The sequence below is a fragment of the Sinohyriopsis cumingii genome, unplaced genomic scaffold (genome assembly GCF_028554795.1).
Source record: "Sinohyriopsis cumingii isolate HCF-2022 unplaced genomic scaffold, ASM2855479v2 utg002464l, whole genome shotgun sequence".
Taxonomy (NCBI): domain Eukaryota; kingdom Metazoa; phylum Mollusca; class Bivalvia; order Unionida; family Unionidae; genus Sinohyriopsis; species Sinohyriopsis cumingii.
Window position 1 is genome coordinate 1 of NW_028316218.1, and position 55,502 is coordinate 55,502.

The window sequence follows — 55,502 nt, forward strand, 5'->3', positions numbered from 1 at the left end:
TGTCAAGAATAAACAACAAAAAATGAAAATAGTTCATGGCACAGGGGCAATTATGTCTATTTTAAGCAAGCATAGTAGACAAAAGGTCAAATCCATCAGAAATCAACCCAGTAAATAGAAAATTACTAACAGTAACTGGTGAGACTGTACCATTTTATGGTAAAGAAAATTTGGACATAACCCTAGGGAATAAAGCATTTAAACATGTTTTTGCAGTTCCTCAGCATCAAGAGACCCTGTGAATGGACTTCATGTTGGCAAACATGTGCGACCTAATAATACGCAAGGGGTGTTTCACTGTAAGTGGAGAAAAGTTACCTATTTCTTTAACAGTATAAATGGTACTGTCTGTTGCTGGGTAGTGATTACTGCAAATTCCTCCACATTCTGAAAATATAGTAAAAAAGGAAACCATTAGGACATGTGGGAGAAGGCTCCTGTGGATCAACTGAACCTGCAAATAAATCTGTTTTTAAACATTATTTTTGGTAGTCAAAGTTAAATCTGACCCTAGTAGAAACATATTTTTTGGAAAGTGAACCAAGTCAAATATTTAAAGATACAATAGTAGCCCTATATCACCCTGTATCAATAAATAATTGTACTACCTCTGAAGTAAACAAGGTCTCAGAAAACATATGATAAAATGAATGAGATAATGCCACAACAAGCTGGCATGTTTTGAAAGGGCCTCAACGTATTTACCTGAAGAACAAATAAATGAACTTAAGAAAACTTTGATTAAAAATCAGGATGTTTTCTCCAGAAATTATATATACATATATCAAACAAGACTAACACAACATACAATTAACACAAATGATGCCAAGCCAATTACACTTTCTTTGTACAGTACTCCCCAAGCAAAATGGAACTAGTAAGATAAAATGTCATACTTTATGTTTTGTAAGATAAAAGTGAATACATCTGCCTCTTGCCTACAATATATCACAAGCAGCGCCTTTTCTTTTGATAAATTCGAATTTTGTACACAAGTGCATTTAGTAGTAAACAGTTAGACAACGTATTCCCAAAACCTAAGAACTATATTACATTGCCAGAAAATGGATTCAGGAAGCTGCCTACAAAAGGCAGACAGCACTATCTAGTAAGCCAAATTTTAAAAACAAATTGAAGCAATAACTCTGTGTATAAACTTATCTGAAACAACCTTATTTATGAACACTTTGTAACCTGGTTGTAAGAGGGAACATTTTTTTGCCAAATGTCATCTTCTATTTAACCAAGTTCTCTGTGTAACATGCCTCTAGGAATTTCCCCATGACCAACTTCTTTGTGTCACTTGATTCTAGGAATTTCCCCATGACCAAATTCTCTGTCACTTGACTCTAGGAATTTCCCCATGACCAAATTCTCTGTGTCACTTGACTCTAGGAATTTCCCCATGACCAACTTCTCTGTGTAACATGCCTCTAGGAATTTCCCCATGACCAACTTCTCTGTGTCACTTGACTCTAGGAATTTCCCCATGACCAAATTCTCTGTGTCACTTGACTCTAGGAATTTCCCCATGACCAAATTCTCTGTGCCACTTGATTCTTGAGTTAGAAATTTCCCACGACCCAAGTCTCTCTGCCAATTACCTCTTGAGGGAGGAATATTCCCCCATTTTGTATCAGTTTCTTGTAAATATTTTGCAACCAGTTCATGTCTGCTAGTGTAAAGTAGTCTATAGCTTATGCAAGGATCATTACATTTTTCTAATTCTAACGTTTGTCTTATATTCAGTTATTGCTCTTAGCAACAACATTAAGACTTGGTATATTAGACTATTTGTTTCAACTCAAAAAAGATGTATCTAAAACTGTTTCATACTAAACCACAGCCCACAAGCATCCACTTTATTTAATCATTTAGTCTACTGATTCCACATTGAAACCAATTCTTATTAAAACAAATTTACCACCTACTCTAATATAGTAAGTGTTCCATATGGGACTATCTAAACAATCAACAGGTATATCAACTGAAAAAGCATTTCAAAATTGATCCATGTGCAAAAGAAACCCCACATCACTCTGAGAAAGAATTAAGTAATCTCATTTTTCTTCTTGTGGTAGTCTACCTGAAACAAATTCAGTGATATATTTGTAAGATTGCTCTAAAACAGATCATCACTTCCAGCTTTACATCTGGACCAGATAACATTTGTTTTATCAATATTGGTGCTAAGTCCAGAACATTTTAAACAGTAAAATAAAAGATCAAGACCAGAAAGTCTGACAATGAAATGACATGAATCTTTCCAAAACAATTAAAAAACTTAGTGGTACATGTATAACCATCTGAACCTGGACTAGTTTGGCTGATTCAAGCACCTTAATTGTTACTCATTAGATATAGGCCCTAAAACTTATAGTTTTTCCAAGTTATCCAGTGATGGAATATCTAAATTCATATTACTAAAGTGTTCATTTAAATTACATTTTCGTATTTTCCATAGCATTTAAAAGAAAAATAATTTGCCCAGTTTTAAAGGGTTTGTTTTTCTCCAAGCATACCTGTGGGTATCCATGTTTATGTATATGAGCATACCTGTGAGTATCCATGTTTATGTATCCAAGCAAACCTGTAGGTATCCATGTTTATGTATCCAAGCATCCCTGCGAGCATCCATGTTTATTTCCCTAAAAATATCAATCAGAACCAATTCATTACATTAATCAAGGACTTTTTTTCCTTGGGATTATTGATATTCAAATAATTGGTATAAGTGTATATTTTGATGCATTTTAAGTACAGAAGCATTCATACCTTTAACCTTTAACAGTTTCACATTTATTTATATGGTTGTTTGTTGATAGTGAGAACTTGCCATGATAGTCTGAAATGGCTTTGGAATGTTAAATTAGTTGAAGGGCAACTGGCCACATGGTCGACATTTATGTCATTTTTTGACTTTCATAATGTTAGTATTGTCATTTCTGCTACCTTGCACCTTTCATATTGAGCACTGACATTTCTATCATCTTGCATCTTTAATAGTGAGCAGTGACATTTCTGTCATCTTACATCTTCCATAGTGAGCACTGACATTTCTGTCATCTTACATCTTCCATAGTGAGCATTGACATTTCTGCCATCTTGCATCTTCCATAGTGAGCATTGACATTTCTGCCATCTTACATCTTCCATAGTGAACATTGAGATTTCTGTCGTCTTACATCTTCCATAGTGAGCTTTGACATTTCTGTCATCTTAAATCTTCCATAGTGAACATTGAGATTTCTGTCATTTTATCAATGAGTTCCATATTGAGCATTGACATTTCTGTCGTTTTATCAATGACTTTCATATTGAGTATTGACATGGAAAGATTCATAAGAATGATAATGCATTATCAAGACCATGTCATGATATCCAAATGCGAGTATTAATTACACTTTGATATTGATGTGACTAGCCAAGTATGATAAATAAAACATGTTCAAAGTAAGTACACTTTGATATCAATGTGATTGGGTACATTATGATAAATAAAACATATACAAAGTAATTACACCTTGGTACTGATGTGACTGTAAATTATGATAGATTAAACATGGACAACGTAATTACACTTTACTATTGATGTGACTAGGTACAGACGGATAAAATATGTACAAATTAATTACACTTTGATAATGATGTGACTTGGTAAAGATGGATAAAATGTGTGCAAATCAATTACACTTTGATACTGATGTGACTGGGTAAAGATGAAAAAAATGTGTACAAAATAATTACACTTGGCTACTAATGTTTCTGGGTAAAGCTGGATAAAATGTTTACAAAATAATTACACATTGATATTGATGTGACTTGGTAAAGATGGATAAAATGTGTACAAGTCAATTAAATTTTTTGATACTGATGTGACTGGGTAAAGATGGATAAAATGTGTACAAAATAATTACACTTGACTACTAATGTGACTGGGTAAAGATGGATAAAATGTGTACAAAATAATTACACTTTGGTATTGATGTGACTTGGTAAAGATGGATAAAATGTGTACAAGTCAATTATATTTTGACACTGATCTGACTGGATAAAGATGGATACAATGTGTACAAAATAATTACACTCTGATATTGATGTAACTGGATAAAGATGGATACATTGTGTACAAAATAATTACACCTGATATTGATGTGACTGGATAAAGATGCATACAATGTGTACAAAATAAATACACTTGATATTGATGTAACTGGATAAAGATGGATACATTGTGTACAAAATAATTACACTTGATATTGATGTGACTGGATAAAGATGCATACAATGTGTACAAAATAATTACACTTTGATACTGATGTGACTTGGTAAAGATGGATAAAATGAGTACAAAGGACTTACTCAATAGCATCATCCTATGTAGGTTCTTGCACCTCCAAGTCAACTCATATATGTTAATGGACTCCTCCAAGTCAACTCAGATATCATGATAGACTCCTCCAGGTCAACTCATATATGATGGTGGACTCCTCTAGGTCAACTCATATATGATGATGTACTCCTCTACTCTAGATCAACTCAGATATGATGATGGACTCCTCCAGGGTAACTCAGATATGAGGATGGACTCATCCAGGTCAACTCATATATGATGATGGACTCCTCTACTATAATGAATATTTTGGACATTTATTCATGTCCAATGAAAAAATTGACTAACTCATAAAAAAATTCATGTCTTGAGCTTTCATTTTTAGTAAACACTTGCTTACTTCTTACAATCATGACAAAAGTCATGTAGGCACAACCCTCTACCATGACAAACATCAGGTAAACATCAGGTACACAATATAAATTAAATATACATAATACAGATAAAAAAAGTTCTGGAATCCAGACAATTCAGATTCTGGTTAATAACTCTGATAGTGCTGTGTTGCATTTGCATGATTTTGTTACCATTGGTGATTTGCATCTGGCTGCCCCATCTGTGTATGCAGAATTGTTTCAGAACAACACACCTTTTGAGGCAATCCACATAACAGCTTCCAAATTAGTATTTATATTCAGAGTGGGGTGAAATGGTAAAAAGTGATGCATATATGCATGCAGATTGTAAACACTAAAAATATCAGTTAAATTAATTTTTATTATTGGCTACCATAGCAACCAAATGAGAAAAAGGGTTGAAAAATATTGTCTAACAAAACACCTTATACTTTTCCATCAAATATACTTTTTCAGAATGTGTACATGTATTGCTACTTGTTTTCTCCATAACACTTATATCCTCATTCATTACTTTTAGGTCTATATTAGATAATTTAAACATTACTTTCAAAACAAGTCCCTACATAGGTACAATATTTCTGTAGTGTTATTACTCACAAATGGTCTCCATAAAAATACAATTCTATTTACTTATTTATAGTTCATTTATAAGGAACCAATACTAATCATCCTGAAAATGGCAACTAATTATAGATTCACTTTGGTTGCCATAGCAACCAAAAGTAATGTTAGAGTTTGAAAGGTTCAAAATAATTTTTTTAATAATGAAGCTGGCAGAATATTTTATCCGACTACATACATCATTCACTTTTCAAAGAACTCGTTGCTGTTGTTGTTATAGGGTTTAACGCCATTTTTCAGCACAAGATAGGCTATATATGGCAGCCAGTATAAAGGGTGGAGGAAGATCCCAGGAAAACACCAGAAAGAATCAACTACCCAAGAGAAGCTACCGGCAAGCTTTTTCACATATCCATATTGGCCAAACCCAAGACTTGAACCCACACAGACAGGTGAGATGGCAGTGATCTCTAATGGTGAGCACTTTAGATTACTCGGCCACTCTGGACACCTAAGTTGTGAACCTGTTTTAATTATGAAGATATAAATTATTATACATGTAGAACAATTTTGATATTTGTAATGTTTTAGTGTAAAGAAAATACCCTTGATGCAATGGACTCCAAATAATGGAAAACTAATTTTCTAATTTGATGGGATGTCCATGTCATAGCACTTGCATATCAACACATGATAATATCACAGCACATGCTTATCAACACCTGTTATATTTGTGCAGAAAATTAATTTTCAAATTTGGAAAATTCATCATATTGCTATTTATATATCTACACATCCACACAAAGCATTAATAAACTTTATTTGAATCAGGACTACTGCATACATATAAATGGCAATCAGCGGCAACCGTCTATGAAACAGCTGCGAGACTGCAACTATTGTACATCACCATAATGTTTACATCAATGTCCACTGCTGCCAACTGACCTTCCCAGTCAATTGAGTCTGTTGTAGTGTTGTTTTACACTGATGCACTGTTACAATGATGCAGAGCCATTATGTGCTGTACTATTACAGATGCTGTCTCACTGATATTATCAGGATACAATTAATGATTGGCCAAGATTGGTCATTCATGTACGTCGTTGTCCTGTGCCACAAAAATACAGTAACTGCATACAGAGCAAGGTAAAATCTGACAATAAACATGGTTTTCGCTCTACCAGAGTTAAGAAAACCTGAATAACTATTACACATTCCCAATAAAATACCATGGGTGAAAGAACCAAGTGCACAATATTGAATGTGCTTTCAGATTTTGTGTCTGATCATAAAATAGTCTGATATGAAGATGTACCTTTTGTAATGATGGCCTACAGGTCTTCAATTCATGGGACTAGTTGAGCAATTTCAGCTGTAGTGATGTTTGAAAGGGAGATAACTTTGTGCATCTTTGGAAGGGAGACAACATTTTGCATATTTGATCACTTATTAACAGCAACCTGAAAGTTATCAATAGACAACTAAGCTTTATGCAAATGAACTTTGCAGAGAACAACTATAACTTTTTTGTGCAAATAATTAAAAAGAATTATGATCTGAAAGTCAATTTCTGTAACAACAATATTGGTGAAGAGGTATGGTATTTTGATCCCAAAAGAATAGGTCAGATTGAATTCAGCAATACAAAGATTCTGGAGAGGAACATTCAAAATTTTAAAACTTATGTGCTATTAATAATACAAGAAAGTACCAAGGCACAAGTCAATGATTGCACATCATGACAAAATCAAATAATTTGTTGGAGAAGTTATTTCCCCTACTATCAATATTAATAATTACTGTGAAACCTGAAGTGCTTTCAAGCCTAGAATTTCTCTGAGTTAACAAGGGTGGTTTAGACTGCTTCTGTTAGTACAATAAATTATTTGTTAAAAAAATTGCTCAATGAAATTTATTTAAGAAAAACTGTTTTAGAATTGAATGAATGGCAAATGAGTGTTTTTAAAACAAGAATTGAAAAATTGGTTGAAATTAGTGAAATGGTTGGATTAGGTCCGAGAAACTTTAAAGAGTAAATTTCACTGACAATGTGACTTAAATAAGTCTACAGAATACCATACAAATAAATCCATACAAAGAACTCATTAGCAAATATAAAAATAAATCTATGATCGGGAAAATATTTATAAATGAATTTTGTTGTAAATTTCATCTAGGAATGCTTACCTATTTAATGCACATGAATATTATAACTTCTTGATATCCTGAGGCAACCTTGCTATTCCATGCTTTTTTTCTGCATCTGTCCAAGTAGTTTTGATGTTACATAATCCTGCTAAAATAAAATGTGGTTAGGAAATATGTATTATATACATATATTCAACAAATACATATTTTAAAAAAGGTGTATAAAATAAGTATAGATTTTTGGCTGTGAATAAAGGCAAAATTTTAAAGGATAAAATGTATTGCCCATATATATGCAATATGAAAACAGGTGATGGTGTGATATATCATAGAGAAATAGATGGGTTAAAATCCCACTGGACTCACCCCGCTCAGTCACAGTAGTACCACAGCTGGACAGGAAAGGTACAAGTTATAACAGAAAATGGTTTCATCCAATTGTTTCTTTTTTAAGTATAAATTTTCAGATGATGTATGTTAGATATACCCAGTAGGAAGACTACTTGTAAAAACAAATATTTCCAGAATCCACTGTTTTCAGGCCATAATTTATGTGCAAACACCCCCAATTCTACCTTCTCTTGTATCAAAACTTCAGATTGGATAGAAAAATATTGATACCAATAATGAAACTAGTGACATGACACCAATATACCTTTGGTCCATTCTTGATTTCACATGTTCAATTAAGATACTGAAGTGTTGTTACTTCGTCTTGTTTATATATCCGTGTATCATAGCTTCCAATATTTCTATGCTACCTCGATAGTCAGTGCAAGAAATTTACCAAGAAACTAAAAATTATAAACCTGTTTCTCAGTCATAGGATATCTGAATAACACTAAACTTAAAAATCTTTTCTGAAGAACAATATTCAGTATAATTAAAACATTTCTGCATGATAGTTAAATGAAATGAAATTATACATTAAAGTCAGTAATTAATGTTTAATGTGTGTGTGCAATGAGGAAATAAGACATAATAAAGTATACTGTGATTTATTTGTTCACTTAAATTACTTAAATACATAAAAAATACTGGTTGAAAAAGAATACAAATCCACATGTAGCAGACTTAAGGGAGAGGAATTTACTGACTTAAAATTTTGGACCAATGTATTTTAAATGGGTTTTAAAAATGTCATAAATGAAAAGCATTTAAAACTTTGCAAAATCAAACAGAAAGTCATGCTACCCAAAGTACTTCAATTCTGGCACTCTAACTAGTAACAGTTAGTTTGGTACTTTTTTCAGTAGTCAATTTTAAAAACACCCCTCCCCCCACGACAAAATCCATATATATATATATATATATATATATATATATATATATATATATATATATATATATATATATATTAAATTACTGGACTATTAACAATGCAGCCTTTCCGTCTAACTTTATATGTCATTTGCGAACACCCGAACACCTGTTTTTTCATTGATGAATGACCACATTATGCTAATAAAACTGAGTGCAGTGGAACTGGAAAATTATTATCTTTCATGTACATATATTATACATATATTACACTATCCTATTGTCCAATTGAGGATCAACTCCTAATGGTTGGGTAATGCCATGCCAGTCTCACCATCATATGAACGTTGTATAGATTTGTTATGAGTGTTTACAATACGTGTACGTGTATAACTTGGGACGATTCATTACCATAATGATTACAGTGTCTTGAGACGGTCCCTCATCAAAAGCACATGGTTTTGAACATTATCGATCGGCCTTCATTTTGATAAATTGTGCTGAATTTTGTACACCGTCACTTCGTTGCGATTAATTGTTAGGCAGACATTTCTTACGCAATGACGATGTTATATAATGTCCTGGCTGTTTAATATGTATTGGTCGTATTTACTACCTCTCCCTAACGACATGGAACGATAAAGTCGTACACTTCCGTTTCTAAAGCAATAATCAGATTACCTTGGTTATCTCCTTTAAGGGTGCCAGTATTTTAAAAAAAATAGGGCCCAGTTAGTTTATATTTTAGACTGAAGACACTTATGTAATCAGTTCCTCTTAAATTATAAATTTAGGCCTGAAATCAAAATTCGGAAATTTAGACCTGAATAAAAATTTGGAATTGTAACAAGATTTAGATTTTTACCTATTTGAAAGTGACACAACTATGGCTGGGGTTTTCCCACTTTTTGGTAAAAAAATAAATAAATAAAAAAAATCATTATTTGAGTACTGATATTGTATGGAAATATATAATGACAGGAAATAAAATCATTTACTTATCCTGCATCTGTAAATAATGGAGTTGTTTATTATTATTATTATTATTATTATTATTAATATGTTTTGATATATACTACATTACAACATGTATAAATTTGGTAATATTAAATATAACAAAATGTAATTGCTCGAAATTAAATAATCCACTTTATTAGATTAATGGAGGTCATATTTAGCGTATTTGCTATGCAAAATTGTTTAAAAGTTATTCACAGTTTATATACATATAATGTGCAATGAATAAAAATTCTCTTAGAAATTAGGCCTGTAAATATGTGGAAGCTTGTGCTTTCATAAGTTTGCAAATTGTACAAGCTTGCAAGAAGCATAAGCTTGCAGATGATGGTATTTGAAAAATGACCAAAAATGGTGCCCGATGCTTAATGGGCAAGCTAACAAATATTTATTTGCAAGCTTATTTTGATGATAATACTTAATTCCTTTACTATATGTATGTATGTATGTATGTATGCATGCATGCATGTATGTATGTGTGTATGTGCATGCATTAGTGTGTGCATGAGTGCATGTATGCATGTACAGATGGATCTTAGTATGTAGGTATGTATGTGTTTGTGTGCTTTTAATGCAATTTGTCAGTGAAAGATAGGCTATAACATGACAGCCAGTATAACTGCTGAAGGTACAACCCAGGATAGCACCAGTAAGAATTATGGACTCAAGGGACGTTACTGGCAAAATTTTCATCATACAAAATATTGCTCAGTGACCTATGTTACCTAAGTTTCCAATGTATGTCTATCTGTATGTTTGTCTGTCTGTCTGTATGTATGTATGAGTGTGTGTTTGTGTATGTGTATGAGTGCATGTGATTGATGGATGGATGAATGGATTGATGGATGGATGGATGGACATATGTATGCATGTTCTTATGTACATATGCATGTATGTATGCATTAATGAATGGATCTTTGTATGTACCCGTACAGAAAAATCTCACCAGTTCACATGAGCTGCTCATAAGCTGCACATGAGAACCTTGTTAGAAATGTATGCAAATTGGGTAGATTTTGCAGGCTCATGTGTGCAGTTTGTTAGATCTTGTGAGCCAAGGAAAAACTAACCTGATTCTCACGTGAGCAGATTTTGCTCACGTGAGAATCTAAATTTTCACATGAGAAAGTAGAACTTAGAAAATTTTCTTTCTCCATTACATACAACCATGTTTGAAAATAAGGCAGAGTTCTAATTTCTCACGTGAGTTATCACGTGAGAAACTTGGACTTTGATTCTGATTAAACACTTATTTCAAATTTATTCAAAGTTGGATTTTCTCATGTGAGTTATCACATGAGCAATTTGGACTTAAATATTTTGTGTAAATGTTGAATGTCAAGCATCTCCATTATTGTCAAATAGACATCATTTCTATTTTGCACTTGTTCATGTTGCTTTGTTGTATTTTTTAAATTTTAAAACATTTTCAACTTATTTTCTCACAGTGAGTTTTAATCTTATTTTGACCCAACAGGCTCCTTGTATTTGAACATATTAAGGTTCATTTCACTGTTCATAAAACGAAACAATTCAGAATTAAGGTCTCGTAAAACCAGACTACCCATTAAACTTTAACAGCTGTCAAAGAATAGAGTTAATAACTTGCATACTGATCGTGGTTAATGTTTAATAAAGTAATCCGTAAAAAGGTGAAATGTTTCTCTCCCCAAAATACACAGTTTACAAATATAAAAAGGAAATAAAACTTTTGCCCTAAAATGAATCCTATGTTCCATAAACATATGATGCAACTCCTTTATTCACAAACTTCTAAAACCCCCACTATAAAATTTAATAAATCCGTAAGGAACTGCCTAATCCAGTCGTGTTTGTTTGTGTAGCTGTTTCGCACTGTTTTACATGTGTATATTCTTGGCAATGGAAAATTTTGCTTATTTGCAGCCTTTTAAATGTTCTGATCGTGTCATTTCAAATTTTATAAAAGAAATTTCCTATTGAAATAATCACAAAACAAATCACTGACGTTTCCGTTAACTTTTCTGTGACCCAGGTTATAAGAGTACACGGTGGAAGAATCGGCTTGTTAGAACCATTAGAGTGTCCTATGGGGCATGGCTCGGCACAAGCTACTGTAAAAACATCAAAATTAACTTGGTCTATATTAATTAACTTATTAATGATATGAATTCACGTATAGCTCAGTTTTTATGAAACATCAGATAATAAAATAGCATTTATTTGATATATAAAATATAACATTAAGAAATACCCGCGTACATGTGTACAAAGGAGTGTAAAACCAGAAGGGCTCGCATCGTTGCTTACAATTTAAATGTCAGTCATACAGTAGTATAAAATAATAAAAGTATTATTTTTATACTAAATGTATGACTGACTTTTATATTGTAATCAATGATACAAGCCCCTATGCGTACAACGTGTTTACTAATAATGTACCCTTTATAGCGCCTCAGATAAACTCAACAGATGCTGGATGTTGACCTACAGTGTACATGTAGAATAGCACTTTTAAACCGAACAGACAGAAATTTATGCGCGGGCCATGTTCTCTTAGAAAGGGCCACGCTGTTTATGAAGAAAGTTATTTAATATTCTCCTGCAACATGTTTGCTCTTAAAACATTCTGACAGCAAGAGTGTGGACATTATTAAAATATAGAAACCAACACCAACACCTAAAGATGTCCACGTCGGTACTGATGTTAATGTCCAGTACGAAACAGAAGACGTCGACGTGCTGTTGGGGAAAATTCAAGGATTATGAAAGACTGGTTCTTTGCCGAGAAAGAGGTAAGTTACTTTTTCTCATTTCTTTTTACAATTTTCGCATATAGAATGATCAAAGTGGATAGCCTGAATCATCGACATTATAAGCATAAGCATAAATTCGCATGGTCGTTTAAAATTGAGCCAAGGGTTTGTTTCAGATTTTACTTAAAGATAATAATTCAACCTCCTGTTTCTAAAAATGATATCTACACCACACTATCATCGAATATTTAAGCCTTCCACAATTCAACTGTGCAACCATGTCTGGCTCTTACCCCCACCCCCAATAATAATGCGGGCGCCTCAGTGATGAGCACTTGCGTTACCGATTGAAACAATATGTACAAACATAAATGTTCTTCTTATTATTTTATTGCTGATTGGGTGGATCAAGATAAGCATACACGATTGAGAACCAAATGCAGTAGCTTAATTCATGATTTTATTCCTAAATGACATTTGCCCTATCTGTCAAATATTTTGATTGTTAAATTTAAAAGAGATTTAATTGGATAAGGATTATAGCTTTTCTTAATGCTTATATACACTTATAGACTAGGATTCTTTTGCCAACCAAATCGTTTTCTCATTTCAATGCATTCTTTCTGTTCTGCATAGATTAAAAAAAAGATCAATTATACTAATTTTTATCTTTTTACAGATTAAATTTCATGAAGGTCACAAAATTTAATGAACACAACAAAGTTAGCAATCATTTGAAAGAAGTGCAAAACATTGACAGCAACAGGAAGAAGTCAGACAAAACTGCATTGCCATGCTAGAGGAAATTCCAGCTCCAGTAAAGGGTATGTATAATACGCTTCAAATCTTTTGACATGATAACATATGCATTTCAGACTCTACAATTGGACCCCCAATACATTTTTTTTTTAAATATAAAAATTGGAAACCAGATTTTGAATTTCTTTATATATTGCAAATGTACATATTTTGGAAAAATGTATCCTAAAAGTTTTGGAGAAATCTTCTATTGGACTGTTCAAGAAGTAGAGATGTCAGTTTTTTGGAAATTTCTAATGTGTACCCATCATTCCTAACGATTGGTTACCAGAGTATACAATCAAAAGGAAATTGTATTGAATGTGAAGCTGAACTGCTTTGTTGTAGGTTCACATGTTCCAACCCCAAAAAGAGCTGTAAGCATAATTATTACTAATATAAGTGGCAAAAATCATAATCTGAGCACAATGAGTATAAATTACATGCCATTATTACAGAAAACTGTATGAAAAATGTATATGCAGTTATAATTTTTGTCACAAATCAGCTGAACTCATGTGGATTAGTAGTATGGATGAGAATAGTCACAAAAGAAATTGATAAATTATTTGTGCATAACAGTCATTTCGACTAGTGTACATGTCTACAGTAACTTTTGCAAATTGTCATAAAGTCCATAAATGTTGATTGTTGTATTATCCTGTATTATTAAGCTGGACTACTATGTGTGTAGTATCATAACAGAATGAATCTAGGGCAAATGGTTTCACATTCAAGAACCTGTCTGTTTTCTTGGAACTGTTTGATGTAAAATTCATGCAGAAGTTACAAATGCATTAATTTTTATTTGATTTTTTCAAAACTGTTATTAAGTAGCAAACTTTTTTTATCTTTATATTTCAGTCTGTATAGTTGTCCATTTCATTCATTTTTTGTCCTAACATGGTGGTATAAGAAGTGCATGTTACAGTAGCCAAGTTAAACCAGACATTCATATTGTGCTTAATTTTATTTGACCCAGATAATGTCACCAGGATCTGAAAACAAGAGTGTTTTAAGTCATGAGAAAATTGGCACATGAACCATGGACAGGCATGAAGTTAGGATGGTCAGGCTTGAAATATCAGCGTTGATTCTTAAATAGGTCACTTGAGAAAGGATTGTATTATTATACAGACCACGTATGACAAGTAAATTGTAAGCAACCATATGAGCCCCTGTGAACACTTTTTTTTTAACGGGTACCCAATTGTTCGTTTTATTACCCAGATTATTATCTATGGGAGAATACCCGGGTACACATTGGCATCTTTATCCAGAAGTAGTCAAATTTGGAATATGCAACATGGCTTGCAGATATCTCATCAACAGTGCAGTTTATATGTTTGCTACTTAACTATGGTAATTCTATTGGTAGAGCTATTTGACTCATAGTCCAAAGGATGAATTTTCAGACTGGGTTGGCTGCGTAAGTGTGTCCTTGGGAAAACAGTTGGCTTCTATTTTTACAGTGTGATAAAGTGCCATCTAATCCAAACTACAATTATGTATTTTGCCTTTACCTTGTAAAACGAATCTTTAAAAATCAACCTTACATAATGTCTCAAATGCTGTGATCAGAAGAAAAAAAACTTCTACCAACATTTTCATTTCCATTTCAGGTTTCATTTTTCAACAGTTCAAAACTGAGCCTGCTAACTTAAATTCAGTGGTCAGCAGGAAGTGCATTGATTCAAAAAGAATAATCTCCAAGTGAAAATATTGTTGCAGACTGGCAAATAATGAAATTCAGAAGCAGGAATGTCAATTACACGTTTTGTTTGCTTCGAATTTTCTGAACAGTGAAGAATGGTCTTCATGTGAAGCAAATTTCCAGCAGTATCTTTCATTATGACCTTAAAGTGTTTAGAATAAATGTGATGTATTAATATAACAGGTACATTCATTCATACATACATACATACATACATACATACATACATACTCTAGTTGTCTTACCTTATTAAAAGATCACTAATTGAACTCGAATTATATGTTATGATTACTAGATTTGAATATTGATCTTACTCTGTTTAATTCTTGTATTCAATAAAAACTAAATACTATAGTTGTTTTTTGTTGTTTTTGCTCATGTGAGCAAGATGCTGCTCACGTGAGCAAAATCTTGCTCACATGAGCGAGGTGTGGCTAACGTGAGCAGATCTTGCTCACGTGAGCGAGGTGTGCCTCACGTGAGCAAGATATTGCTCTTGTTAACAATTCCTGCACATGTGATTTTCTTATTAGAATCTATTTGCTCACGTGAGTTCTACCTAATTTGCATGTTAAATTGCACATGAGACTAACCTGAGTTAGATCTCACGTGAGAATCTCATGTGCAGAAGGGTAGGCAGTTTTGGTGTGGGTAGATATGTATGTGTTTAGGAGCTTTTAACACAATTTGTCGGATAGGCTATACATGACAGCTAATATAACTGCTGAAGTAACAACCCACTGGATAACACCCATTAAGAATTATTGACTCAAGGGAAATTACTGGCAAAATTTGTATCATACAAAACTTTGCTCAAAGAGTTATGATACCTGAGTCTCCAGTGTATATATGAATGTCTGTCTGGCCATCTGTCTGTCTGTCTGTATGTGTGTATAATAGGTAGGTAGGTAGGCATTTAGATAGTTAGTTATGCATGTATATATGTATGTATGCAGGTATGTATGTATGTAGGCAGGTTATTAGGTAGGTATGCATGCATGCATGTACATATGTATGTATGCATGTATGTATGTATGTATGTATGTATGTCTGTATGTGTGTGATGTGATTTGGATTTTTAACATAGCTTTAACAATTTTTCAGTCATATCTCTACGATGTCTGCATTGTGGCAGTTTATAGTGATGTCTAGGACTGGGGCATCATGCCGCAGACATGTAGCATGATGTCCCACCCAGACATATTATCCTGACACCGGGCCGACCATTCATGACACTAAACTCTTAATGCTGAGCGCCTAGCAAGGCAGCTATTAGTACCATTTTTGTAAGTCTTTGGTATGACTCAGCTAGGGATCGAACCCACGACCTCTCGCTTCCAAGGTGGACACTCTAACCACTAGGCCACCGGAGTGGTTGGTAGTTAGGTATGTAATGTTTGCATATATGTATGCATGCATGTATGTGTGTATATATATATATATGTATGTATGTATATATGTATATTGTTTTTGTTTTTAACGGCAATCATCTGCTCAAGAGTTACCACACATATAACAGGTGTAACCACAACCCGCAAAAACCCTGATATGAGCCACTGACACTCTGTAAGCAATTGGTGACATTTCTCAATTATCCACACTGACAGAGCCTGAGGTAATAATTTGTAGTGATCTGGAAAGATGAACCATTACACCCATTGTATGCATGATGATATTTTAATATCCCAATGCACGTCTACTTGTTGGACTAAGCCCCAAAAAAGGAAGTGAGAGAGGGCCGGGCACCCAGTCACATTATCCTGACACCAGGCCGACCAGTCCTAACACTAACCTCTTAATGCTGAATGCCAAGCAAGGCAGCTGTTCGTACCATTTTTGTAAGTCTCTGGTAATGACTCGGTCGGGGATCGAACCCACGACCTCCCGCATCAGAGGTGGATGCTGTAACCACTAGGCCACCGGAGCGGTGATGCCAATGAAATATATGGATATTATCCAATTACTGCCAATGTAATTTCAGACATTCCCCCATTAAAACAAACCAAGGTCACCACTATGAACCAAACCAGGTCTTTTACTTCATAAATTAAAAAAAAAAAAATTATTTGTCCCTTTCAAATGCCGTCCTTGTTAATAAAGCCATTATTGCTGGAAGCAGGTATAGTTAGGTCTCTAATGTTGTTTTAATATTTGTGCAATGTAATTATTGGCTGATGGTCATCAGTTCAGCAGGGAGAAAGTTAGACAGTGGTTTATTTTGATTTGAATATTTTAATGTTGGTACTAAATTTGTTTCATCAAAAGCTTTGATAAGGTATAATCAATGGGTGGATATAGGTGCTTCACTGTGTTTTTCAAAGGCTAGGGAGTGTTAACAAAATTTGTGATGTTTCATCATCACAATTGTTAGTTGAAACTCATACTCAGTTTACTACAATTACAACAGCGAGTACTAGATTACTTTATAATGTTACTTAAAGCTGTATTTGTAATTGTATTCATTCTTCCATAGCAGTGAGTACTAGATTACTGTATAGTATTACTAAGTTGTATTTGTAATTGTATTCATTCTTCCATATCAGTGAGTACTAGATTACTTTATAGTATTACTAAGTTGTGTTTGTAATTGTATTCATTCTTCCATAGCAGTGAGTACTAGATTACCTTATATATTACTAAGTTGTATTTGTAATTGTATTCATTCTTCAATAGCAGTGAGTACTATATTACATTATAGTATTACTAAGTTGTATTTGTAATTGTATTCCTACTTCTAATGTTTTGTATGGATGTACTAGTTCAACGTTTATTTTTTATATTTGGAATTTCATTACATTCGGATCACAACACAAAGACTTTCTCATTCAGATATCCTTTACCTTAAACAATAAATATCAGCAACACCAACATTAAATTCACACAATCAGTACGAAACCTAGGTGTTAATCTTGACAGTACTCTCACATTGCACCAACATGTCATGAACATATGCAACTTGCTGCATATCTTGAGCTGAGACACATCTGCTCCATTCGCAGATATCTTTCAGTTGATGCCACTAAAACACTTGTGTGTTCATTAGTACTTTCAAGACTGGACTATTGTAACTCAATTCTGTCTGGTTCATCTCAATGTCTACTCCAAAAGCTTCAAAAAGTTCAAAACACAGCTGCTTGGATCATACTTATAGTACCATGATCAGAACACACACACACGCTGCTCTGTACCCTACACTGGCTATCCATTTGATCCACTGAGTCAAACAAAAAATTTGTTCTCTGTGCTATGTATCACTGATGGACTCTAGTCCAACATACCTATCAGACCTCACTGATGTGTAAACACAAGCAAGATATTTACGCTCCTGTTCTGACAATTGTATACTCATTATTCCCACTATGAAAACAAAGTCATATAGACAGAGTTCTTTTGCATAACAGGGCCCAGCAACGTGGAATGAATTGCCCACTGAACTTAGACACAAAGACACAGTGATCACATTCCAGAGTGCTCTCAAAACTCACTTATTTCGACTGCAAGAACAAACTTAAAGACCTAATAATATTTCCTACCTAAAAATTTTCTCAGCATGTTTTTTCTATCTTTTCTAATTTCAGGGTGTTTGTGTTTGCAATTATATCATTATATGTTTTGTATCTTATAGGTGTTGTCTAATGTTGTAAAGCACTTAGAGCTTCTAAAGATTAGGCACTATACAAAGTCCTCATTATTATTATTATTATTATATAGAGTTAGGAATATAAATAATAACTTATAATTTAACATTTATATTGAAGTAGAAAGTTCAATGTAATATTTATTTAAATGGCTTTTTTCAATAATTGTGTTTATTTAAATGGCTTTAATCAATAATTGTAAGTGTTTATTTTAATTGCTTTTATCAAAAAAAATTGTAAGTGTGTATTTAAATGGCTTTTTCAAATAATTGTAAGTTTTTATTTCATTTATATTATGTCTATGACTGATCTGATCTAGAAATTTAACTTTCGGCTTAGATCTTTATTCAATATAAGATGCTAATCAGTGTGGTTTATTTGTAGCTGGCAGTATGGCAAAAATTAGCAAGCAAAAGGGCAATGTGAGTGCAGCATGGGCATTGAAGAGGAAAAAGGGCAATGTATCTGGAAGCATGGGCATTGAATATAAAAAGAGCAACATATCTGGCAGTATGGGCTTTGAATATGAAACAAGGCACTGTATCTAGCAGCATGGGCACTGAATAGGAGAAAAGGCAATATCAGTGGCAGCAAGGGCATTGAATAGGAAAAAGGACACTGTATCTGGCAGCATGGGCATTGAATATGAAAAATGGCAATGCATCTTGCAACATGGGCATGGAATAGGAAAAAGGGCAATGTACCTGGCAACATGGGCATTGGATAGGAAAAAGGGCAATGTACCTGGCAGCATGGGCATTGAATATGAAAAAGGGCATTGTGAGTAGCAGTATAGCCTCATAGTTGGCAACAGGGCAACCTTGTTGGAAACAAATATAGTTTGCAGTAGGGCAATGTGGTTGACAACAATGCAACACAGCAACACATTCAGTAGCAAGGACATGTAGTTGGCAACATAGCAACAAAGTGGCATTACCAGAAAGAGAACGGAAGAGCCGAAATATAGTTTGTTCAAAAGATGTGAATTCTGAACTGTGTATGTGGAATCTTGAACTGTGAAATTACAAAGTTGACAATGCATATGGTTACATGAACAACACATATCTTTTATTAAATACTTGCTTATGTTATGGTGAATAAAAAACTCATTATTTGTATATGACAACATCAGTGTCATACTTTGGTAAACTTTTACATATATTCGTGGAAGGATGTAACATTATTAATGTGTTAATGTCATGGTGTGTAAAGCAATGCAATTCAAGTTTTAAGTTTTAATTCCTAATAGAGTATTTGAGCTTGTTTGTTGTTTATTTGTATTTCCTATTATATTTCTTTTTCCATTTCATTGTTGCATCAAAAGTTATGGTTTTGTAGAGACTCTTATACTTTCTTATCATAAACATTTCATTTGCATACATTGTATTCCTAGTTTTCATTGTTCCATACCCATTCAGCTTCAGTGTTGTTACAGTCCATTTTGTTTCAAAAAACAGGTGACATGCTATTTGTATTTCCATTCATCAGTCTCTCCATTTATTCATTCAGTGTTCATCCATCTATTTGTCGATCTCCCTAACACACTTGTCCCCCACTATGTACTTGTTGGTCTGTCTAACACACTTGTCCCCCACTATGTACTTGTCAGTCTGTCTAACACACTTGTCCCCCACTATGTACTTGTCAGTCTGTCTAACACACTTGTCCCCCACTATGTACTCGTCAGTCTGTCTAACACACTTGTCCCCCATTACGTACTTGTCGGTCTGTCTAACACACTTGTCCCCACTATGTAATTGTCGATCTCCCTAACAACTTGTCCCCTACTATGTATGTGTTAGTCTGTCTAACACACTTGTCCCCCACTATGTACTAAGGTCCATCTAACACAAATTGTCCCTACTTTGTACTTATCCATATGTCTAGCAATACTGTTCCCCAATCTGTACTTGTCAAATTACCTATTACACACTTGTTCCCCAATCTGTACTTGTCCATCTAACACACTTTTTCCCTCCTCTGTACTTGTCCATCTTTCTAACACACTTGTTCCCTATACTGTATTTTTACATCTGTCAACCACACGTTTCCCCACTCTGTACACTTGTCCATAAAAATATGTTCCCCACTTAGGACTCATCCATCTGTCTGACACATTTTTTCCCACTTGGTACTTGTCCATCTAACACTCTTACCCCACTCAGTACTTTTCTTTCTGACACATTTTTCCCCACTCTGTATTTGCAGACATAACTTATTTTGTAGAATGTTAGTCTTGTAATCCAAAGGTGGTGGGTTTGATACCTACCCAGGCCAGCCCAGGTGGGCTGCCTCAATGTGTCTTTGAGAAAAGAGCATAACTCCCATTTCCACAGGCATGATATAGCAAATAATGTGTTAACGGTGATGTTAAACTCAAACAAAATATTTCCCTACATTATGCATTCATTATGTATTCATTATGCATACATTATGCATTCATTATGCATTTGTTATACATTCATTATGCACTTAATGATGCTGCATCAGATCCATAGTCAAGGATTTAGACTTTGAAACATTTAGAAATTCCCATTTGGAAAATCACTGTGTGTGCTAAGTTTTGAGATGCAAACTCAGTTTAGAAACCCTGTTATGTACCATCAGAATTTTTGGGGACTTTTTAAAACATGGAGGTGTATATAAAAAATTTGCCCCATTATTTAAAAGCTTTCATGAAAACCTAAACTTTTATATTTATAACTATTAAATAATTTTACCAAATTTGCATATTATTTTAAATCCAGCAGGCCATCAATTTTGCATTATACTGAATACGTTAGCTTCCTGACTGTTATGTTATATTTTCAAATCTTTGCATTATAGAACTTGTAAGTGGTACAATATATCCCTTATTGTGCTGATAATCTGTTAAACTCAACACTTGACCTTATCTGGCCCTTTAAATAACAAATAATTATACATTGTACATTGTCTCAATCTAAATCACATGCAATGGCTATAGTTGATTTAAAAAAATCCATATGGGGTGTTGAAATCATACTCTGACAGAAGGGAGGTAAATGCTTTTGCTTGACTCCTGTAGTTTTTCCCCTTGCAAAAAGTATTTTTATTCTGTATTATCAGACTCATACTTGGCTAGGTCTTTATTTTATATTACCACACTCATACCTGGCTAGGTCTTTATTCTCTATGACCACACTCATACCTGGCTAGGTCTTTATTTTCTATGACCACACTCATACCTGGCTAGGTCTTTATTTTGTATTACCACACTCATACCTGGCTAGGTCTTTATTCTCTATGACCACACTCATACCTGGCTAGGTCTTTATTTTCTATGACCACACTCATACCTGGCTAGGTCTTTATTTTATATTACCACACTCATACCTGGCTAGGTCTTTATTCTCTATGACCACACTCATACCTGGCTAGGTCTTTATTTATCTATGACCAGTGTTTACTTGGCTAGGTCTTTATTTTATATTACCACACTCATACCTGGCTAGGTCTTTATTCTCTATGACCACACTCATACCTGGCTAGGTCTTTATTTTGTATTACCACACTCATACTTGGCTAGGTCTTTAGTTTATATTACCACATTCATACCTGGCTAGGTCTTTATTTTGTATTACCACATTCATACCTGGCTAGGTCTTTATTCTCCATTACCACATTCTTACCTGGCTAGGTCTTTATTTTGTATTACCAGACTCATACCTGGCTAGGTCTTTATTCTCCATTACCACATTCTTACCTGGCTAGGTCTTTATTTTGTATTACCAGAATCATACCTGGCTAGGTCTTTATTTTTTATTACCATACTCATACCTGGCTAGGTCTTTATTCTCTATTACCACATTCATACCTGGCTAGGTCTTTATTTTCTATTACCACATTCATACTTGACTAGGTTTTTATTCTCTATTACCACACTGATACCTAGCTAGGTCTTTGTTCTCTATGACCACATTCGTACCTGGCTAGGTCATGCAAATTTGTTTCAAATTAATATTCATATTACTATTTCAAGATTTATTTATAAAAATAGCCCCTTCCCACAACATTTTAACAAGAGTATCTTCATAAGCATATTTCTATTTTTAAGACAAATGGACTATATATCATATAGCAGACAAAGTTGATAAGTGTGACCAGTGCTTAAAATAAAAAATAAAAAATAGTATTGAAAGTTTAGACAATATACACCTTAGGATATCAACATAAATGGACAGTGAATATCAGTCTATATCAAGCATTTTTTTCTTATTCATTTTCCACTGATTTAGTAATGAAATTAAACTATTCAGGTTTACTTAAGACTAGAGCTTTATGACACAACAACACAACTAAGTCATTTAGTGTTGAGCCAGTTGGAGTAAAGTGCCATGCCCATGACATGCCATAGTAACTGACCCAGGCTGCTCCAATGGTTGGATTCAAACCAGGACATTTTTGATCATGAGTCCTGTATACTAACCACTGAGCCATGGTGGCTCCCATTTTTGTCACAGGAAAATTGTGATTCTTTTACATAGCTTGTTTTCAAGATGTTGCTATGTGCAAATGCATCTAGTTGGATGTTGTACATCTGTACAATTATGAGTGTTGTACATCTGTACAATTATGAGGTAAGTCATTACCTGACAGTTTTAATATTCTGACAATAAGCTCATCACAAATAAAATGAAGCAGTGGGAATTTGATCTGACAATTTGAATGACATATGAGATGGTCTTAATGGAGATGTAGGAATCCTTGAAGACAAGTAACCTTGCACGAGTCAATTTATGAAGAATATTGTTGCTATAAAAATTGGAGGAGGTGGCTGGAAACCAAATCAGTTGATCAGTGACTTTCATAACAGCCTTTTATGAATGTAAATTTTGTTTCCTGCAAAGCCGTTGATATTAGACTAGCTGTCAGACTGAGATGTTAAACCATGGATTGATTGCTCAATTACAGATTGTACATTAAGAATACAAGACAGATCATTATACCACAGTCTTGATCACAGACTTTGTCCCTTCTGTTTCTGACCACTCCAGTGGCCTAAATGGTTAGAGTAGTCAGCATCTGACTTGGATGAGGGAGGTCATGGGTTTGAATCCCAGTCATACTAAAGACTAATAAAAATGGCATTAGCAGTTGTCTCATTTGGTGCCCACCATTATGAGGTTAGTGTTAGGACTGTTTGGCCTGGTGACAGGAAAATGGGACTGTGACATGATGTCCCCAGTGCTAGGCATCACTATAAATTGCCACAATGAGGATATCATATGATATGACTGAAACATTATCAAATCCAAATCACAAACAACTGTCTTTTTCAATGTACAAACCATATACCATATTCACTCTGGTGGATATCATATGTAGGTTGGTAGGTATGTGCTGTAAGAAGATAGGTAGATAGGTTACATTAGATATTGTGAAGTCTAGGGGATTAATCTTAATTAACAGAACAAGGCAACCCAACAAGCATTCAAGTTTCCAAAATATAAATTTATTTAAATGAAACATACTAATCAAACAGAGGGAAAGAATTAAAATAACTTGGCATGAAATCCTAATAATCCTAAATATCCTCAAATGTTCTATCAGTATGGAAATTTGTTATGGTAACCTGAATATAGCTTGTATAGTGTTTGTGTGTTACCCTGATAAAATTATTGAATATAACCTGAATATAGCTTGTATAGTGTTTGTGTGTTACCCTGATAAAATTACTGAATATAACCTGATTATAGCTTGTATAGTGTTTGTGTGTTACCTTGATACAATTACTGAATATAACCTGAATATAGCTTGTATAGTGTTTGCGTGTTACCTGGATAAAATTACTGAATATTACCTGAATATAGCCTGTATAGTGTTTGTGTGTTACCTTGATACAATTACTGAGTATAGCTTGTATAGTGTTTGTGTGTTACCTCAATAAAATTACTGAATATAACCTGTATAGTGCTTGTGTGTTACCTCAATAAAATTACTGAATATAACCTGAATATAGCTTGTATAGTGTTTGTGTGTTATCTTGATACAATTACTGAATATAACCTGAATATAGCCTGTATAGTGTTTGTGTGTTACCTTGATACAATTACTGATTATAGCTTGTATAGTGTTTGTGTGTTACCTGGATAAAATTACTGAATATAACCTGTATAGTGCTTGTGTGTTACCTCAATAAAATTACTGAATATAACCTGAATATAGCTTGTATAGTGTTTGTGTGTTATCTTGATACAATTACTGAATATAACCTGAATATAGCCTGTATAGTGTTTATGTGTTACCTTGATACAATTACTGATTATAGCTTGTATAGTGTTTGTGTGTTGCCTCAATACAATTACTGAATATAACCTGTATAGTGTTTGTGTGTTACCTCAATAAAATTACTGAATATAACCCGAATATAGCTTGTATGGTGTTTGTGTGTTATCTTGATACAATTACTGATTATAATCTGAATATAGCCTGTATAGTGTTTGTGTGTTACCTTGATACAATTACTGAATATAATCTGATTATAGCTTGTATAGTGTAGGGAAAGAATTAAAATAACTGGTCAAAGACATAAGCAGCCATATTCTGACCTTTCAATCTCAGTGAACCAATCAAATGCTAGAGATGTGTGTCAGGGTCATTGTAGTGATCTCCCACATTTGTTTATGCAATCTACAATCAATGCTTGCATGTCATTTTGACATCTTTCAGTTGTCCATTTCACCAAGATCAGCTGTATGAATGAATTCTACTGCAAAGTATATATATAATTTTATGATAGTTTTAACCATTGAATTAAACAATAAAAATTGTAATGTATTGTCTCAAACATCTTACACAAAAATTGTATTATAAATTCAGAAGAACATATCTAATTCCTTAACAGTGTGTAAGTATGTATGTATGTATGTATGTATGTATGTATGTCCATCTGTCTGTCTGTCTGTCTGTACAGTTTGTGTATTATTTCCAAGAAGTCTTTGTAAAATAAGATTTTATTCAGCAAATAGATTTCATGCTCTCTCTCATTATAGGCAAGATTGATATCTCAGTCCGTCTTACAGGGCTTATATGGGAAACCCAAAATGCTAGTACATCTATAGTCCTTACAGACTTTCATGGGTAACCCAAAATGCTATCCATCAGCAGTCATTTCATATCTTTAGGGGAAACTGAAACGTCTAGTAAATCTACACTCATTGCTGTCTGTAAGGGAAAACCCCACAGATTTATTTGAAAGAGAGTTCTGCTTACTTGATAATGTTATAAATAACTATCATGCCAGGTAAATAAATGTTTTCATTTTTCATGTTTAAATCCAACCACAGTACATGTAAAACTTCCTGTAGCTGTTGTGACCACACATTTTAACATTTTTATATAGGTGGTGAATTTAAAGTTGTTTGAGCAATGCTGTAATAGCTCATTGAATAGCTGTGCGTAGGTTGGGGTGGTCAAGGAAGTAGCTAAATATGTGAATAGGTTGGGCTGGTCAGGACAGTCAGCTGAAGAACTCTTTAAAGGGTTGGGGAGGTCATGGATTGCAGACAGCCGAATAAAACTCAGAATAGGTTGGGGTGATCAATGCTGTTGTTGTTATTGTTGTTATAGGGATTAACGCCATTTTTCAGCACAAGATAGGCTATACATGGCGGCCAGTATTAATGGTGGAGGAAGAACTGGGAAAACCCCGGAAAGAACCACCGACCCACAAGAAGCTACCGGCAAGCTTTCTCACATATCCATGTTTGCCGAGCCCGAGACTCGAACCCACGCAGACAGAGGTGAGATGGCAGTGATCCATGATGGACAGCGCTTTAGACCACTCGGCCACTCGGGGCCCCAGGTGATCAATGCAGCCAGCTAAATAAGTTTTCATAGCTTGGTGTGGTCACAGCATCCAGCTGAATAACTCTGAAAAGTTTGGGGTGGAATTGTTATTTAAAACAATATTCTCAGTAAATACCAGGTTGTTGTTTTTTGAAAGGAGAGATTGGGGATCTATTCTTAAGCTTGGCTTGTCATCAGATAAATACTGTAATTCAGTCAGCTTGACTTTATCTGACCTCCTCTCTCCTATCTTAATTTTCCAATTCCCCATTCTACCTTGGGAGACATGACTATAATTGGTACCATGATTTCAACTAAATTTTACATGCAGTATTATATTTAAAAGGTCGTAAATGAATGCATACTACTTCATTATTTGATGGAGTAACGACCCCTGATTGTTGATCCTAAAAGACTGTGTTGTCAGGGCTCATAAAAACAACTTGTCCTATTGATCTGATCATATACAGAGTGTGCCAAATAAAACTTACTTGTCCCAGTACTCAGGTAATGAGGATTCACACCCTGAGAATAATTCTGTATGTATTTCCACCATTAACAATTGCTTAAGATTCAGGATTGTCAATTATTGTTTACTTTTGCCTTGTTCTAGTTTATCTACCTGTCAATCAAAGATATGTTGAAGAGGTGGCTGATGTTTGTCTTTACACAGGTACCTGACACAAATCTGATACAAAAATGGATCATGAAAATATTGTTTGGAGAGAACACAAGATTTAAACTGTGTCTTATACATGATACCTTTCTATAATAGATAATTTGACACAAAGTTTGCATACTAAATGGAGAAATTTCAGTTTCACACTGAGTGATTGATTTATTATTAACAGTCTCATTTACATTGTCACTTTTCACTAATCTAGGTATTACTCTAGTATTAGATACATTTTAACTTTAATGTAGAGATGCGATGAAATAACTTTTTATATATATTGATAAATCCAGACAAAAATTTCAAAAGAAAGCATCCTATTAGCTGAGGTTTCTTAGTCAACACATTGGCTATTATACATATGTCAGTCAAGTGAGCAATCATAGTCCCACTTGAATCTCTTCTTTGTTTCTCTTTCTCCAGCTTGTTTTGCTTTACGTTTCGGGGGATGTTGTGATAAGAGTTTATCAGTCTGCAATGATGTCTTGCATAACTGGTAATTTAATTCTTAAACCTTGGCTGTTTACTTTTACTTGATGTAAGATTGTATAATGGAATGATCATTTGTTGTCCTTTTTCTACTTGAGTTTTCCAAGTGTACTGAAATATCATATGTACCATTACACAAAGTTATTGCTTCAAATTGATTTGGGGCTTTATCCCACTAAGTCAGAACCCCTTGAAGAACTAAAACTGTTGTTTAGTTGTATGTACCGATAAATTAAACTGACAATATTTAGATAAATTTGGATGTTATCAAACTTGGCATCTTCCTGAAATACTAAATACACCATCTGTATTAAAACATTAAAAGGTCAATATTAAAATGATTTCGGATCAGAGATAATGTATATATTTACATCAGGAAGGCATAGTGTATGTGATGGATGCAGATTCTAGCCCATTTATTTGTGTCAAGTTTGGGTGTATTGTGATATACTCCATCTACTTATCACCATCATTAGTGTCAAGTTTGGGTGTATTGTGGTATACTCCATCTATTTATCACCATCATTGGGTGTATTGTGATATACTCCATCTATTTATCACTATCATTAGTGTCAAGTTTTGGTGTATTGTGATATACTCCATCTATTTATCACCATCATTAGTGTCAAGTTTGGGTGTATTGTGATATACTCCATCTACTTATCACCATCATTAGTGTCACGTTTGGGTGTATTGTGATATACTCCATCTACTTATCACCATCATTAGTGTCAAGTTTGGGTGTATTGTGATATACTCCATCTACTTATCACCATCATTAGTGTCACACTCCATATACTTATCACCGTCATTAGTGTCAAGTTTGGGTGTATTGTGATATACTCCATCTATTTATCACCTTCATTAGTGTCAAGTTTGGGTGTATTGTTTTATACTCCATCTACTTATCACCATCATTAGTGTCAAGTTTGGGTGTATTGTAATATACTCCATCTACTTATCACCATCATTAGTGTCAGGTTTGGGTGTATTGTGATATACTCCATCTACTTATCACCATCATTAGTGTCAAGTTTGGGTGTATTGTGGTATACTCCATCTATTTATCACCATCATTAGTGTCAAGTTTGGGTGTATTGTGATATACTCCATCTACTTATCACCATCATTAGTGTCAAGTTTGGGTGTATTGTGATATACTCCATCTATTTATCACCATCATTAGTGTCAAGTTTGGGTGTATTGTGATATACTCCATCTACTTATCACCATCATTAGTGTCAAGTTTGGGTGTATTGTGATATACTCCATCTATTTATCACCATCATTAGTGTCAAGTTTGGGTGTATTGTGATATACTCCATCTACTTATCACCAACATTTAGTGTCACACTCCATATACTTATCACCGTCATTAGTGTCACACTCCATCTACTTATCACCTTCATTAGTGTCAAGTTTGGGTGTATTGTGATATACTCCATCTACTTATCACCTTCATTAGTGTCAAGTTTGGGTGTATTGTGATATACTCCATCTATTTATCACCATCATTAGTGTCAAGTTTGGGTGTATTGTAATACACTCCATCTACTTATCACCATCATTAGTGTCAAGTTTGGGTGTATTGTGATATACTCAATCCAGTTATCACCACCATTAGTGTTAAGTTTGGGTGTATTGTGATATACTCCATCTACTTATCACCTTCATTAGTGTCAAGTTTGGGTGTATTGTGGTATACTCCATCTATTTATCACCATCATTAGTGTCAAGTTTGGGTGTATTGTGATATACTCCATCTACTTATCACCATCATTAGTGTCAAGTTTGGTTGTATTGTGATATACTCCATCTATTTATCACCTTCATTAGTGTCAAGTTTGGGTGTATTGTGATATACTCCATCTACTTATCACCATCATTAGTGTCAAGTTTGGGTGTATTGTGATATACTCCATCTATTTATCACCTTCATTAGTGTCAAGTTTAGGTGTATTGTGGTATACTCCATCTACTTATCACCATCATTAGTGTTAAGTTTGGGTGTATTGTGATATACTCCATCTATCTATTACCAGCATGTAGTGTCATGTTTGGGTGTATTGTGATATATGCCATGCATTCATTCCCATCCTTTACTGTCAAGTTGGAAATATTGTGATATACTCCATATATTTATCACCATTATTTATTCCAACATGTCAAGTTTGAGAATATTGTGATACACCCCATATATTTTCATTCCTTAGTGACATTCACATTAGGAATAACATGATACACACCACCTATCATTCAGATCCCTTAGTGTCACATTGAAAATACTGTGATACACCCCACCTATTCATTCCCATCCCTTAATCACAGTCACATTGGGAATACTGTGTTACACCCCACCTATTCATTCCGATCCCTTAATCACAGTCACACTGGGAATACTGTGATACACCCCACCTATTCATTCCCATCCCATAGTGTCACACTGGGAATACTGCAATACACCCCACCTATTCATTCCCACCCCTTAGTTTCATATTGGGAATAATGTGATACACCTCATCTATTTATTCCCATCTCTTAGTCACAGTCACATTGGAAATACTGTGATACAAACAAACCTATTCATTCCCATCCTTTAGCGCCACATTTGGAATACTGCAATACACATATTTATTCTCATCCCTTAGTCAAATTCACATTGGGAATACTGCGATACACCCCATCTATTCAATCCCATCCCTTAGTGTCACATTCAGAATACTGTCATACACCCCACCGATTTATTCCCATCCCTTAGTATCACATTGGGACCATGGTGATACACCCCATCTAATCATTGCCATCCCTTATAGTCACATTGGGAATACTGTGATGCACCCAATCTATTCATTACCATCCCTTAGTGTCACACTGAAATATTGTGATACACCCCAACTATTCATTCCCATCCCTTAGTGTCACATTGTTAATATTGATACAGCCCACCTATTCATTCCCATCCTTTAGTGTCACACTAGGATTAATGCAATGCACCTCTCCTATTCATTCACATCCCTTAGTGTCATGTAGAGAAACTGCAATAAACCCCACTTATTCATTCCCATCCCTTATTGTCACATTGAGAATACTATGATACACTATACATATTTATTCCAATCCCTTAGTGGCACATTGGGAATAATGTGATGCACCCAGTCTATTCATTCCCATCCCTTAGTGCCATGTTGGAAATATTGTGATTATGATCCATCTATTATCACCATTATTTAGTCTCAGGTTTAGGAATAGTGTTATATAATGAATCTGTTCATCTTCATCAACTGGAGTCAAGTTAGGGAATATTGCAATGTATTGTGCATGCATACAAACATACATACATACATACATGCAAAAAACACAACACATTACTTATACAGTATTCCTTTTGTATGAAGTATCTCATTAATAGTTGGTCACTTTTTGTAATAGGTAAGTGTGGTTACTAATCACATTTCTTACTTATATATATATATATATATATATATATATATATATATATATATATATATATATATATATATATATATATATATATATATATAGATTAACCTCACATGCATTCAGTATAGGTCTTTGCATGACTCACATTAGCAGTGTTCTAATGAGGGTGTACTGTATCAAGTATCAGTTTTTAAATCAGCAGTTAAAGAAATTTGACTGACCTAAATTTGCAGTACAGGTACATACATTGTCCAAAGGATATATCACTTCCCTCCTTTACCATACCTGTCTGGATATAGCTTGCACCTGTCTGTAAACATTATACACCAGCCATAATTTATGCTCAGTAGAGTAGTGTGTGTAGTTTCTGTTATTATTTTGTCAAACGAACATCATAGACTCTTGCCTGCTATCACTTAATGCATTAATAAATCAATGTATACAGTATTGTATTGTTATTATGATTTCAGATGAACATCATAGACCCTTGCCTGCCATTAATTGTTACATCAGTAGATCAGTGTATGTAGTGTTTATATGTTTGCTATTATGAATTCAAATTAGCATCATAGACCCGTACCTGTCAACACTTCATGTACCAATTTAGTATAGTGCATAGGATTTATTAACATGATTTCAATGAACATCTCAGACCCAAATTTACCATCATATACAGTATCATCAGATCACCATACAAATTCTACACATCATCATCTATTGCTCACAAAGCATAAAATCAAAATGGTCAATTTTAGCTTTTAAAATACCTTGTCAGCAAAACATGTTATAGTTTCACATTCCATTGACAGGTTTAATTTTACATTTATGTTGCATTTTCCAACTTACTGTATTATGTTCTATGCATGATATTTGGGTATACCACACACATACACCCTATGAAGCCTATTCACTTACTGTATGGGGGCCCTGAGTGGCCAAGTGGTCTAAAGCACTCTCCGTTACAGATCACTGCCATCTCACCTCGGTCAGCATGGGTGTGAGTCTTGAATTCGGCTAATGTGGGTATGTGAGAAAGCTTGCTAGTAGCTTCTCATGGGTCAGTGGTTCTTTCCGGGGGTTTCCCGGGTTCTTCCTCCACCATTAATACTGGCCGCCATGTATAGCCTATTGTGTGCTGAAAAATGGTGCTAAACCCCACAACAACAACACTTACTGTATTAGGTTCTATGCATGATATTTGGGTATACAACACTCACCCACCCTATGAAGCCTATTCACTTACTGCATTAGGTTCTATGCATGATATTTGGGAATACCACACCCACCCACCCTATGAAGCCTATTCACTTACTGTATTAGGTTATATGCATGATATTTGGTTATACCACACCCACTCACCCTATGAAACCTATTCACTTTCTGTATTAGGTTCTATTCATGATTTTTGGGTATATCACACCCACCCACCCTATGAAGCCTATTCACTTACTGCATTAGGTTCTATGCATGATATTTGGGAATACCACACCCACCCACCCTATGAAGCCTATTCACTTACTGTATTAGGTTATATGCATGATATTTGGGTATATCACACCTACCCACCTTATGAAGCCTATTCACTTACTGTATTAGGTTCTATACAATACAAATACTGTTTAAACATTTACATTTGTAAAATATAAGAAACATTTTGATATAAATTATTTTGATTGTGTGACCTAGTTATATTGAAAAGTTGTGACAAAAGTGAAACCCTTCTGCTAAAAATGTTCTCAGTGACTGATAAATACAGATATTCATTGTCAGTGACTGATAAATACAGATATTCCTTGTCAATGACTGATAAATACAGATATTCCTTGTCAATGACTGATAAATACAGATATTCCTTATCAGTGACTGATACATACAGATATTCCTTGTCAATGACTGATAAATACAGATATTCTTTGTCAATGACTGATAAATACAGATAGTCCTTGTCAATGACTGATAAATACAGATATTCCTTGTCAATAACTGATAAATACAGATATTCCTTGTCAGTGACTGATAAATACAGATATTCCTTGTCAATGACTGATAAATACAGATATTCCTTGTCAATGATTGATAAATACAGATATTCCTTGTCAGTGACTGATAAATACAGATATTCCTTGTCAGTGACGGATAAATACAGATATTCCTTGTCAATGATTGATAAATACAGATATTCCTTGTCAATGACTGATAAATACAGATATTCCTTGTCAATGACTGATAAATACAGATATTCCTTGTCAGTGACGGATAAATGCAGATATTCCTTGTCAATGACTGATAAATACAGATATTCCTTGTCAATGACTGATAAATACAGATATTCCTTGTCAATTTTGGGGCTAAATCAGGTCCTCATTCCTAAGATGTTAATTTTCCCCATTTTAACCTAAAAATTCCCCATTCAGACAAAGAAACAGGAAATACTTAAATGACGTTCCTTGCAAAATTATTCTTAAATAAATCTTAAATTCTTTTAAATAAAATGAAATCACAAAAATCACCATATAATCAAAAATGGATCATAAGACACTGACATTTATTATTTTCTTGTATTTAAAAAGTTCCAGACTCAGTCTGATTGGATGCAATTTTCCTAATTGCATGAGCCTGAGGGGCAGATCATGAATAAGGGGGTGGGCATTTTACAAAATGAATTGATCAATCCCTGTGCTGACTCCATGTCAAAAGACCATGATAAATCCATGGTTCACTTTCTGTAAAAAGCTTTTCTCCATTTTTGTTCGTAACATAATTTACATGCACTGGAATTAAACTTATTACAATAGCATATTCTATCTTACATTTAAAATAAAAAATTCTGTATTATACTAAATCAAAAATTCTATATTAGACTAAATTAAAAATTCTATATTAGACTAAATTAAAAATTCTATATTAGACTAAATTAATAATTCTATATTAGACTAAATTAAAAGTTCTATATTAGACTAAATTAAAAATACTACATTAAACTATCATTAAAAATTCTATATGAGGCTAAATTAAAAATGCTACATTAAACTACAATTAAAAATTCTATATTAGATGAAATGACAAATTCTATTTAGAAAGAAACTGAAAATTCTATATCACACTAAATTATAAATTCTATATTAAACTTAGATTAAAATTGGATTTTAGACTAATTTTACAAATGACATATTAAAAATCATATACATATATTGGACTAAACTTAACATATATATATATATATATATATATATATATATATATATATATATATATATATATATATAAATTTAAAACTTCTATATTAGACTAAACTTAAAATGTATATATTGGATTATAGACTAATAGACTAATGTTAAAAATGCTATATTAAAAATCATATACATATATTGGACTAAACTTAATATATATATATATATATTAGACAAAATTTAAAAATTCTATATTAGACTAAAATTAAAATGTATATATTAGACTAAAATTAAACAATCTGTAAAATCATATAATCAACTAAAATTAAACACTCTAACTCTACATTAGACTAAAATTAAAAATTCTAAATTAGATTGAAATAAAATAAAAAATTATATAATCAACAAAAATAAAAATCTACAATTAACATAATTAAAATTTTAAGATTAAACTAAAATTATGAATTTAATATTTTAAAAATTACAAATTCTACATTATACTAATTAAAAAGTTTATATTACAATAAAAGTAAAAATTATGTATTAAAGTAAATCAAAAGTTCTGTATTACACTAAATCATAAACTCTATAATATAATAAATTAAAAACTCTGTAGCATACCAAAATTAAAATTATATATTAGAAAAAAATTATAAACTAACTTTGTATTAGACCAATATTAAAAATTGTAAATTTTGTAAGCTTGTTGTTTTCACTCTTTCTTGTGTTACTGTTTATTCGAGCCTAAACACGTAACATAAGAATACATTGTGTCTTAGTATTTTTACTTAAACTGTACTCATTCAATGCCAGTCTTGTTACAGTCCATTTTTTTAAACCGGGGACATGCCATTTATACTTCCATCCATCATTCTCTCTGTTTATTCATTCAGTGTTCATCCATCTTTTTGTCCATCTGTCTAACACACTTGTTCCCCATTATGTAATTGTCCATCTGACACATTTATTTCTCAATAATGCACTTATTCATAGGTCTAGCACATTTTTCCCCACTGTGTACATGCAGACAGAGTCAAGGTGGTTCATTTGGTTGAGTGTCAGATTTGTAATCCAAAGGTTTGATACCTATCCAGGCCAGTCAAGCCTTGGTGTCTTCATGGGAAAGGCACTTAATGTCCATTTCCATGGCATGGTATAGCAGATATTGTCTAAAAGGCACTTAATGTCCATTTCCATGGCATGGTATAGCACACACTGTCTAAAAGGCACTTAATGTCCATTTCCATGGCATGGTATAGCACATATTGTCTAAAAGGCACTTAATGTCCATTTCCATGGCATGGTATAGCACATATTGTCTAAAAGGCACTTAATGTCCATTTCCATGGCATGGAATAGCACATAATGTCTAAAAGGCACTTAATGTCCATTTCCATGGCATGGAATAGCACATAATGTCTAAAAGGCACTTAATGTCCATTTCCATGGCATGGTATAGCAAATATTGTCTAAAAGGCACTTAATGTCCATTTCCATGGCATGGCATAGCAAATATTGTCTAAAAGGCACTTAATGTCCATTTCCATGGCATGGCATAGCACATATTGTCTAAAAGGCACTTAATGTCCATTTCCATGGCATGGCATAGCACATATTGTCTAAAAGGCACTTAATGTCCATTTCCATGGCATGGCATAGCACATATTGTCTAAAAGGCACTTAATGTCCATTTCCATGGCATGGTATAGCACACACTGTCTAAAAGGCACTTAATGTCCATTTCCATGGCATGGTATAGCACATATTGTCTAAAAGGCACTTAATGTCCATTTCCATGGCATGGTATAGCACATATTGTCTAAAAGGCACTTAATGTCCATTTCCATTGCATGGTATAGCACATATTGTCTAAAAGGCACTTAATGTCCATTTCCATGGCATGGAATAGCACATAATGTCTAAAAGGCACTTAATGTCCATTTCCATGGCATGGTATAGCAAATATTGTCTAAAAGGCACTTAATGTCCATTTCCATGGCATGGTATAGCAAATATTGTCTAAAAGGCACTTAATGTCCATTTCCATGGCATGGCATAGCACATATTGTCTAAAAGGCACTTAATGTCCATTTCCATGGCATGGCATAGCACATATTGTCTAAAAGGCACTTAATGTCCATTTCCATGGCATGGTATAGCACATATTGTCTAAAAGGCACTTAATGTCCATTTCCATGGCATGGTATAGCACATATTGTCTAAAAGGCACTTAATGTCCATTTCCATGGCATGGTATAGCACATATTGTGTAAAAGGCACCTAATGTCCATTTCCATGTCATGGTATAGCACATATTGTGTAAAAGGCACCTAATGTCCATTTCCATGGCATGGTATAGCACATATTGTCTAAAAGGCACCTAATGTCCATTTCCATGGCATGGTATAGCAAATATTGTCTGAAAGGCACCTAATGTCCATTTCCATGGCATGGCATAGCACATATTGTCTAAAAGACACGTAATGTCCATTTCCATGGCATGGCATAGCAAATATTGTCTAAAAGGCACTTAATGTCCATTTCCATGGCATGGTATAGCAAATATTGTCTAAAAGGCACTGAATGTCCATTTCCATGTCATGGTATAGCAAATATTGTCTAAAAGGCACTTACTGTCCATTTCCATGGCATGGTATAGCACATATTGTCTAAAAGGCACTTAATGTCCATTTCCATGTCATGGTATAGCAAATATTGTCTATCAGGCACTTAATGTCCATTTCCATGGCATGGTATAGCACATATTGTCTAAAAGGCACTTAATGTCCATTTTCATGGCATGGTATAGCAAATATTGTCTAAAAGGCACTTAATGTCCATTTCCATGTCATGGTATAGCAAATATTGTCTATCAGGCACTTAATGTCCATTTCCATGGCATGGTATAGCACATATTGTCTAAAAGGCACTTAATGTCCATTTCCATGTCATGGTATATCAAATATTGTCTAAAAGGCACTTAATGTCCATTTCCATGGCATGGTATAGCAAATATTGTCTAAAAGGCACTTAATGTCCATTTCCATGGCATGGTATATCAAATATTGTCTAAAAGGCACTTAATGTCCATTTCCATGGCATGGTATAGCAAATATTGTCTAAAAGGCACTTAATGTCCATTGCCATGTCATGGTATAGCAAATATTGTCTAAAAGTGTCTTTAATATCAAAAACATATCCTGTACCTGATCATGCTTCATCAGATTCTCAATTAAGGGTTTAGACTTTCTTTCACAGTTAGAGACTTAGACTTTGTCTGTCAACATTTAGAAATTCCCATTAAAATACTGACAATGTTTAGTTTTGAGATATGAACTCAGTTAAGAAACCCAATGATGTACCATCATAATGTTTTGGACTTTGTAAACCTAGTGGTAAATGTAAAATTTGTGTCCCTTTATTTAAAACTATTTATGCGAAAATTTTAAATTTCAAATAATAACATATTGTTATTCATCCTGCAGGCCATCAAGTTTGCATTTATTTGGAAAAAAGTATCTTCCTAGTTTCTTTTTTTATCTTTTTATCATGGCATTTTTAGAACTTAACTTGTAAGTGGTAATATATAGCCTGTAGTGTGCTGATATGCTACAAAACTCGGTTCATACCAGTACATTTATTATTACACATAGTGTAACCAATCATAATCTTTCATTTTTTACCATACAGTTGACTACTGTAATTACATGTTGTAGTTTCCTTCATTTATACCATATGGTTGACAATTATAATTACATATTGTACAGTTTCTGAGATACTTTTTCTTGGACATAAACATGTTTATTTGAATCTGAGTGTAGGATATCAGTTTTCCTTGGAAATTCCTAAACTTGTGGACAATTTATATACTTTTGAAAGGAAACTAACATTTGTCCTAGCTCTATTACTGTGTCTTTATCTATCTATCTATCTATATATATATATATATATATATATATATATAATTATTTTGTTGAAAACGTTACACATTCTTACCTTAGCCTCTGAGGTGAAATCAGTCTTATTATTGTGTTCTTTTCTTTTGTGGTGGATTGATTGATTTCACTTATTCATTGGAATTAAAATTACAAAGTGCTCATTGATGCTTCTTGGACTAAATAAATAATTTTGACTTATAGAGAATTCAGTCAAGTACATTTTTTATTTTATTATTTTGATACCTCAAAAGACTGTTATCGCATCACCACATTCCAGGAAATTGGTACAATAGCAAATTTGAGACTACAGGCATATCAAAACTTTCAATATTAGAATTTATTTTGAACACCACTGTAATTAAGTTGGAAGTACACATTTGGATTTGTGATGGTCCTTTCAGGACTATCTGGAATTTAATTCACAGTACTGTAAGTTCTTTTTAAATTTTCACTTCCTATTCCAAGGAATTAAACTATTTGTTGAAGTTTACAAAACATTCTGGGCTTGTTTTTCACTCTTTTCTTTTATGATTTCAAATTAATATCATTAAATGAGATCTACCATTGCTCAATATATATATATATATATATATATATATATATATATATATATATATATATATATATATATATATATATATATATAATAGCAAACAACATCAATAAACGTGAAAAGTGCTTAAGATAACAAATTTAGAAAAATAACATTTAAACTTTAGATAGAATAGATCTTTGGATAATTTGCTTCCTTTGCTGTAAGAAAAAATTAAAAAAAATATAAAATTAACTTATAATAATAGAATTTAGACAATAGATATTATTTCAGTTTTGTCCAAATTACAATAAAAATACTTATTTCACAATTTTAATAGCAAATCCACTGAGAAATCTCAATCAGACATAAGATGTAGCAATGCTTTATATACAATTGATATCTAAGAAAATAGTAGAAGTAAGGGCAAACATTTCACTGTGTAACTAGATTTGTGTTTGTAAATCACATATACCCCCAATGCAGATCTAGATGCTGTGTTTAAGTCCAATAAAGGTGAAAATTGTTGTAATGAGTTTGAGAAACTGTAAGATATAGGCTCCATATGGCAGCCATTATAGCTGGAGGAGGAAGAACCTATGAAAACTCCAGTATGACCCACCCAACCACAGGAAGCTTGTGGCAAGCTTGCTCACATACATTGGTAAAGCCAGTGTAAGGCAGTTTCTATTTATTTGTTATAGCTAACAATGTACTCATTTTTGTTGTTGCATGTACAAATTTTGAGACACACACAGTAAATATTCACATGGCATGATAGGAAATCTTATTTATTCCCATTTGAAAATATAAGGATATATTTTTCACATGTGAAACTATAGGAATAAATAAAATACAAAACTTATTTTGCCAAAATATCTTGATATTTGACACTTAAGTCTATAATAAAAAAAAGAATTCAGCATAATTCAATCTTTCACACATGTGTTGGGATGATATAATCCAAACTCATGCAATGGTGGTAAAGCACAACACTAGGTCACTGTGACCTATTGTTGCCTGTAGTGAAAATTCTCCCAAAGATGGATTCGTCCATTAAGATCCATGTCTATACACCCAGCAGTGTCATAGATACTTAGTATCCACAAACTTGTTTTTTTTTTAAATTAACACATGTTAATATGCAGAAGTCCTAGCTGCATAATACACATACAGTTGGTCCCAAGGAATAAAGAAATTGCTACAAACAAACCATTAATGGTTAAATGCATATCCAGTAAATGTATTTACCAAGTTGGTGCCAGTTTTAGCCCAATTACATGAAAACTGTATAGAGGTATGCCAAAAAGCTCTCCATTGTGCATGTTGCATATGCAAACAATGCAACATTACATCTATCACTCTGTCAAAAGTACATAATATCTGTGGAGCATCCCCATAAAGACCACATAAGTACTACATTTGTACTATCCAGTGTTTCTTGTATTGCTGAAACATTTAAGTTTCAAGAATGTAAACAGTCCTTATGAACACAAATATAGTTCTTTCAATGAACAGCTATTTGTTAGCATGAAAGTCCATATAGTCCAAGGTGCTGCCTTCACCCACAATCAAGCATCCTATTTAAGCTCTGTTTTTCAGGGATTTGGTGAGATCACATTTTGCAATGCAAGTGGATTTCATTTCATATTTTGTTCTACAAACAAGTTAGAAACTTTTATTTACAGATATTATCAGTATTGGGCCTTTACTGTGAAAACCGTTAAGTTAGTCTTTATTTTGCGAATGCAATAGGACTATTACATTTCTGTGTGGTGTAGTCATTTTTTCCATGTTCGGATTTTCAATTTGTAAATGTTTCTGGCAGGAGAAAATAGATTTTAGGCCCATATATCTTAAAATAGTAACATTTCAAGTAACAAAATTTACTGAAGACTTGGAGTTATTACTGATTATACCTAACAATGTGCATAGACTGAGATCTGCTGGCACATTATGTTATGGCAGATCAGGGTCTATGTTTGTCTTACTGATTAAACCTAACAATGTGCATAGACACAGATCTGCTGGCACATTATTTTATGGCACATCAGGGTCTATGTTTGTCTTACTGATTAAACCTAACAATGTGCATAGACACAGATCTGCTGGCACATTATTTCATGGCATATCATGGTCTGTACAGTTTGCTGTTGGATCTGGCATGTGAGTAGATATGGTATATTTAGGACCATTTAGTGAGTTTAGGACTATTTAGTGTGACTGTTTAGGACTATTTAGTGTGACTGTTTAGGACTATTTAGTGTGACTGTTTAGGACTATTTAGTGTGACTGTTTAGGAATATTTAGTGTGACTGTCCAGGACTATTTAGTGTGACTGTTTAGGACTATTTAGTCTGGGTCTGTGAAGTCTGCTGTTGGATCTGATTTATATATGAGTATATATGGTATATCTGAGGACCATTTATTGTGACTGTTTAGAACCATTTAGGGTGACTGTTTAGGACCATTTAGGGTGACTGTTTAGGACAATTTAGTATGACTGTTTAGGACTATTTAGGGTGACTGTTTAGGACCATTTAGGGTGACTGTTTAGGACAATTTAGTATGACTGTTTGGGACCATTTAGGGTGACTGTTTAGGACAATTTAGTATGACTGTTTAGGACAATTTAGGGTGACTGTTTAGGACCATTTAGTATGACTGTTTAGGACTATTTAGGGTGACTGTTTAGGACAATTTAGGGTGACTGTTTAGGACCATTTAGTATGACTGTTTTGGACTATTTAGGGTGACTGTTTAGGACTATCTAGTGTGACTGTTTAGGACTAATTAGGGTGACTGTTTAGGACTATTTAGGGTGACTGTTTAGGACCATTTAGCGTGACTGTTTAGGACCATTTAAGGTGACTGTTTAGGACCATTTAGCATGACTGTTTAGAACCATTGACAAAATTGGGCTAGGGACTACACAACATTTATACAGGGAAAAGAGACATGTAACTTAGTTAATTTGCCTGGTATGAACAGGTGTTATTTGTACAGGGGTCACTGCTACTGAAGGTTTGACACTTTTTCAGGTATACGTACAAGCACAGCACAGGAACCATGTACGGCATCTACCAGATACTATACTACTGCTACTACTACTACTGCTACTAATATAATAATAATAATAATAATAATAATAACTGTACATAGGATCAAAATATAGTAAAATGTAAAGACATTGACTTATAAAACAAAATATAAATTAGTCACATGACATGTGACACAGTATGCTTAAAACAACTATAATGCAGACATTTTACTCCAAGAAAAAGTTGTTTACTTGACTCTCAATCAAGGCCAGGAACTAAGTCTAAAATATAAACAGTTTTTCTATTATTAGATATCTAAGGAAAAATTCAGGTCAAGCTTAATTTTCTCGAAAATTCCTTGTAAACAAAATTAAATTACATTGACATGGAATGAAAATTAAATGATTCCAAGACCCACAAATAATCAAATCAAATCATACACAATTTAAATCAAATATAAATTAAATCAAAAATATGTAAAAACAACCATAATACAGACAGACATATATCATAACATGCATAAGACAACTGTAATACATACAGACCTAAAACACTTGTTACACACACAAACACACACACACACACTAAAGACAACTTATAATAATACAAACAAACAAAGCACATGCAAAACTAAAGCAAAGCATTATATAAAAACTACAACACATACACCAGCAATATGAACAGGTGGCATTTAAACAGAGGTGACTGTTAATACAGGTTTAACACTTTTTTAGGTTACAGAAATGCAAATACAACATAAGTGACCATAGATTGCACCCAGGATTCCATTACATATGTCATAGCCCTGACCTTGATGATTTCTAACAATCCAAGTTTAATATGTTCACTTACAATACTTAAAATATTGATATTACCCCCCCCCCCAAAAAAAAACCACCTATGCCAACAAGTAGCGCGACTCCAAGGGTCATATCAAAAATGTTATACTATTTTGAACAAGTAAAAAAGAATACTCATATCTGAAAGTTCAAGACCTTTCCTACATTTAAATGGCTTGCAATCAATTCATGCAATAACCACCTTAGATGTGAAATATATTTCAAGGGGTAAGATATTAATGTTACGAAATAACTTCCTTAAAGACATTATCCAACAATTAAATCGTCTTTCCGGAACTAAATCGGATAAAATCGGACGTTTACGACCAGTCATTTTCTCAAGAAAGTGCACATTGAATTCCAAGTTGTTTCGCGCAATATCTGGAAAATGGCATATTCCAAGTTGAAGCTCAACAAACTGCAAGCCGTTTTGAGACAGACTCGGCATTTTCAAGTGATAGAAACTGATTTTCTAATAATATGTATTACCCTTTATTTTGTAATATTCAAATTAGAAACTTTATCGATTATTATTTCAATGTTGAAAATCTGAGTGACCTCTGTAATTAAACAATGATTGCTCCCATACTTAGTCGCTGTCATTAGAAAGCCTACAAGTTAGAATAATGTGATAAGCATTCCGAAGACAGCAATTCCGTAAACAATGACTAGTATATGCAAATTCTACTTTTGGATATAACAGTATATACATTTAGATCCTTCAAAGAAATAGAGTCCTGGATAATTGATAGCTCTGATTTTCCTGGTTTTTGAAGACGAAGAATCAAAGATTCGTGACTCAGAAATGGGATATCTGAATAGTCCTGGGAGTCATAGCTCCAGTGTAAGTATTAAATAAGAACTGTATGCATTACAACACTAAATACAGTATTTTTGAAAACTGTGTTAGTATAAAATAAACAATAGCGTCGTGATCAGTTACTGTATGTTAATAATGTATTGCACTAAAGAGATGAGTCGATGAGCAACATGGTGAATCTGAATAAATCTCTTCTTTTGTTCACATATTGTATTTCCTTCACGTTGGTGTCTACTGTCCCATTTACAAAACTAGTTCTGTCCACAAAGTGAATGACTGGCTTGTTGGTGCTGATTTTAGTTATTGGTATTTGTCTGCTTCTTGACATTTGTTTCAAACAGATTTTGTAACATTTGCTTTTTTCTCCAAAAAATTCCTTCCTTCCACAATATGTGCAGGATCCATTTCAGTCTTGTGTCTTGTAACCTTAGAAAACTGCAAATTAGTACTTCATCAACACAAGAGTTAGTTTAAGTGCACTTTGCAGACCAGGAACAAGCAGAACATATGCAACATCATTTTTGTTTCTTAGCCAGGGTTAGACAAACAAGTTGGTGTCTGCTTTCTTTTTTTATTCCGCTGTCAGAAAAATAAAAATAAAACTTGAGACCTACTTGTAGGTCTAAGCCAGGGAGTTTCCATATCCAGTCTGGCTTCCATTGTCATTTCATTAACCTCTAACCATCATTTACCTGATCAGCCATGTTTTGACATCTCATGTGAGACTTCTTTCATAGCTCAGATGTCTGAGATAAGCTTATTGATCGATTTGTAAATAAAAATCCTTTGCAAAGACAGCTGCCTAATCAGTAATGGCCACTTTGGATACTTATTTCTTAGCCATGGTTAGACCAACAAGGAACATGCAGCACTTACATTTATCCAACATCATTTTTGTTTTTTTGCCAGGGGAGTTGGAAAACCAATGCAGTCCACAAAGTGAATGACTGGCTTTTTGGTGCTGATTTGAGTTATTGGTAGTTGTCTACCTTTTGACATTTGTTTCAAACAGATTTTGTAACATGTGCTTTTTTCTCCAAAAACATTCCTTCCTTCCACATTATTTGCAGGATCCATGGCTGTCAAATTGTTTCTGGTAACCTCAGAAAACTGCAAGTTAGTACTTCATTAACAAAAGAGTTGGTCTGAGTGCACTTTGCAGGCCAGGAATGAACAGCACTTATGTGTGACATCATTTTTGTTTCTTAGCCAGGGTTAGACCAATAAGTAGGTCTGCGCTTTTTCTTTATCTTCTGCTGTCAGAAAGAAAAAAAAAGCATAAACCTACTTCTTGGTTTTAGCCAAGGAAGTTTCCATATCCAATCTGGCTTCCATCGTCATTTCATTAACCTCTAACCATCATTATCCATATCAGCCTTGTTCTGACATCACATCTGAGTCTTCTTTCATAGCTCAGATGAGCTGCTTGATGGATTAATAAATAAAAATCATTTGCAAAAGAAACTTCATAATAACCACGTTGGATACTCAAGATAACTGAATATTATACACATCTTGTTAATTGGAAATATATACCACTCTGAAAGTTAGCTTCATTAGTGATGATGTGTAATATTTCATTACTAGCACTCATTTATCTTGGTCCTAAACAAAAACATATTGTTCAATGTCTATAATGACTTGCTGTATTCCATAATGATCAAGATCAGCAACCTTCCATTGAATAATTTAATTTTCCAGCAGTGGGGTGTCAGGAGATGTCCATGGAATTTGTTGAAAAAAGACTTACGCAGGAGTCCTCCATATGCACACAATAGCTGGGCGGCTTATAAGAGTACATCAGAATAACATGATGCAATAGCTGGGCATCTAGACCAACAAGTAGGTCTCTGCTTTTTTCTTCTTCTGAATCATTAGGCAGTTTAATAGAAATCTGAAGCAGATTTTTTGGAAAATTTTGTATGGGATGAACTATTACCAAATTCCATATGAACTATTTACAAATTCCATATGGACCATTTACAAATTCCATATGGTATATTTGCCAATTCCATATTGACTGTTCACAAATTCCATATGGATTATTGCCAAATTCCATATGGAATTTTAATTTTATTCCATATGGACAACCTACAGATCTCATGGACTAATTAGCATATTCCATGAGATTTTCCATACGGAGTATGTACGCAATCCATAACATTTCCATATGGATACACTGAAATTCATAAGAGTGCTTCAACTATAGATTAAAAATGTAAATATGGATATTTCTGTAAAAGTACATATGGATTCCATATCCAATCCATGTGGAAAATTTTAGACACAATGCTGGTAAATGTCAGAAATAAGCAGACACCTAAGAATTTGACTAAGCTGCTGAGTGGTGGGAAAATAAGCTGATGAGGCAGAAAGACCCAGAGATGTACATGTGGTCATTATAAGAGTACATCAAATAAACAAATTTAGCTTTCATTGTGTTCATTTACTAATGTAGTAGAATAAATAGTGCATGTGACCTCAAAATCAAGACACGTTGATTTTTAGACAAAGTGCCATTTTCAAATTTGGATAAGTAATTTGGGTTAAACTGCAAGTTGACAAAGATTTTAATGAGATACAGAGTACTGAAGTTTCTAGAACTGATAGTTCGGATGGAACAGTAGCCGAGTGTAAGAAAGTGGGTGATGCCTGGCTTAGAGTTTGGAATAAGACCTTTCCTTATATTGACCAAATTCAGTCTTACTCTAAAGGACAGACAAGAGCTGTGTGTCATTGGTGTAAAGAATTTGGAAAATTTAACTCAATGGCAACCACTGGTTCTTCTCATCTGGATATTTAGGCACTTCTGGTATGGCCCAGTATGCTTATGGAGCTGCAACTATCGCTGGTGGGATGCTTAATTTTACCTAAAAAGGAGTCCTGGACTCATAGTTTTAAAATTATAGCAAGACCTCTGAAAATCCCATTACATTCATTGTATGATGTGAAAATAAATTAATTATCATGATATGCTTGAGGTAAAATAATAAATTTATCAGATCAAAGAAAATCCCAGATTATCAATTCATCTTCATCAAAACCCCAAAATTAAGTATTAGATGGTCATTCTCATCTGCTAACTGACATTCTCATTCAGCTGTGGGGGGGGCCTGAGTGGTCTAAAGTACTCACTGTCCCGATCACTGCCTGATCTCACCTCTGTCTGCATGGGTTCGATTTGCAGGCTTGGTTAACGTGGGTACATGAGAAAGCTTGCCAGTAGCTTCTTGTGGGTTGGTAGTTCTTCCCGGGGTTTACCAGGGTTCATCCTCCACCAATTATACTGGCCACCATGTATAGCCTATCTTGTGCTGAAAAATGGTGTTAAATCCTACAAGAACAACATCATTCAGTTTTGGGTTTTGATCATGTGGCAAAAAAAAACCAAAACAGCTTTTGTTGATTATGATGTACTGCAATAATGCAGATAAAAGTCAGCAACCAAAGCAAATATGTCTGCCAGGATTAAGATGTAATGCTTTGATATCAATTTATTTTTAATTTAATTTTTAAATATTGAAACTTGACTATCAGGATTTTTAAAACAATTCCTTTCACACTGTTTGAAACATCTGTTTTTAAGATTTGCCCAACAGTACTATATATACATTTAATGAGCAAATTCATGAATCATACTAAAATGCCAGTCTTTTCCAGGGTATATATTATTCATGCCTCCCTCCCACCATGCCTTAGCCCCATGGTCATACATTATAAATTGTTAAGATCCATATCCTTTATCTATTCATGCGTATCACTCACTGGGACTAAAATGAAAAATTCAGATATACAGTTATGTTTGGACCATGCACCTATTTTTAGACATGTGACATGACACTGGTGGCACAGATTTTGAGTGGGTGGGGTGATAAATGTTGAGGACTGTGGATGTGTTATACAAACATTCTACAGTCAAACCATTTGTGAGAAATCACTTATGTAGGGTGAGAAAAGTGACTCACAGGATAGGAGGACTCTTAATAGAGGTTCATTTCTTGCATATCTTCATTTCATTGACTTTGAAGCGTTGGTTGTTTAAGATAGGTGATTGCTTAAGACAGATTAGACTTTGTTATCAAATGACTTTAGATCTCTTGTTTCACTTTCTTCATGTAGATGAAGTCTGGTCACCATGCATCAAGATGAATTCATGTTCAATGCCATTGTGCTAGAGATAATCTGAAAAGGTTGGACCCAGAAAGATATTCTGGACACTGGTCAGCTGCTGTGTTCAGAAGAGTATACCACGCAAATTGATTAATATATGAAACTCCAGGTATATTGGCATTCATTTTTGTCCTTATTTTGTTTAAATGCAAATCATCTATTCTAAATGTGTGATTAATGATTCTTCCCACTGTGTGACTAATGCTAGTTTCATGCAAGTCATCTCTTCCCACTGTGTGACTAACGCAAGTTTCATGCAAGTCATCTCTTCCCACAATGTGACTAATGCTAGTTACAGATAAGTTATCTCTTCACATTGTGTGACAAATGTTAGTTACATAAAAGTCATCTCTTCCAACTGTATGATTGAAGCAAGTTGCACACAAATCATCTCTTCAGACTGTGACTAAAGCCAGTTACATACAAGTTATTTCTTCACAGTTTTGCGCTAAACATTCATGAAATATTACATATACATGTGATCAAAAAGAGAGGTCAGATTAGAAAAGATCAGGAGATTGGCAAAATTTGGTATTGAGTTTTGACAGTCACTTACTAATAGAGGGAGGATTTTCATTGACCTGATTTTTATCATGAAAATGAGTAAAAATTTTAACTACTAAACACATTTATATTTTGTTATTTTAAAATATGTATATAATATATTATCAATCCTTTCACTTAAGCTCCTGCCTTTCATACTCTCCTTATATGGACCACAAGCAGTTTTAGCATTTCTTTGAGATCACCTGGATTATATTAATTTTGTACAGCAAGCAATTTTTCTCAGAATGGAAAATATTCTTTCGGTGTCAGCATGGGAATGTGACAATGTTAATGCAATTCTGTACTCTCCACCAAAATCCTTGGGATATATAAGTAAATGGTCCTAGTGGACTCTGTTGATGCAGTTATCACTGTGTTCCATGTTAAACAAGAATTACTTAAAAACTTTTTCAGTATTTAATATTGATTTTTTGGCAGAGGAACCATTCATTTGTACATTATACATGTACACTAAAATCGTCAATTTGCATCCAATAGTTTGAGTATGTTCTCCCTGAGCCACTATCTGATCTGGCTGTATTCATAATAGTAATTTGATACCATACTCTTAAAGTTCCTAAATTGTATAACCTGTATTTAAATATCTACAATATTTATATCCTTATAAACTCACTTTAGTTTCAAGTTAAAAAATGTATTATTTAGAGTGCTATGTTGTTGTCATTGTAGGTAATCTCCAGAGATTACACTTTGTTAATAAGTAAATGTGCATTTCTATAATTTGTTGGCATTTGCTCTGATCTTTTATCTAGATAATCATTGTTATTACGTTAAATTAAAAGATATGACACTCTTGTCAGCATATGCAAAGGCATCACTGGTTAAAAAACTTATATGAGTAACAAAACTATGGGAGTAAAACACCTGGCATTACGATATACTGGAAATTATAGTCTCATGAATTAGCATCATTAAATGAAACAAAGATTGAAAATATATTACGAGTAGAACATGTTAAAAAATAAGGAAAACTAAATCAAAATAAATACATAAATTAGTAAATAACATGAATTGCCTTGAAAGTTTGGCATAAGGAATAAAGTTGGGATGTAATGTTGACTCGATTGAAAATATAAATGAATTTGGTACATACATGGTAGTTATAGTTGAATTTGGTACATACATGGTAGTTATAGACCTTGAGAATATAAATGAATTTGGTACATACATGGTAGTCATAATTGAATTTGGTACATACATGGTAGTTATAGACCTTGAGAATATAAATGAATTTAGTACATACATGGTAGTTATAGACCTTGAGAATATAAATTAATTTGGTACATACATGGTAGTTATAGTTGAATTTGGTACATACATGGTAGTTATAGTTGAATTTGGTACATACATGGTAGTTATAGTTGAATTTGGTACATACATGGTACTTATAGTTGAATTTGGTACATACAATGGCAGTTATAGTTGAATTTGGTACATACATGGTAGTTATAGTTGAATTTGGTACATACATGGTAGTTATAGACCTTGAGAATATAAATGAATTTGGTACATACATGGTAGTCATAATTGAATTTGGTACATACATGGTAGTTATAGACCTTGAGAATATAAATGAATTTAGTACATACATGGTAGTTATAGACCTTGAGAATATAAATTAATTTGGTACATACATGGTAGTTATAGTTGAATTTGGTACATACATGGTAGTTATAGACCTTGAAAATATAAATGAATTTGGTACATACATGGTAGTTATAGTTGAATTTGGTACATACATGGTAGTTATAGTTGAATTTGGTACATACATGGTAGTTATGGTTGAATTTGGTACATACATGGTAGTTATAGTTGAATTTGGTACATACATGGTAGCTATAGTTGAATTTGGTACATACATGGTAGTTACAGTTGAATTTGGTACATACATGGTAGTTATAGACCTTGAAAATATAAATGAATTTGGTACATAAATGGTAGTTATAGTTGAATTTGGTACATACATGGTAGTTATAGTTGAATTTGGTACATAAATGGTAGTTATAGTTGAATTTGGTACATACGTGGTAGTTATAGTTGAATTTGGTACATACATGGTAGTTATAGTTGAATTTGGTACATACGTGGTAGTTATAGTTGAATTTGGTACAAACATGGTAGTTATAGTTGAATTTGGTACATACATGGTAGTTATAGTTGAATTTGGTACATACATGGTAGTTATAGTTGAATTTGGTACATACGTGGTAGTTATAGTTGAATTTGGTACATACGTGGTAGTTATAGTTGAATTTGGTACATACGTGGTAGTTATAGTTGAATTTGGTACAAACATGGTAGTTATAGTTGAATTTGGTACATACATGATAGTTATAGTTGAATTTGGTACATACATGGTAGTTATAGTTGAATTTGGTACATACATGGTAGTTATAGACCTTGAAAATATAAATGAATTTGGTACATAAATGGTAGTTATAGTTGAATTTGGTACATACGTGGTAGTTATAGTTGAATTTGGTACATACATGGTAGTTATAGTTGAATTTGGTACATACGTGGTAGTTATAGTTGAATTTGGTACATACATGGTAGTTATAGTTGAATTTGGTACATACATGGTAGTTATAGTTGAATTTGGTACATACGTGGTAGGTATAGTTGAATTTGGTACATACATGGTAGTTATAGTTGAATTATGGTACATGCATGGTAGTTATAGACCTTGAAAATATAAATGAATTTGGTACATACATGGTAGTTATAGTTGAATTTGGTACTTACACGGTAGTTATAGTTGAATTTGGTACACACATGGTAGTTATAGTTGAATTTGGTACATACATGGTAGTTATAGTTGAATTTGGTACATACATGGTAGTTATAGTTGAATTTGGTACATACATGGTAGTTATAGTTGAATTTGGTACATACATGGTAGTTATATTTGAATTTGGTACATACATGTTAGTTATAGACCTTGAGAATATAAATGAATTTGGTACATACATGGTAGTTATAGACCTTGAGAATATAAATGAATTTGGTACATAAATGGTAGTTATAGTTGAATTTGGTACATACGTGGTAGTTATAGTTGAATTTGGTACATACATGGTAGTCATAGTTGAATTTGGTACATACATGGTAGTCATAGTTGAATTTGGTACATACATGGTAGTTATAGTTGAATTTGGTACATACATGGTAGTTATAGTTGAATTTGGCACATACATGGTAGTTATAGTTGAATTTGGTACATACATGGTAGTTATGTTTGAATTTGGTACATACATGGTAGTTATAGACCTTGATAATATAAATGAATTTGGTACATACATGGTAGTTATAGTTGAATTTGGTACATACATGGTAGTTATAGTTGAATTTGGTACATACGTGGTAGTTATAGTTGCATTTGGTACATACATGGTAGTTATAGTTGAACTTAGTCCATACATGGTAGTTATAGACCTTGAGACACCTGTTGCCATTGCCTGCTGTATACACTGCATTAAGCTACATGTATATTTACAGGGTACAATGAAAACAACACTCAAGGAAGACAATGGTTTTATTGTTCTGTAGTAATCAAATTAACAACTGTCAGCTTTTTAATGAGCTAACATGTTTCATTACTAAGGAAAACTAATTTTATTTTTTGTTCTTTAAGAATACACCATATCTTGCCAAATTATTGAATCAGGATTTTGTTTAAACCAGATCACAGTCATGTGATCACAGGCAGTATTGCCGTAAATATATGACATTGGGATTAAGGTGGAAAAAAGGTTGACAAATACATTTTTAAATAATAATGCATATGCAGGTAGTTTCAGTGAAGTTCTGGGTATATTCCTTATCAGTGAGGGTCTGGATACACCCCTTATCAGTGAGGGACTTGATACACCCTTTATCTTGGGAGGGACTTGATACACCCTTTATCTTGGGAGGGACTGGATACACTCCTTATCTTGGGAGGGACTGGATACACCACTTATCTTGGCAGGGATGGGATACACCCTTTATCTTGGGAGGGACTGGATACACCCCTTATCAGTGAGGGACTGGATAAACCCATTATCTTGGGAGGAACTGGATACACCCCTTATCAGTGATGGACTGGACAAACCCATTATCTTGGGAGGGACTGGATACACCCCTTATCAGTGTGGGACTGGATAAACCACTTATCTTGGGAGGAAAACACTCTGAGCTAGGAGGATTACATGCATGCATAATTATATACTCACATGTAAGTTGAGTCTATATGCAATTGTAGATCCAATAGACCCAGATCTGCCATTGTTTAATGTGCCAGTAGATTTAGGCTTGAGTTATAAATGAGGAAATGTAGTCATTGTCCAACAATCGTAGATCCAATAGACCCAGATATGCCATTGTGTAACAGCAATATCTTGATTTACATGCATCAAACATGTGATTCAGTAAGTTCATTGCTTATTGTGCAGATTTTGCATCAGTAATTGTTCATGAGGTAAAATGCCATGGAATTTATAAATTACGCAGCCCTGTAACACCTAATTCACACCATAATTACAGTAGCCCTCTCACACATTATCCACATAATAATTGCAATAGCCCTATCACACATAGTCCACACCATAATTGCAATAGCCTTGTCAAACCTTATCCATGCGATAATTACAATAGCTCCCTCACACCTAATCCACACCATAATTGCAATAGCCCTATCACACATTATCCACATAATAAATGCAATAGCCCTATCACACATAGTCCACACCATAATTGCAATGGCCTTGTCAAACCTTATCCATGCCATAATTACAATAGCTCCCTCACACCTAATCCACACCATAATTACAATAGCCCCCTCACACATTATCCACACCATAATTACAATAGCCCCCTCACATGCAATACACACCATAATTACAATAGCCCTCTCTAAGCCAAACCATACCATAATTACAACAGCACTCTGACACCCAAACCATACCATAATTACAACAGTCCTATCACCCTTAATCCACACCATATAAGGAATACAAATAAACATAATTAAACTGCAGACAACACAGATTATTTGAGATGACTACATCAGTTTCCTTTTTAAGATGTATAATAAAACTTTGTTATTTTTACAGATGGGGGTTCATCACACATGGCTGTATTGATGGCTCCAGTGACTTGATTACTTGTCTGAGGTGTGGGACAGCTAATACAGACTGTACATTCCTGAATATGTGCAAGGGTGTGCATCCTATGTTGTGTCATCCTGGGTGATTTCAGTGTTGGAGGGTATAGAAAAAAAATCTTAAATCTTATAAGAGAAATGAGGAGCCATATTCGAGTGAAGATCTGTTTACAGTCTTAGAATTGAACAACTATGGTGCTATGTTCACCATCAAATAACATTGAATTGACTCTGTGTTTTACAATGTTGAGGGGTAAATGATTTTGACCCAGATGACCTAAAACAAGGAATGGCACTGAGGCCGGTCAAAAACTCAAGACTAGAAGACTTCAGAAGGGGATGGAATGAGAACAAATTAATATGTGAAGGACACAGATCACTGCATCAACTATGACATCTGGCATACCTCACCACATGGATTTCAACTACAGATCACTGCATCAACTATGACATCTGGCATACCTCACCATATGGATTTCAACTACAGATCACTGCATCAAGTATGACACCTGGCATACCTCACCATATGGATTTCAACTACAGATCACTGCATCAACTATGACATCTGGCATGCCTCACCATATGGATTTCAACTACAGATCACTGCATCAAGTATGACACCTGGCATACCTCACCATATGGATTTCAACTACAGATCACTGCATCAATTATGACATCTGGCATACCTCACCACATGGATTTCAACTACAGATCACTGCATCAACTATGACATCTGGCATGCCTCACCATATGGATTTCAACTACAGATCACTGCATCAAGTATGACACCTGGCATACCTCACCATATTAATTTCAACTACAGAGCAACATTCAAACTATTTTGTCAAATACCAATTCTAGAATAGAGTCTGGATCATATGCTTTCTGTGTTTTATAAAGAGTCTGAATGATCTGGAGGAAAAAGCACTTGCAAGTCCTGGATCTGATTGAGATGATCTGTCAGCTTTGTTGTTGGAGGATCAGCAAAGAGAACCTTGGAAAATAAACATTCATTAAATGCTTGGATTGTTAGAGATACTCAGTTTACCATAATGATGGAAATGTAATAAAGATTTGGAAGATGCTATATTTGTTTGAGGTTGCCCAATCCCAGTATGTTTTAATTTGTTATGTGAAATTATACAGGAGTCCTGTTCAGTTTGTGCATAATCAATAATTTGTTTACTTTTCTGAGTAGAAAATGTAATTTCTGATCTTGTATTGCTTTGATGTGACCAAATTGGCAGACACAATTCTAATACTGGACCCTTTCCTTAAGGACTGAAGTATTTTAAGTTTGTTACATAAAGAATAACATGTTCATTGATACTGGCATTTCGTTATTTAAACTGGAATTAGGTCCAATCAGACATGTCCGTACATTATTATAAACCTGTATTATGATACATACTGCAATGTCACCCATGGATTGCCAGTGTTTTAATCAGAAATTTCCTAGTGCAGGTGGGTGGCAAAAGTACTTTTTATGAGAAGAGGCTTTCGTCAAGATTTGTAAAATCATAATAAAATCTATAAATTTAGACTAAAATTTACACTGATGTTTTTTTCTTCATAAATTGTAATCAGACCAATTGAATTTGAACAGAAGATAAAACAACTTAAATGTAACAATGTTGACAGGCTTTTGTAAAAAGAAAGAATCAAGATAAGAAAGCAAGTTGACAACCCTTTTTGTACACAGGGGACTAATCTGCTGATATTTTATTCAGAGTACCAGTATGATTAAATGATAACATGTTGGAAATATGTAATTAAACAACATTAAATATAAATTAATACAAATATTTATTCCAACACAAATTTAATTGGTGATATTAGAACATTCAAGAGTATTCAAATTTATTCAAAACATTCTATACTTTTGGATTTGTGATAGAACATATTATGATTATTTAGGATTTTTTTTATTCAAAATACTGTGTCTTTAAACATTGTATTCTACAGAAATAAATTATTTGTTAAATTTTATTATGCTTGTAAGTTTCGTTTCTTTTTTATACTTAATTTAAGACCAGTGGGTAGTAACAGCTTGTATCATCAAGATCATTAATTTACTTTGATTATGAGCTAAGATACCTGCATCTTAATGAGGAGATATTCCATATGATTTGCTGAACTTTTTAACACTTGAAAAATGATTTATCATACATCAAATATGTTGCATTCTGTGATTTCCATGATCCATCCTTGACCTTGGTATCATGGTCTTGAACTGCGGTAGAT

General features: G+C 33.6%; 2 long non-coding RNA genes across 4 annotated transcripts; one reads left to right on the plus strand and one right to left on the minus strand.

Annotated features, from left to right (window-relative positions):
• Nucleotides 1-16: 16 nt before the first annotated feature.
• On the minus strand, nt 17-9,369 carry LOC149770712 (uncharacterized). 2 transcript variants are annotated; one of them, XR_016418491.1, is made up of 6 exons: nt 9,136-9,369; nt 7,504-7,609; nt 6,632-6,776; nt 4,363-4,628; nt 2,557-2,648; nt 17-387 (listed from the first exon to the last, which is right to left on the minus strand). It is a non-coding gene; the product is annotated as an uncharacterized LOC149770712 (long non-coding RNA). The 2 variants fall into 2 exon arrangements; XR_016418490.1 differs by lacking the exon at nt 17-387 and having other exon boundaries at nt 866-2,648.
• A 33,603-nt stretch (nt 9,370-42,972) lies between these two features.
• LOC149770713 (uncharacterized) lies at nt 42,973-55,247 on the plus strand. 2 transcript variants are annotated; one of them, XR_016418493.1, is made up of 4 exons: nt 42,973-43,402; nt 45,080-45,224; nt 47,498-47,657; nt 53,209-55,247. It is a non-coding gene; the product is annotated as an uncharacterized LOC149770713 (long non-coding RNA). The 2 variants fall into 2 exon arrangements; XR_016418492.1 differs by having other exon boundaries at nt 45,080-45,220.
• The last annotated feature ends 255 nt before the right edge of the window (nt 55,248-55,502 follow it).